This window comes from Lissotriton vulgaris, chromosome 6 (genome assembly GCF_964263255.1).
Source record: "Lissotriton vulgaris chromosome 6, aLisVul1.2, whole genome shotgun sequence".
Lineage (NCBI taxonomy): Eukaryota > Metazoa > Chordata > Amphibia > Caudata > Salamandridae > Lissotriton > Lissotriton vulgaris.
The window spans coordinates 759,234,238-759,306,326 of NC_141694.1; positions in this window are offsets into that span (position 1 = coordinate 759,234,238).

Here is a 72,089-nt window from a genome sequence, read left to right on the forward strand (position 1 = left end):
TGGAGTAGATGGGGAGTGGTCAGTGTTTGTGTCATCTGCGTATCATCATCTGTCTGTACACTACTTACATATGCATTAATCAGTAGTACTAATCATGACAACACCGTGTAACATTTCATAGTGCTGAGGGACAGGAGTGTTCTGCTTAATTCAGATACTCTGTCCATCACCACCCCCTTTTCTGAATCGTTTTGTCCACCATAAGCGTGGAAGAGTATACTCAGACATGAGTCCCTTGCTCACTGTACCATCAGGATTCAAGCAAGCCGGGCCGAAGACGGCTGTAATGCCAGAAACCGGTCCCCGGAAGCTTGTTTCCTTTCCAGTTAAAGAATTGGCTTGGTAGTTTGGTCTGCCCTGTTCCCATGATGCACTGGGCCAGGAACAGACTAATTTGCATGTAGCCAGGTTCTGAGCTGGGATGGTGCAGTGAGCTAAAAAACGGTGATGGATCAAGCCCTGATCTGTTGACTGGGTAGGAGTGTTCTGCTTAATTCAGATACTCTGTCCATCACCACCCCCTTTTCTGAATCCTTTTGTCCACCATAAGCGTGGAAGGGTATACTCAGACATGAGTCCCTTGCTCACTGTACCATCAGGATTCAAGCAAGCCGGGCCGAAGACGGCTGTAATGCCAGAAACCGATCCCCGGAAGCTTGTTTCCTTTCCAGTTAAAGAATTGGCTTGGTAGTTTGGTCTGCCCTGTTCCCATGATGCACTGGGCCAGGGACAGACTAATTTGCATGTAGCCAGGTTCTGAGCTGGGATGGTGCAGTGAGCTAAAAAACGGTGATGGATCAAGCCCTGATCTGTTGACTGGGTAGGAGTGTTCTGCTTAATTCAGATACTCTGTCCATCACCAACCCCTTTTCTGAATCGAGGGACATCATGGAGTCATACATGTTGATTGTCAATGCTTTGGGTTCTATTGTAGATTTTCTGGATGCTGGTGACACACACACACTTCATGCAGATTTACTGTAGATACGTGCTTGTTACGTGACTGTGCAGGATGCAATGGCTGACACATGCTCCTGGGTGGGGGAGGCTTCCATGCTGCTGGGGTGTGGGACAGGGGGAATGGTGGGACTAGTGATACAGTCCTCCCACCCCACAATAAAGCTCCAATACAAGATGGCTACCAACCTGTAAGTCTGTTTGTTAAACTGTGCAATGGCTGACACATGCTCCTGGGTGGGGGAGGCCTCCATGCTGCTGGGGTGTGGGACAGGGGGAATGGTGGGAGTTGTAGTACAGGCCTCCCTCCCACACCCTCTCAGTGAAGATGGCTACCAACCTGTAAGTCTGTTTGTTAAACTGTCCAATGGCTGACACATGTTCCTGGGTGGGGGAGACCTCCATGCTGCTGGGGTGTGGGACAGGGGGAATGGTGGGAGTTGTAGTGCAGGCCTCCCTCCCTCCCACACCCTCTCAGTGAAGATGGCTACCAACTTGTAAGTCTGTTTGTTAAACTGTGCAATGGCTGACACTTGCTCCTCAGTGGGGGAGGCCTCCATGCTGCTGGGGTGTGGGACAGGGGGAATGGTGGGAGTTGTAGTGCAGGCCTCCCTCCCACACCCTCTCAGTGAAGATGGCTACCAGCCTGTAAGTCTGTTTGTTGAACTGTACAATGGCTGGCACATGCTCCTGGGTGGGGGAGGCCTCCATGCTGCTGGGGTGTGGGACAGGGGGAATGGTGGGAGTAGTGATACAGGCCTCCCACCCCACAAAAAAGCTCCAATACAAGATGGCTACCAACCTTTAAGTCTGTTTGTTAAACTGTGCAATGGCTGACATATGCTCCTGGGTGGGGGAGATCTCCATGCTGCTGGGGTGTGGGACAGGGGGAATGGTGGGAGTAGTGATACAGGCCTCCCACCCCACAAAAAAGCTCCAATACATGATGGCTACCAACCTGTAAGTCTGTTTGTTAAACTGTGCAATGGCTGACAAATGCTCTTGGGTGGGGGAGGCCTCCATGCTGCTGGGGTGTGGGACAGGGGGAATGGTGGGAGTAGTGATACAGGCCTTCCACCCCACAAAAAAGCTCCAATACAAGATGGCTACCAACTTGTAAGTCTGTTTGTTAAACTGTGCAATGGCTGACACATGCTCCTGGGTGGGGGAGGCCTCCATGCTGCTGGGGTGTGGGACAGGGGGAATGGTGGGAATTGTAGTGCAGGCCTCCCTCCCTCCCTCCCACGCCCTTTCAGTGAAGATAGCTACCACCTTGTAAGTCTGTTTGTTAAACTGTGCAATGGCTGACACATGCTCCTGGGTGGGGGAGGCCTCCATGCTGCTGGGGTGTGGAACAGGGGGAATGGTGGGAGTAGTGATACAGGCCTCCCACCCCACAAAAAAGCTCCAATACAAGATGGCTACCAACCTGTAAGTCTGTCTGTTAAACTGTGCAATGGCTGACACATGCTCCTGGGTGGGGGAGGCCTCCATGCTGCTGGGGTGTGGAACAGGGGGAATGGTGGGAGTAGTGATACAGGCCTCCCACCCCACAAAAAAGCTCCAATACAAGATGGCTACCAACCTGTAAGTCTGTCTGTTAAACTGTGCAATGGCTGACAAATGCTCTTGGGTGGGGGAGGCCTCCATGCTGCTGGGGTGTGGGACAGGGGGAATGGTGGGAGTAGTGATACAGGCCTTCCACCCCACAAAAAAGCTCCAATACAAGATGGCTACCAACTTGTAAGTCTGTTTGTTAAACTGTGCAATGGCTGACACATGCTCCTGGGTGGGGGAGGCCTCCATGCTGCTGGGGTGTGGAACAGGGGGAATGGTGGGAGTAGTGATACAGGCCTCCCACCCCACAAAAAAGCTCCAATACATGATGGCTACCAACCTGTAAGTCTGTTTGTTAAACTGTGCAATGGCTGACAAATGCTCTTGGGTGGGGGAGGCCTCCATGCTGCTGGGGTGTGGAACAGGGGGAATGGTGGGAGTAGTGATACAGGCCTCCCACCCCACAAAAAAGCTCCAATACATGATGGCTACCAACCTGTAAGTCTGTTTGTTAAACTGTGCAATGGCTGACAAATGCTCTTGGGTGGGGGAGGCCTCCATGCTGCTGGGGTGTGGGACAGGGGGAATGGTGGGAGTAGTGATACAGGCCTTCCACCCCACAAAAAAGCTCCAATACAAGATGGCTACCAACTTGTAAGTCTGTTTGTTAAACTGTGCAATGGCTGACACATGCTCCTGGGTGGGGGAGGCCTCCATGCTGCTGGGGTGTGGAACAGGGGGAATGGTGGGAGTAGTGATACAGGCCTCCCACCCCACAAAAAAGCTCCAATACATGATGGCTACCAACCTGTAAGTCTGTTTGTTAAACTGTGCAATGGCTGACAAATGCTCTTGGGTGGGGGAGGCCTCCATGCTGCTGGGGTGTGGGACAGGGGGAATGGTGGGAGTAGTGATACAGGCCTTCCACCCCACAAAAAAGCTCCAATACAAGATGGCTACCAACTTGTAAGTCTGTTTGTTAAACTGTGCAATGGCTGACACATGCTCCTGGGTGGGGGAGGCCTCCATGCTGCTGGGGTGTGGGACAGGGGGAATGGTGGGAATTGTAGTGCAGGCCTCCCTCCCTCCCTCCCACGCCCTTTCAGTGAAGATAGCTACCACCTTGTAAGTCTGTTTGTTAAACTGTGCAATGGCTGACACATGCTCCTGGGTGGGGGAGGCCTCCATGCTGCTGGGGTGTGGAACAGGGGGAATGGTGGGAGTAGTGATACAGGCCTCCCACCCCACAAAAAAGCTCCAATACAAGATGGCTACCAACGTGTAAGTCTGTCTGTTAAACTGTGCAATGGCTGACACATGCTCCTGGGTGGGGGAGGCCTCCATGCTGCTGGGGTGTGGAACAGGGGGAATGGTGGGAGTAGTGATACAGGCCTCCCACCCCACAAAAAAGCTCCAATACAAGATGGCTACCAACCTGTAAGTCTGTCTGTTAAACTGTGCAATGGCTGACACATGCTCCTAGGTGGGGGAGGTCTCTATGCTGCTGGGGTGTGGGACCGGGGCTATGGTGGAAGTTGTTGTACAGACCTCCCTCCCCCATACAGGCCTCCTCAGCAGGATGGCTGGCTACATGTTGGGTGGGGATGGACAGTGTAATGGTGTTTGTGTATTGCAATGTAGTAATTGGCATTGTGGTGGTTGTCATTTGTCTGTACTTACCAGCCTCCTCTCCCCGGCTACTCCAGTGAGACTCCCAGGTAGCAGTATGGCAAGCACCTTCTCCTCCCATGGTGTAAAGGTCTTCGGTGGTATGGGAGGGCCACTGCCATTCTGGTTAGCCAGCGTCCAGTTCTTGCTCCTCCTCTCCTTGACAACCCTCTTCAGATCATGCCACCGCTTCATGATCTCCTTCTTGGATCTTGGGGTGGCCCCTACTGCATTCACCCTTTGGACTACCCTTTCCCACATTTGTGTCCTGGTGGCTAATGGTGCCTGTTGGACCAGGCTACCACATAGTTGTGGCTCTACTCTCACAATCTCGTTGACCATGACTGTCAACTCACTCTCGGTGAATTTGGGCATTTTTTGTGCTGTCATGGTGTGTGGGGGTTGAGGTGTTTGTGGGTGCAGGGGTGTGTGGGTCCAGGGGTGTGGTGGGGATGTGTGAGGTGGGTTGTGTGATGGGGTTTTTTTTTGTGATGGTGTGATGGTAGTGTTGATGGTGGTGGGTGGGTGTGTGTGCTTTGCTCTATAGTCTCTCCTGTCAGGTGTGGTGTTTGGCCTTCTATTCTGGAGTGATGCAAAGGATTGTGGTCAGTGAAGGGAGTGGCTTTGTACTCAGCTGTGTAAGTGTGTCTGATTGGATTTAGGTTGTCAGGTGTGTTGTGGGGGTGGTTCTGTGGTTTTGTCTTTGATTTTACTTATTTATATGTATTTGTATGTGTGTTGTATATTTTAGGGGCAGTGCTACTTTGTTCATGGGATTTTGGCATCACTGAGGTGTTTACACATCGACCGCCATATTTTTCATGTTTATCCGCTGCGGTGGCTTTCCTGCTGCTTGAGCGCCATTTCTCCCATTCACTCCTGGGTGCGACCGCGCCGGTCGGTGTCGGCGTTTCCGGCCGCGACACCCTCGGGGATATCGTAATTTACCGTGCGGTGTGTCCGCTTTCCATGCGGTGGGATGTGCCTTTTCCGCTGCCTATCCGCCCGCCGTGGTCACTTTTTTGCCGTCTCCGCCCGCGTCGGGCGGATTTGCTTGGCCCGCTATAAATGCGGTTGGTCTTTTGTGGCGGTTCATCCTAATTTGGCGGACTGTATTTCCGCTGGCCTGTTGGGCGGTTGTTTTCCGCCTACATGGCAGTCGGGGTGGTTTTCCGCTCGCTATCCTAATGGGCCCCGTAGTATTCAAACACAAAGTCAGGAGGAACAAAACATAATGCTGTTAGTTTCTTTAACTCAAATTATAGTTTGCTGTCTGATATGTAATCCTCAACTAAGGATGTTTTTTGAATTTTTCTCCAATAGCTCTGTGAGAAGTGAACAAAACATCTTTGAATTTGGGTATCAGGATACATTTTAGTAATGGTGTTAATAATGGGTAATTGTGCGTAAATGTGGATTTGTGGGCATACATCTTGCTACATGCATAGGAGTGTCTTGTGATACCTCCTCTAACTTCGCTCTCCATTGCAGAGGCAGAGTGATTATACTCTGTGGTTCTTTCAAGAGTGTCACCAAGAGTAACCACTTTGCCTGTGCAATGGGACAAGTAATACTACACACACCTCCAACGACTCCTGATCTCAGTTAATCTCTCTCTGCAATAAAGGTAGCCACCATATTTTAGGAGTCAAATTCCTCTTTGAGAATAGGTAGCTTGTCTTCTTGATGCCATTATGTATATGTCTGTAAAAGAGGAGAGAAATATAGTTTTTATATCACATGCTTTTTAAAGAATTTTTAAACTGTAATGACAATTTTGTTGTTTTTACATGTTTGGCTATTGACATTTCTAAAAACATCTTTTCAAGTTTAATCCTGTTATCATGTGCTTTCGTCATTTGATATTGTTTATTGATTATACACTGTAAAAATGGTTAATAGTTATTGGTTTGATTTTATGACCTGTGATTTTCTACTATTTTTTGGAGTACATTCCTGTGAAAAGAAAAATAGGCATTTCAAATAGTTACAGTTGTTTGACTCACCTTAGTTAGGTTCCTTTGTTTCCTTATTTGTCCTATTGCTGGTATAGATTTTTTTAAAGCGTTTTAGCTGTTTTGGGGTTCTTCCTTCTGGGTGATGTTGGATTGGTCTAAAAGGAAAAGTGGATTTTTATGGACTGTTGTTTGTATTGCTTTTTGCTTCAAAAAAAGAAATGTTCGTCAGTTTTGGTTACAACATTAGGATTTTTAATTATTTTACCTGTGAAAGGCCGTCTGGTTGTTGAACCACTGCTTGTGATGATGGTTTGCTGTCTAGTTAATGCTTTTGATTCTATTTGTTTGAATATTTAATTTATAGAACCTGTGTAAAGAAAATATAAGGACTCTCTGTTTAACTTGTTACTGATTAAATTTATTATAACAAGAAGCTACCGCTACCTTTTCTTAACCAACCACCTGCAAGAGTTAGAATAGTAATTTTGAACCCCAGCAGTGACCAGGACCTTGGCTCAGGTAAGCATACAGAGCATTTAGAATAGTAATTTTCCCCCACCATTGTCTAGCACCTTCCCTAAGGCATACTTGTGGCAGAGTTAGAATAGTACTTTCCCTCCCCCACCACTGACCAGCACCTTCACTGAGGCAAGCACCCGGCAGAGTTAGAATAGTTGTTTTGCCCCCCACCGCTGTCCAGCACCTTCTCTGAGGCAAATACCCAGCGGATTTAGAACAGTTATTCCCCCCCCCCCCCCCCCACTACTGACCAGAGGCAAGCACCCGGCTGTTATTTTTTTTTTAAACTACATTTTTTATTTTATTTTTAAAAATACTTTAGTGTAAACTTACACATTTGGCAGTTTTATGTCTCTCCTCAAAGTCTGTGACTGTATAGAAACATTTTATCAAAATTTTGCTTTGGGGTATTTTTTAGCTTAAAATTAAATCGGACTTATGTTAAACTTTCACTTACTTTTGACAGAAGATGAGTACTGTTTTGCTGTATCTGTATGTTCAAGATCTTTAAATTTTATATAATCAAAAAGTTATTTTTAGGTTTGACAAGTAATTAGTTTCTCTCCCAATGTGTTTTGTTTAAAACTTACACTTACTTCAGTCAATAGATGGCAGTGTTTGAAGTTGAAGCTCTTACAATTCTCCTCCTACTCCAGATGCGTATGGTACCACTGAGCACAAATTGGTGGTCGGCTGAATTTATCCATTTGTTTGGGGTTAACAACATTTTTAAAGAAATTATGTTTTGAAATCGATTTGTCTACATGATTCCGAACCTGACAGAATGTATATTTATTATGTTGTGTGCAAAATGTCGGTTCTAAAGTTCCATTTTAGAATGGCAGCCATTTTCAGTAGATGATGGCTGAGCTATTGTAGTGGAAATAATGGAAGGAAACCGTTTTTTTATGCTTTGTATGTATATGCTTGTTTTGCCAATGAATGTGCACTGTTTTTTTAATAAAAGTTATGTACTTCCCGGAAAATGTTGTTTAAAAAATAAATAAATTGTGAAGTAAGCAATGTATTTCTTTTTAACTCTTTTACGCCATCTGTCTACGTTTAACATAGTTTAATTATTATGCGCTGTTATGAAATTCATTGTATTTGTTTGAGTGGTAATGGTATGCATTGTAATAGCACTTTTTATGTATCTCTATAAACATGTGTTGTAATGGCTTGCGATGTATAAGCATGCATTGCAATGGCAGTCATGTTGTAAAATCCATGTTGTAAAAGTACGCGTTGTAATGGTATGTGTTGTAACGTCATATATTCCTTCAAATCCAAGCATGCACCATGAAACAAATCAACATTCCATGGTGCTTATGTTGGTGATTGTTAGAGATGTGGGAGGGCATAGAGAACAGTTCTTTTCTCTTCAATGAATGGCCCCTTTTAGCCTGAAAGTAACGCATGTGGGAGTAGGTGGGACTGCAGTTGCTAAGCGCAGGCCCAAGGAGAATCATGTCCTCTCACAGTTGCTGGCTAATGTGTTAAGCACGTTCACTGATCCCAGAAGTTCTTTTTGCCCAATATAGCACATTTTCTAGCAAGACTAGTCGTCAGCATTGGCATGGAAAATGTCTTCATGAAGGGCATATGCAAAAAGAACAATTGATGGACAGAATACCAAACAATGTCAAACATTCACCTCAGTACAGAGTTCTGGGCCTAAATCCATGGTCGTTTTGCTCACCCACCTTTCCAGCTCATACCCAGCCATATGCAAATCAGTCTTGACCCTGTTCCCCATGGAAACAGTCCAGCCCGAACTACCAGGCCAGGTCCTCCCTGGACTGGAAACAAGCATCCTGGGACTGGTTTCGGGGCATCAGCCCTCACTGCCCGAGTCGTAATCAGACTATATGGGTGAATACGAGGGTCTGTGAGTAACTGTATAGATGAGTGAGTGGGTTTGTCAGTGCATGTATGAGTAAGTGAGTGGCTGTATGGGTGAGTGAGTGAGTGTGTAAGTGGCTGTGTGGGTGAGTGAGTGGGTATGCAAGAGACTTAATAAGTGAGTGAGTGAGTGGGTATATGTGTGACTAAATGGGTGAGTAAGTGAGTGTATGATTGGGGAAGGGTGAGTGAGTGGGTGTGTGAGTGAGTGGCAGAAGGGTGAGTGAGTGGGTGTGTGAGTGGCTGAATGGGAGAGTGAATGTGTGAGATGCTGTATGGGTGAGTATGTGCTTGTCTCAGTTACAGTTTGGGTGAGTGAGTATATGTGTTAATATCTGTATGAGTAAGTGAGTCGATATGTGAGAAACTAGATGGTGAGTGAGTAGCTGTGTGAGTGGCTCTATGGGTGAGTGAGTGGGTGTGTGAGTAGCTTTGAGGGTGAGTGAGTGGTTGTGTGAGTGGTAATCTGGATGTATGAGTGAGTGTGTAAGTGTTCCTATGTCTGTATAACTGGGTGTGTGAGTACTTGTTTTGGTGAATGAGTTGGTGTATGATTGGGTACATGGGTGAGTGACTGGCTCTATTAGTGGCTTTGTAGGAGAATAAGTGAGGGTATGAGTAGCTGTATGGGTGAGTGTGTGGTTGTCTGAGTGGCTCTGTAACTATTGTTTTGTTTTTGTCAGTGAATTTCTACATTTTTTAATACTATTTCCAAACTATAACATCAATGTAACCTTTGTTTATTTAAGTGTATTTCTAATGTTTTTGAATTTTATATCCTAACTTAACCACTAACATTTGACAGTGAGTGCATTAGTGTCTCAGTAAGTCTGTGAGTGGGTATGAGAGTGTCTGAGTTGGTCTGTCAGTGGGTGTGTGTCTGAGTAGGTATGGGAGTGGCTGCATAAGTCACACTGGGTTTGTGAGGGGTGATTGTGTGTTTGAGTGGGTTTGTGAGTAGGTGCAAGAGTGTCTGAGTGGTTGGGTGTGCAGTCTAAATATCGAGTTTTTTTGATTGAATGGAGATAATATCGAGTCAGGAATATCGAGTCTGCAATAATATCGAGGTAAGTAATATCGAGGTAAGTAATATCGATTTTAATAGTGAAAAAAATATCGAAGGTAGTAATATTGAGTTGTGAATATTGAACGTGTAAAATATCGTTTTTGTTAGTAATTAATTAATATTGACAGTAAAAATATTGAGTGTTAGAATATCGACTGTAAAAATATAGAATGTCAGAATATCGAAAGTAAAAATATCGAGTATGAAAATATCGAATGTCAAAATATAGAAAGTAAAAATATCGATATTATAAATATAGAGTGTAAGAATATTTATAATTTTTTTTATTTAAATATTAAATGTAATTTATTTAAAAATATATATTATATAATTTTTAATAAATATTTTAGAAATAATTATTTTTTTATAAAAAAGTATTTTAAATTTTAGGAGTGGGATGTGGGTTTTTAGGGGAATAGGGTGGGGAGTGTTTTAAACATTTGTATATTAAATTTTAATTTATAAAAAAAAATTGAAAATGTTAAATTTAATTTAAAAAAATTTAAATAACGTATAATAAAATTTGGGAGCGGGATGTGGGTTTTTAGGTGAATAGGGTGGAGAGTTTTAAAAAAAATATATTTTCAAATTTAATTTGTAAAATTTTTTTTGAACATTTTAAATTTACTTTAAAATTTAAAACACTAATGTATAATAAAATTTAGGAGCAGGATGTGGGTTTTTAGGGGAATAGGGTGGGGAGTGTTTTAAAAATTTGTATTTTAAAAAGTATTTTTAAAAAAATAATTTTAAAATGTAAAATTTTATTTAAAATGTTTAAAATAATGTATAATAAAATTTATAAGCGGGTTGTGCATTTTTAGGGGAATAGGGTGGGGAGTGTTTTAAAAAAGTGATTTTAGAATTTTTTAAAAAAATTTCTTCAATTAAATAATAAAATTTTTTGAAATAAATGCATAATACAATTTAGGTGTGGGATATGGGTTTTTAGGGGAATACGGTGGGAATTGTTTATAAAAATAAAATTAGATTTTTAAATTTTAGAAATTAAAAAAATTATTTTTAAAATCTAAAAAAAAATGTAAAAAATGTGGGAGTGGGATGTGTTTTTTTAGATGAATAGGATGGGGAGTGTAGTAAAAAATAAATTTTTTAAGAAAAAAATTATTTTAAATAATTAGGAGTAGGATGTGGGTTTTTAAGGAATTCGGGTGTTATTTTTATTTAAAATTAGTATTTTTATAAATAAATTATAAATTAAAAAATAAAAAATAAAAAAAACAAAAACAATTTGGAGTGGCATGTGTGTTTTTAGGGGAATAGGGTTGTGATCATTGTAAATTTTTTAATTATTAATAAAGTTTAAATAATTGTTTTAAAAATTTAAATTTTTTTAAAAAAAATTCTAAATGTATACTTAGATTTAGAAATGTGATGTGTGTTTTTATGTGAATATGGACAGTAGTTACCTTAAAGTTTTGAATTTGTAAAAATTAATTTATAAAATTTTAAAAAAATTAATTAGTAGATCAAAATTTGAAAAATGTATATTTAAATTTAAGAGTGGGATGTGTGTATTTATGGGTATAGGATGTGGAGTGTTTTAAAAATTAGAAATTGTATGATATTTTATTAAAATGTTAGAATTAAATTGAATGTAAATAAATATTTAAAATAATTATTAAAATATAATGGTTTTGTGTACACTATATTACTTGACTTTGTGCTTGGTGGAGTGGGAATACTAAAATATATGTTTTTTATGACCCGGACCTTCATAGAATTTGTACTTGGGGGAGTGGGAATAACATATTGTATGGGTTTTGTGTCCAGCACCTTCCCTGAGTTTGTAATTGGTGGTGTAGGAATAGTAAATTATATGGTTATTGTGTCCAGCACCTTCCTTGAATTTGTACTTGTTGGAGTGGGAATAGTAAATTATATGGGTTTTGTGTCCAGCACCTTCCTTGAGTTTGTACTTGGTGGTGTGGGAATAGTAAATTATATTGTTTTTGTGTCCAGCACCTTTCCTGATTTTGTACTTGGTGGAGTAGGAATAGTAAATTATATGGGTTTTGTGTCCAGCACCTTCCCTGAGTTTGTACTTGGTGGTGTGGGAATAGTAAATTATATGGTTTTTGTGTCCAGCACCTTCCTTGACTTTGTACTTTGTGGAGTGGGAATAGTAAATTATATGGGTTTTGTGTCCAGCACCTTCCTTGAGTTTGTACTTGGTGGTGTGGGAATAGTAAATTATATGATTTTTGTGTCCAGCTCCTTCCCAGAATTTGTACTTGGTGGAGTAGGAATAGTAAATTATATGGTTTTTCTGTCCAGCACCTTCCCTGCGTTTGTACTTGGCGGTGTGGGAATAGTAAATTATATGGGTTTTGTGTGCAGCACCTTTCCTGAGTTTGTACTTGGTGGTGTGGGAATAGTAAATTATATGGTTTTTGTGTCCAGCACCTTCCCTGAATTTGCACTTGGTGGAGTAGGAATAGTAAATTATATGGGTTTTGTGTCCAGCACCTTCCCTGAGTTTGTACTTGGTGGTGTGTGAATAGTTAATTATATGGGTTTTGTGACCAGCACCTTCCCTGCGTTGGTACTTGGTTGTGTGGGAATAGTAAATTATATGGTTTTTGTGTCCAGCTCCTTCCCTGAATTTGTACTTGGTGGAGTAGGAATAGTAAATTATGTGATTTTTCTGTCCAGCACCTTCCCTGCGTTTGTACTTGGCGGTGTGGGAATAGTAAATTATATGGGTTTTGTGTGCAGCACTTTTCCTGAGTTTGTACTTGGTGGTGTGGGAATAGTAAATTATATGGTTTTTGTGTCCAGCACCTTCCCTGAATTTGTACTTGGTGGAGTAGGGATAGTAAATTATATGGGTTTTGTGTCCATCACCTTCCCTGAGTTTGTACTTGGTGGTGTGTGAATAGTTAATTATATGGGTTTTGTGTCCAGCACCTTCCCTGAGTTAGTACTTGGTGGTGTGGGAATAGTAAATTATATGGTTTTTGTGTCCAGCACCTTCCTTGACTTTGTACTTGGTGGTGTGGGAATAGTAAATAATATGGGTTTTGTGTACAGCACCTTCCTTGAGTTTGTTCTTGGTTGTGTGGGAATAGTAAGTTATATGGTTTTTGTGTCCAGCACCTTCCCAGAATTTGTACTTGGTGGAGTAGGAATAGTAAATTATATGGGTTTTGTGTCCAGCACCTTTCCTGAGTTTGTACTTGGTGGTGTGGGAATAGTAAATGATATGGGTTTTGTGTCCATCACCTTCCCTGAGTTTGTACTTGGTGGTGTGGGAATAGTACATTCTATGGCTTTTGTGTCCAGCACCTTCCCTGATTTTGTACTTGGTGGAATAGAAATAGTAAATTATATGGGTTTTGTGTCCAGCAACTTCCCTGAGTTTGTATTTGGTGGTGTAGAATAGTAAATTATATGGGTTTTGTGTCCAGCACCTTTCTTGACTTTGTAATTGGTGGAGTGGGAATATTAAATTATATGGGTTTTGTGTCCAGCACCTTCCTTGAGTTTGTACTTGGTGGTGTGGGAATAGAAAATTATATGTTTTTGTGTCTAGCACCTTCCCTGAATTTGTACTTTGTGGCGTAGGAATGGTAAATTATATGGGTTTTGTGTCCAGCATCTTCCCTGAGTTTGTACTTGGTGGTGTGGGAATAGTTAATTATATGGGTTTTGTGTCCAGCACCTTTCCTGAGTTTGTACTTGGTGGTGTGGAAATAGTAAATTATATGGTTTTAGTGTCCAGCACCTTCCCAGACTTTGTACTTGGTGGAGTAGGAATAGTAAATTTTATGGGTTTTGAGTCCAGCACCTTCCTTGAGTTTGTACTTGGTGAAGTGGGAATAGTAAATTATATGGGTTTGGTATCCAGCACCCTCCCTGGGTTACTACTTGGTGGAGTGGGAATAGTACATTACATTGTTTGAGTGTCCAGCATCTTCCCTGAGGTTATAGTTGTTGGAGTTGGAATAGTAAGTTATATGGGTTTTGTATCCAGCACCTTCCCTGACTTTGTACTTGGTGGAGTGGGAATAGTAAATTATATGGGTTTTGTGTCCAGCACCTTCCTTGAGTTTGTACTTGGTGAAGTGTGAATAGTAAACTATATGGGTTTGGTATCCAGCACCTTCCCTGAGTTACTACTTGGTGGAGTGGGAATAGTAAATTACATTGTTTGAGTGTCCAGCATCTTCCCCGAGGTCATAGTTGGTGGAGTTGGAATAGTAAGTTATATGGGTTTTGTATCCAGCATCTTCCCTGACTTTGTACTTGGTGGAGTGGGAATAGTAAATTATATGGGTTTTGTGTCCAGCACCTTCCCTGAGTTTGTACTTGGTGGAGTGGTAATAGTAAATTATATGGGTTTGGTATCCAGCACTTCCCTGAGTTACTACTTGGTGGAGTGGGAATAATAAATTACATTGTTTGAGTGTCCAGCACCTTCCCTGAGGTTATAGTTGGTGGAGTTGGAATAGTAAGTTATATGGGTTTTGTGTCTAGCACCATCCTTGACTTTGAACTTTGTGGAGTGGGAATAGTAAATTATATGGGTTTTGTGTCCAGCACTTTCTTTGAGTTTGTACTGGGTGGAGTTGGAATAGTAAATTATAATATATGAATGTTTCGTTATTTTGTGAAAGTACATAAAATGATATTAACTATGTTGAACTCATGTTGTATGGTAAAATTATAAGTACAAAATGTATTTATTTTTGTAATTGTTAGTAATTAAAAAATCATTAATTAGAGTCACAGCATGTTTAAAATATTTTATTATTTTCAAAAAGTAAGTTGTAAAATAAGAAATCAGAAAATAATTTTATGGACATTTTTTAATGTTATCTGTACATTTTTATTTTCAAAATCAATAAAACATATTTACATTTTCATCACAGTTGTACATTCGTCTGAAAATTTTTTTGCAAACATAATTTATTACAATTATTTTGAAGTAAAGTAATATTTATTCAGTGTACATTTTTTTGTTTATTTCACAGATTTTAATGTAAAAAAATATTTATTTGACACGTTATATATAACAACTTTTTTTAGAATTTTCTAACATTGTGGTAGTATTTGTAAACATTTTTTGTAGTACACATATTTATAAACATTAATACAAAAAGGTAGGTTTTGTTAACATTATTATAATATTTACATTTGTATATTTTAGGAATACATTTTTATTATTAATATATAAAATATTAATAATAATTGTTACATATACATTGTAATGTTTTAGGTAAAACATTGCTTTATACAAAGTAAATAATAGTAATATTAATAACAGAATTGTATATTCATACAGTCATGTAAGTAATTTGTAATAAAAAAAATGTATTTGTTTTTAATATAAAGTTATTGAAAATAACATACATTGGAATAATATTTATAACAATGTTAAATTTTTATTTAATTGAAAAAAATACAATAGTTACATATTGTATATTGTAACATGTGTAAAATAATTTTTAAATGGTATTTAATGTTAATGGAAATGGGACTATTTGTTTGTTTTTGCCTATTTTGTAACCGCGCCATGTTATCTCGGGTCATTTCGACTTGGAAGAGCTCGCTGTTGGAGCCTGCTTCGCGTGTGGAAGGGTAAGTTTAATTTTAAGTACTTTATATAAGTTATATGTTTAGTTTTAGTGTTGGTGGAGTGTGTGTAAGTTTTCTATTGTTTTGTAGTGGCTGTATGGGTGAGTAGGTGGATGTGTGTGTACATATATGAATCACTGCATGGGTGTGCTAGTACTGGTATGGGTCTGTGAATGGATTTGTGAATGCTTGTGTGGGAGTGGGTGTATAAAAGGTCCTATGGGGTGTGAGTGGATGAGTTGATGATCCTGTGGATGATGTCATCAGTGATGCCATTAAAGATGTCATCAGTATTGTCACTGACTATGTCATGAGTGACGTGAAATGTGAATTCATAAGCAGTGTACTGCAGAAACAACTGAATTTCACTGGCTGTGTACGAGTGAAACCTGAGCCTAAGTATAACGCCCCTGTAACCTTTGTCTTTTTCAGTGGATTTCGATGGGTTTTAAATGCTGATTCTTAACTATAATTTCCCTGTAATCTTTGATTTTCTCAATGAAATTCAGTGGATCTTTAAGTAGTAGTGGCATTTGCAGAGTGGTGGGAAAAGGGGGCAGTGCCACCGACCAGCTCACAGGAATCCTGCTGTGTAGGACTTCCTGAAGGTACCAGGATGGCTTCTTGGCCCTCAAGGTCCCTCAGCATCCAAGAGGACCTCATCTTTCTACCAGTGGTGAGCCAGGAGGTGTGTTTGCAGAGTGGTGGAGAAAAGGGACATGGCCTCATAAGATCTCCTAGCAATTCTAGTGTGTGGGAATTCCTGGAGGTAACAGGAGGGCGTGTTGGCCTTCAAGGACCCTCTGAGGCCAAGGAGACTTCATACCTCAATCAGCAGTGCAGCAGGGGGCACTTTTGCAGCGTGGTGGGAAAGGGCATGTGGCCTCTGAAGTCCTCTCAGAAAGTAGGCTATGTGGGCCTTACTGGAGGTAATAGGAGGGCTTGTTGGGCCCCAAGGACCCCTTGTTGTCAAGGAGACATCATCCCTAAACCAGCAGTGTGCCAGGAGGTGCATCTGCCGAATGGTGAAGAAAAAAGGCGTGGCCTCTGAAGTCCTCTCGGCATTCAGGCTGTGTGGGACTTACTGAAGGTAACAAGAGGGCTTGTTGGCCCAAAGACTTCAGCATTCAAGGGAACTTCCTCCTCGAACAAGCAGTTCATCGGAAGGCACGTTGGCAGAGTGGTAGACCAAGGAGGCATGGCCTCCGAAGACCTCTCAGCAATGCCACTGTGTGGGTATTATTGGAGGTAACAGCAGGGCTTGTTGTCCCCAAGGACTCTCTGGACCCAAGGGGACTTCAGCCCCCAACCAACAGTGTGCCTGGATGTGTGCTTGCAGAATGGTGAAGAAAGGGGTACTTGATTCCCTCTTCCTAAAGTTTGAGTACCCTATCACCAAGGACGTGATGGCCCTCATGTGTTCTAGGATTCTTTTGAGGTCCATCACAACAAATATCACCATTACCCCAGAGACAGACATTCCCAAACTCACCACTTCTCAGGTACTTCTGAACTGAGATATTTTGTAGTGGAACAGGTACACTCAGACCCCAGAGGTGTACTAGGGTCCGAACACTTAGTAAGAGGGAATCCAAGTACATTATTGTCCTTGAAACCAGAAACCCAGGGGGGTCACAATCATGACAAAGAGCTAGGCTTACATCTCCAGGAAGATTGATGCCTGGATCCATTGGCCCATGCCCTTTACCTGTTCTCGGCCATGTGTATGTTTTGTGTTTTCCTGCTACTCTCTCCCATTCTCCTTTATTCTTTCTTTACACATGAAGATTTAGTAATGGCAAGGATGATTTTACATTCCATATTTTAACATTGTTTTGTTTTATTCTTTGTATGTTTTTCAGCAGGAAGGGAAGGGGCCCACCGGAGTATGCTGGTGACAACCACACGCTTTCCTTACCCTTTTCTTCATGGGGTGACCACCTTGTAATCCACCCAGACAAGGTAAGAAGTTCATCACTAATTTTGGTTCAGTTTTTCAGTTTTTGTTTTTGTGTGCCTATTTTCCTTTCCTATGAGTGTATCACTACAGAACCCTTTGAAACCATGTGACATTACTGGCCGTGCCATTTTCCCCTCTCTTGACCCCGTCTGTAAACCTCCCCCTCTTTGAGCACCTTGACCAACTTGGGTACTTAACTGCTGACAACACTGCATGTACTGTTCCTGTGCTCCATTCCTAGTTTAACCACTTGGGACATTAGCTGTGTCGGTATCTGCTGACAAATGGGTTCCCCCGTATTTTCACTGACTATCCTCCCCGCGCACTCTGGCACGCAGGCTCACCGCCGTTACTGTCAGTGACTTTGGAATCTCTGTACCCCTGGGAGTTAACCTTGCAATGCGAGGCAATTCTTCATCAATTTTGGTCGGCTCCAGGGGGAGGGCACACTGCTTGTCAAGAATATGCTTTTGGTTACTGATTCCATTTTAATTACTTTTTTCCCCATGTACATACTGATGCATGGCTTCAACTCAAAGCAATTACCAGTGAACACATGTTGTATTTGCCTCTGTTCAGCCCAGGTAGCCCAGTGAATCACATTAGACTCTTACGCTGTCCTTTAAGTCTGCCATTTATGTTTCTCCAAGGCTATGTATTGTCACTCATTTTGAATGTTCCCTTGTGATCAAGATGCTCTGACAGTTGAAACATGTTACAAGAGATATGAGATTTATGAAGTAATAAATCAACTGCACTGCATGGTATTCTTCCTGAGTGTGCGCATCGTTGGATTTGTGTGTTTTAGATAATACTGGCTTTCTCCACTGGTAGGTGCACCCCTTTCGATTCCACGGGCCAATGATTTTAGAAGGAGCTTTTGTGGATTGATAATAATATTAATAATAATAATAATAATAATAATAGACATTTAATTTAGCGCAAAAATCACTTCAGAAGGAGTATCTCAGTGCTGCACTACTGAGCAGGGGGAACTTCCTAAAACACCCAGGTCTTCAAAGGCTTCTTAACAGCGATAGTGTCTGAACATAAGCAGAGATTAGTGGGGAGTTCATTCCAATGATAGGGGGTTGTAGGAAAAAGATCTGCCACCCTGATTTGAGGTCCGAATGCAATGGTTAGTCAAAAGATCCTTTTCTAAGTCATCTTGCGGGACTGTTGCAGGGATTCTGCACAAACACAGAACTATACGCAGGATTTTGGGCCCTTGTGCATAGGGACTAGGTCTTCCTACCACCTTAGTACCCACAAACCCAGGACCGACTAGCTATAGTGTCTCACTTACAGGTACATGTATCAATATTGCTTTTTGCGATTCCTTAATTGTGAAAAATAAGGAATCGCAATTAAGGAATTGCAAAATGTAATGCATCAAGAAATCGCTAAATAAATTGCGATTTCTTAATATTCCTTAATTGCGACTCGCAAATTTAGAGTCGCAATTAAGGAATACCTCCCCATTCATTCCTATGGGCCTAGAGGCCGCCGTGGAAAGGCATATGACCGCAGCTATCGTAATATGGCTGGCGGTGTCTGACAGACACCGCTAGCCATGTTAGAGCTTTTCCACCGTGGTCAGAAGGCGACCGCGGCGGAAAAGCGGCGGACGGAAAATAGATCCCCCAGCCATCCTAATCTGGTGGGGGTCTTTTTCCAGTCCGCAGTGGATAATCTGCGTCCTCCGGGCCGGGGGTGGCTTCCGCCGGCCCGGAGGATGCGGATTATCCGCAATCCTAATGAGCCCCTTAGTGTTGTCAACAATGTCTCAGATGGCCATGTGACAACACAATAAGGTTTTAAACGTATGAGCAAGTAGATGGGCGGGATTTGTGAAGTGCCTTATGTGTCAGACAACAGAGTTTTAATATAAACCATTTTCTGATAGTCAACCAATGGAGATTCCGAAGAATTGGAGAAGAGGGTGAACGAGAGGGAAGATTACAAATTAGTCTAGTGGCGGTCTTCTGCACCACCTGCAGCTTCGTCAACAAAGAGTCATTTACTGATGTTAATAGAGCATTCCAGTAGCCCAGGCAACTGATTATGAGAGCTTGGACAACAGTTTTTCTGGTTCTGTGGTGGAGCCATGGAAGTGCCTTTTTTAGTAGCTTCATAGAGGCGAAGCATGAGTCGCAGGTCGTGTTTACTTGGTCCTTCAAGGAGAGAGACAGATCCAGCTTCAATCCAAGATTTTTCACAGACTGCTTAGGAGAAGGGGCTATGCCCAATTCAGGCAGCCACCAGTCAGCAGTCCAGAGCTCTGATGCATTCCCAGGGTCCTCTTAGTTCTTCTCCTCTGGCTTAATTGCTGTGGCCTTTTTGTAGTGAGTGTCTGTGGCTGCTGCTCTAAACTCAAATTCGCAAAAATACCCCAGCATACCAATGTTTAGAAAAGTTTTTTACAGTTGCTGCACTCTTTTTCCTGGCTAGCACAAGAATGCGATAATTTGCCTTACAGGGCAAATAATGTCTCTCTCTTTTGTTTACTTGCAGGTGATTGCCTTAAGTGGAAAACATCGACTCCGGATGTCAGAACAGAAGGTATATGCCACAACTGAGTATGGTCCACAGGATCAGTTAAGTGGTGTCAAGCCTTGAAAACAAACAGGACCTTGGGATAAAAAGACTATCTTCTTGGAAAGTCTATAAGCCAAGCATTTCACACATGTGGGGAAATGGCTTTTATACAAGACAGTACCCTTGATAGAAGCCATTCACAAAGCCACAAGAGTAGGCAGGGTTAACAGGGGCTGTAGGAATGAGGCCACAATTAAAAGGGCAATGGCTGTAGGAAGGAGACAACAACTAAGAGGGCAGTGTGGGGCCATGGAGCAGGAGAATGGGGAGGTGGGATGTCATCATAACAGGAGAAGAGGGTGGACTAGATCTGAGTTGACTGGGGATAAAACCAGACAGCACAAACAGTGCAGGCGGAGGGAAACATGACACAGAGAGATTTGCCACCTACGATGCATATCAGATGCATTTCGTAGAACTATATATCAAAAAAGAATGAAGACTTAAAATAGCTGCCATCATAGTGAGACCTGCTGTACTGTGCAAGAAAAAATATCATAACCTAATTGCCGGAGCAGCGAACAGTCTTTAAATGCTAAGTGAGGCTCAATGAGACCCAGAGTATGGGGCCTATAAACAAGAACCTCCTCTTTTACCAGCAGTCATTTCAGGTGGTGATTTAAACCTGCTGCATTCCAGCTCTTTATTTGAAATAGGAGCATAAAAAGTGAGAATAATCCTAATATGATTTTCCTCCCAGCTTACGTCGCCAGTGTTAGATCTCCATTTCATCCATATAACAAATCTGATATTAGAGCATACACCACAAATAGACATTGAGCCAAGTGACCGCTCCATTTCTTTTTCTACATTGCAAATTGAACCCAAGCTCTTTGTTCAGGTCACAAGATGACAAAAATAAATAGCAAAAGGCCCCCCACTCACATACCTCTGACTCTACCCTCTCCTACATAGCACACAGGAAAAAATCCCCCTCATTCCTTAGCTGTCAGGAGGAAAAAGCCGCCCTCCCAACCACCCCTACAGCTTGTCTAAATAGGAGCAGAGTGTAAGAACAACATGACAAAAATACTGCCCTTAGAGCAAGACCAGACGTCCCCATATTGTGTTGACAATCAGACAAACTCTAAACACTTTGGTGGCTAGCTATTCAGACCACTTCTTTTTGTTTTTGCTACTGCTGAAAGATATCTGTTGTATCTTTACCTGTAAAGCAAATCCTTATCTACCCACTAAAAAATATTTTAAGTTGTGCCGGTTCCTGCAAGTCAACCTGTACGCCAGTTGCCTAAAACGGATCAATCATTTGCCTCAGCCTCCATCTGCGATCTATAGTTAGTTTACAAAGAAGGAGATAGAGTCCACAGAAAATGGAGCGGAAGGGTTAGCCTTTACATAGATAGACTGTCAGAGAAGAACATTTCCTCTTAAGTCAATAAAGGTTAAGTCTACGGCTGGGCCCCTGGGCTAATTTATCAGAAGACTATATGCATATTGGACCCCGTAATTCCAATCTTAGTCTGTCAAATGAGGGAATGCCTGTTGCAATAACCGAACAATATCTTGGCGTACATCATCGCCCTCTTTGCCCTCTAGTATTCCCAGGACACTGAGATTATTTCACTGTTGTCAATTTTCTAAGTCCTCCAATTTTAACTGTGCAGACAAAATTAGAATTTCACGCAGTTTAACTGCCCTTGAAGTAGATACTGTGGCCTCCTCCACCTTGTCAACTCGCTGCTAGAGATCCTGCATCTGGGAGGTCAGAACTGATATTTTCCCAGCAATCTCTGTCATTATTTGCTGGAAACTGTAATTATCCTCCCTAACCTCAATATAGTACTTAGAAGTCTCAGACCAAGGAGTTTAAATCAGCTGGAAGATGGAAGCAAGAGATGGCTCCAGGGTGTCTGTTTAGGGTAGTTCAGACAAATTCTTATCTCCTCTGATGAGTGATACAATGCCGGCTTGGTTAGGCTTCCCAAAGACAGAGAACCTGGTACAGTAATTACATTCTGAACATCACAGGACCTAAGCAGAGTGCCAATAGGACCACTTCCCCCATCAATGCCACTGGTCTGCAGGAAAGTGAGTGTCTTTGTTTTTACCTTTGTCCCATTACTTACTACTCCTTCTGTCTTCTGTATGACCTGAGCTTTAGGGGCCCTGTTCTGCATCTCTCTTCCCACAGAAGCCTGCTTTTCTTCCCTGAGATTAAGGGGGATGGCAGCAGGCAGAACCGGCTTTGAATACTCTCCCGCTCCTTTGCCCATCTGTCGCCTGTTGTCTTAACACTTATCGAAACCTGGGGATTTTTGTGGGGCTGGACTAGTAGTGGATCTTCTGTATGCTGTCATTTTTCTGATGCACACTGTTTGCAGCAAAGGTTTTGGCAGTGAGAACTGTTAACACGTGGGGTGTGTGGACAGCAGGAATGATACCCTTTAGGACTGCTCTGGACTGCGTCAACCGAGGAATGAGAGTATCTCTTGTTGAAATGTATTGTGCTGGTGGCATCGCGTCTGCTTCAAACAGTGGAGGGTATAAACCTGTGTTTATATTTTTCAAAGGCCATGCTGTTCCACTGTCAACACTGCCTCCTGAAGCCTCTGTTGCTTCTGAGGCTCTCTCCGTTGGTGAAGCCCTGGTGGCAATCTCGCTTGTTGCTGCACAAGTGATGGACTCTGTTGAGGAGGGTGAGCTTTCTCGACTCTCCCCGCTGTTCCTGGCTCTCTTGGCTAAGTCATAGCATCCACTACGAGGAGACACCTTGCTCGAGTTCCATGCTGCGGGTGCACAAGGTAAAATGTCATCATTAGAAGGGGATCTGTTGAATGCAGTTGCCCTCTCCTCTGCAAACAGGAGCATGGCACATACTGACTCTCCACTAGGTTTGATGTCATGCCTTTCCAATGAAAGTGATGTGAGTGGTACTGGCACAGTTACTTGTGCTGAAACATCTGTGGTGACTAAGACTGAGACTTTTATATCTCCGCTTTATTTTGTGAAGAAAAAAAGCTTTCCATCAGCCTATTACCATGACTGTAATGTAAAAACACAAATAAACATGCAAATATGATTAGCCAATAGCACTGAGACTTTATGGTAAGCAAGGCATCCAAACAGCACACAGTTATTAAGTAAAACAATCTTTAAATCAACAATTACAATTTTGTTGTGTCTAGCAAAGAAAATACATCAAACAGCACATTCAATCTCTCAATGGGAAGATACATGGCATGTCGCATATGCAAATAAAAATAAGCCAACATGAACACAAGCAGGACAATATAGATACCCACAAAATGTCATAACCTTGACAGACAGACAAATGAAGCATGGCAAAACCTCAAAGTACACAAAAGGTTATGGTTGAAGACTGTTGGTTCAAAGCCCAATTTCTGTCTATGTTTCTTAATGTACGTTTTTAAAGATTTGATGGCATGTGGGCCGTTCAGTACCCAGACCACAAATGGTTTTGCACAGAGTCACTTTTTAGGATCAAAAGAGTCTTTATAGATCTTGAAGAGGTTTGGAAACTAAGCTGTCAGATTGAGGTTCAGTTGTCAGCTAATTATTATGCACCTTCTTGTGAGACATCACTTCTAGAAAGCACTATGGGGCATATTACCAACAACTAGCGATAATTTTTGTCTCTAACTTGTTTAGAGACAAAAATTATCGCCGCACATCGCCGATTTTTATCGCAGATAAACCTTGCTATTAGCAAGGTTTATCGCAAATGCGATAAAAAACGGCCACAATGCATGAATATCGCTGAAAAGTCAGCGATATTCATGCATTATCGAGCAAATGCTCTTAGCCATGTTATCCACCTTCCATTGGATAACATGGCTAAGAACTGCTGAGGGCAGGTGTTAGCTTTTGGAGATATTCGCGCTTAGCGCGAATATCTCCAAAAGTTGGTAATAGGAGATAGCGATGTTAGGGACTGTTTCCATTCGCTAACATCTTGGCACGCCCACTTTGCATGTCATTAGTGATAAATATCACTGACATGCAAAGCGGGGCCCAAGATGATCGCTATCTCCTATTAGCTGTCACTAACTGGTGTTAGCGACAGCTTGGTAATAGGGAGATAATTTTATCTCCGCTTTCTTGGCTTTTAAAGCCAAAAAAGCGGAGATAAACCCCCTTGATAATATGCCCCTATGTATCGTATTATGGGCTTGATTTAGAGTTTGGCAGACTGGTACTCCGTCACAAATGTGGTGGATATCCCATGAGCTGTCATTATGGCGTAATGCACTTGCAATTAGGCGGTTGTGATGTATGTTACATTTGTGAAGGAATACCTGTCTCCCCAACTCTAAATCAGGGCAAATGTTTTTACTTACAATAATTTCATGAGAAATAAACTTATGGTTAAAATAATTCATCAAAATATATTTTGGTTGAAAGTTTTTTTGCCCAAAAGTTTTTTTACAGACAACAAAAACTTCATCTGTCAATGCTCCCTTTATTCTTCGTGCATTGTTCTGAATTCTATAACTTCTACACAGCCATGCCTTAAGACTCACATTTCAAGACAAGTACTCTACTCAAACTAGTTCTACGTGAAGTTGAAATTAGTGGTGTGAGAAATTCGAGTACTTTCGTTCTTGTCTCGTAATTACGCAAAATTTCAGCGAAATTATGCATAATTACATTACTTGCAAATCTGTCAACTTTTTTCTGCGAGGACACATTTCATGCTAAATAAAAGTGCAAAAAAACCCAAGCACCACAAATAGCAGCCGCTCGCTTTCTGATGATCTTGTGAGTTTGAGGTACATTTTTACTACGTATAAACATTCACAGTAAATTTTTACTGCAAATGGCAAGTAATTATGCAAACTGGTGCAAATGTGTAATTTCCAGAATGTCATGTAAAAAGCATAACACCAAATCCCCAAACCTACATTGCTTAAATTATATAACATTTTGCACAGGGCTAGTTGAAATATTAAGTTAGCCAGGTTTAGCAACAGTGAGTCTTGTGATGTCCTGGTCGAAATAAGTTTAGTAGAAGCAAAGGTGCGGAGAGCTAGAAGTCCTAGTAATGAAAATAGAAAACACGGGCAGAAAAAAATGACATCTAAAAAGAAAAAAAATGCATTAGAAAGCACATTTTGGTGCTTAGAAGTCAGAGTTTATAACAAATACAGACTTACAGTAAGTGCAAATTTTGGCAAAGCCAACCTGTCTTGCGTATAAAAAGTGATTCCCAAGCTGTTTGCTTTGCCAATGCTTTATCCTTTCCATTGATGAAAATTTTAAAATGACATTAATAGTGGGTGTCAGTGCATCAGGATAAATTCTTCCTAATGCATCAGTTACCATCTAGGCATCTGCACACATGGGTAGGTATCCATGAATGTTTATTCTTGATGGGAAAAATCCTCCCTACATGGCCCCAGGTTCATCACCATAGACATGCATGAATGGGTAGGCATCTTGAAATCGGTTGTCTTAATAACAGCAGGGTGTGCACGTGCATTGTGGCTCACCAATGGCCATTTTGGAATTTTAAAGTACTTTTCCTAAGTAGCCAATGTACATTTTAAAATAATAAATTAAAAACAATAAGTATGTGTTTTACGGCAACTAGTCAAAATATCGAGTTTTTAATATCGACTAGACGTAATATCGAGTCAAAAATATAGAATAGTCATAATATTCACTAGACATAATATAGACTACAAAAGTATCGACTAGAAAAAATGTATATCGACTAGAATAGCAATAATATTGAATCAAAAATATAGAATGGACATAATATCGACTAGACAGAATATAGACAATAAAAATATCGAATTTAAGGTAAATTATTATTAATGTTTAATTTTTTTGTAATATAATTCTGTAGCGGGTTGTGGGTTTATAGGGGAATAGGGTGGGAAGTAATTTAATTATAATTAATTAAATATGTTATTTTATTTATTGGTATTTAGTTAGAATTAATTGTTAAATTATTATTAATTGGTATTTAATTAAAATAAAATTGCTAATTAATTTTAATTGATTAATTGATTAATATTTTATTTTTGGAATGTATTTTCTGTAGCGGGTTGTGGGTTTATAGGGGAATAGGGTGGGAAGTAATTTAATTATAATAAATTAAATATGTTATTTTAGCTATTGGTATTTATTTAGAATTATTTGTTAATTAATTGAAAATTGGCAATTAATTAAAATATAATTGGTAATTAAATTTATTTGATTAATTGATAAATATGTTAATTTTAGTAATTTACTTTCTGTAGCAGGTTGTGGGTTTATGGGGGAATAGGGTGGGAAGTAATTTAATTATAATTATTTAAATATGTTATTTTAATTATTGGTATTTATTTAGAATTAATCGTAAATTAATTATTAATTTGTAATTAATTAAAATATATTTTGTAATTTATTGTAATTGATTAATTGATAATTATGTTACTTTTATTAAATGAATTTCTGTAGTGGGTTGTGTGTTTTTAGGGGAATAGCTTGTGAAGTAAATTAATTGTAAGTAATTACATTTTTGAATAAAAAATGTATTGAGTTAATTTTTAAAAATACTTTTAAATTGTTAATTATTTTATTTTTAATAGGTAAATAATTACTATTAGTAGGTACTTTTTATTATTAAATAATTTTTATTTGTATTTTAAATTGATTATTTAATATATTTTACACATTTGTCAAATATTTTAATTAATTTGTAATTGGTGTTACTATTTATATTATTTATATTTAAATAAGAAGTATTTACTTGCCCGACTATTGCACTCACTGTAGTTGGAATAGTAATTTTACCCCTATCCAACGCTTTCCCTACTGTTGTACTCACTGGAGTTGGAATAGTAATTTTTACCCCTACGCTATCCGAACGCTTTCCCTACTGTTGCACTCACATGGAGTGGGATTAGTAATTTTTACCCCTACGCTATCCAACGCTTTCCCTACTTTTGCACTCACTGGAGTGGGAATAGTAATTTTTACCCCTACGCTATCCAACGCTTTCCCTACTGTTGCACTCACTGGAGTGGGAATAGTAAATTTTACCCCTACGCTATCCAACGCTTTCCCTACTGTTGCACTCACTGGAGTTGGAATATTTATTTATTTATTTATTTATTGGCATTTATAAAGCGCAGCATATACCCTAGGGTGTCTTGGCGTGGATTAATTTGCCAGCTTGATGTTAAATAAGCTGCCTTGCTCAGACCTCTATTCTATACCGAGAACTTATTTATTGAACAGCCAGGTTTTCAATTTTTTGTGAAATTGGAGTAGTGTGGGACATGCTCTAATGTCCTGGGGTAGAGTATTCCAAAGTTTGGAAGCTGCTACCACAAACCGTCGGTCTCCCCACATCACTGTTCTGGTGCGAGGTACCGTTAGTTGGTTGCTGTTGGTGGAGCGCAACTGGCGTATAGGTTGGTAAGGACGTAGATGGTCTTTAAGGAACTGTGGGCCCTGTTTGTTTAGTGCTTTGTAAACAATGCACTGTGATTTAAATCTAGCTCTGTTCTGAATCGTCAGCCAGTGTAGTTTTGGAATGGCGTCAGAGATAGGAGCAAACTTAGAAATTCCCAGAATAAGACGTGCTGCAGCATTCTGTATGGTCTGCATTTTTTTGTAACTCTAACTTGGGAGTTGATGAAAAGCCCATTGCAGTAGTCTAGGGATGTCAGGACTAGTGAGCTCACCAGAGTTTTAATGGCAGTAGTAGGAAGATAAGGACTTATTTTTCGAATCATGCGTAGTTTGTAATGGGCTATAGAGGCCCCTTTGCTAGCATGGTCCATGAAGTTTAAATGGTTATCAAAAAGTATTCCTAGGTTTCTTACTTTAGTCACCGGATTGGGGGGGGGGCACCAAAAGTTTGGGGCCACCACGAGGCGGGCCATTCTGGTGAGAGTTGTCCAAAAATCATTACCTCGGTTTTTTCCGAATTAAGTTTTAGGCAGTTCGCTGCCATCCACTCACCTAATTCCGTCAAACCTCTCTGTTTGACGGAATTAGGTGAGTGGATAATAGTAATGTTTACCCCTACGCTATCCAATGCTTTCCCTACTGTTGCACTCTCTGGAGTGGTAATAGTAATTTTTACCCCTACGCTATCCAATGTTTTCCCTACTGTTGCATTCTCTGGAGTTGGAATAGTAATTTTTACTCCTACGCTATCCAACGCTTACCCTACTGTTATAGTCACTGGAGTTGGAATAGTAATTTAAACCCCTACGCTATGCAACGCTTTCCCTACTGTTACACTCACTGGAGTGGCAATAGTAATTTTTAACTCTACGCTATCCAACGCTTTCCCTACTGTTGCACTTTCTGGAGGGGTAATAGTAATTTTTACCCCTAAGCTATCCAATGTTTTCCCTACTGCTGCACTCGCTGGAGTGGGAATTTTAATTTTTACCCCTACGCTATCCAACGCTTTCCCTACTTTTGCACTCTCTGGAGTGGAAATAGTAATTTTTACCTCTACGCTATCCAACGCTTCCCCTACTGTTGCACTCTCTGGAGTGAGAATAGTAATTTTTACCCCTACGCTATCCAACGCTTTCCCTACTGTTGCACTCTCTGGAGTTGGAATAGTAATTTTTACCCCTACGCTATCCAACGCTTTCCCTACTGTTGCACTCACTGGAGTTGGAATAGTAATTTTAACCCCTACGCTATCCAACGTTTTCCCTACTGTTGCACTCTCTGGAGTGGGAATAGTATTTTTTACCCCTACGCTATAGAACGCTTTCCCTACTGTTGCACTCTCCGGAGTGGGAATAGTAATTTTTACCCCTGCGCTATCCAATGCTTTCCCTACTGTTGCACTCACTGGAGTCGTTACAGTAAATGTAACCCTTTCGCTATCCTACGGTAAAAATATTGTATATGTTTTGTAAATAATATATATATATATATATTAAAATATATATATGTTTTTAAGTTACATTAATTATTTCTCAATTTTACGTTTATTTAAGTATTTTAAATATGTTTAAATTAATTTAATTTATTATTATGTTACTTTTAATTTACTTTTAAGACATGTACAAAATTCGATATTTTGACAGTCTATATTTTTTACACTCGATATTTTGGAGTCGATATTTTTGTACTTACCTGTTTGAAGATAGGAAGTCGATATTTTTGCAGTCTATATTTTGACCTCTATATTTTGACCTCGATATTTTGTCTGTCGATGTTCTGTCAGTGATCCGTGTTTTACTGCTAATAGCGAAATGTGAGCAGCAAAATAAAATGTAATAGTAAGAAAAATTAAGAAAAGAAATATAAAGTGATGGTGGGAAAGGTGGTGGTGGGGACACTGCTTTGGTGGAGCATAGCCATTCCTATGCATCCACCTAAGGATTTTAGTGCATTCTCAGATTTTTCAAAGACTTTTTAACCTGGGATTGCGTCAAAATGGTACGCTTTCCTAACAGAGGCATCACGTGGAGGAATATCTTTATTTCTCCTGGTTACTTCCTCTTTGTATGCATGCAGCATTCTGCAGCACACATACAAAATAGGAATATGCCTCTACGGATTGTTTTTGTGAAACAAAAATCCCTTGGTTCACGAAAACACTTCTGCCTGTAATGCAGGCACTCCTTCACCAGGGTACCAGGGTGCCTGCATTGTCACTAGGCACCACGCCAGTGCAGGGAGAGAGCAGGAATGTGTCATATCTTACTGCTCACTCCCTTAAATGCAGCACAGCAAGTTGTCTTGCTGCATTGAATTACTTTTTGGCACATTTGGGCCTAGGTTTTTGGCTGAAGGAAAGACACAAAATGCGTGTGACAGCTGAAGGAATGTGTCCCCTTCCTTGCACTTGACAAAATACCACTCTTTAGTACAGACGTCTCTATTGACAAAACACAAAAAGATATGAATCATGGAGTTCCTCTCCTATGCATAATACACTTTTTGATAAAATAGTGTTTCCAAATATAGATGTCTGACAAAGGGCCATCACAATGATCTCCTTGTGGTCACGAGTGGAGAGAACAGAAGTTGCCCGTTAAGGGCTGTGTGCAAAGTTGTCTCTGTGAGAATTGGAAGCACACCCAGGGCAACAGATTGGATAACACACAACAACATGCGGCAGAGCACAGTGCGATGCATCGTAGGAGAAGGCCAGCACCTCAACTGGGCAAGTGGAATACACTTATGTGGTGGTGAGAATAAATATGAATACTGATTTTACACGGAAAGCATATGTGGCTAAAGGCATGGAGCGGGTAAACCAGAGAGTGGCTATTAGAACTTGGGGTCTCTAAAAGGCAGAGGTAAGTACCTTTGTAAAAGTAGGGACCCTTGCTTCCAATCAGGGTAAGGGAGATACACTTATAGAGAACCCCTGCTTATCCCCTTGGTAGCTTGGAACAAGCAGACAGGCTTTTCCCGAAAGCAATGTGTAAAGTATTTGTGCTCAAAACACACAGTAATATAGTGAAAACACCACAAATGGACACCACAACAGTTTAGAAAAATAAAGTATCTTTATCTAAACCTAACAAGACCAAAACAACAAGAATCCAACATACATTTATTAGAATATGACTTCAAAACAGTTATCTCACAGATAACACTTGCAGAAAACAAATAGCTCCACCTGGGGCTATTACGACATCTTGACAACAATAAATCCAAAGTACGGCGCCGACTGTCAGATGCACTGCATTGGGCATGGAGTCTCACGGAGCCCCAAACAAACAGTACCTTGGTAAACAAAGTCTATTTCGATGCACGGCATCGTGGAGGTTGTGGCATTGGTACTGAGTTCGGGGACAGCTCCCTGGTTGTCATGGGGGAGGCAAGGCGTTATGTCTGCAATGAGGCAACATTTCGAGTTCAGGACAGGGGAAGTCAGTTGCAACAGCAGTGAGGCGTTGGTTCAGGTTAAGCGAAGAGAAATCAGAGAGATCATGGAGCCATCCTCTGAGGTTATCCGCTCCTCAATAACTGGATGCAGGCGTCGGCAGGAGTTGAAGGGCATCTGAGCTGCAGTGCAGGTGTGGTAGTGCGTCATGCACTTCATGAGCGGTGCCCCCGGACTCTGTGCAGATCCAGGGGTCACAGTGGCATCGCAGAAGGAGTCGGAAATTGTTTTTCTTGCTTCTTTTATATTTCTTCCAGCTCCCAACAGCAGGCACAATCTCCAGAGGCCCACAACTGGCATATGCACCTCCTGGCAGGTCAGAACTCCCAATAATGGATTTCAGGTTCAGGGGAGCTGGTGGTGAAGTTTTTTTGTAAGTTCTGGGATTTAAGGTCTGCTACTTATACCCCATTTTGTCTTTGTTCTTCTTTGTGCAAGAGTCTCTGAGCCCAGTTCAAACCAATTCTGTCCTCACTGGTGCAGTATGACCACAGGGGGTGGGGACATCATTGTGCAAGGGAGACAGGCCTTTTCAGGTGCACTTCCACTACTCTAAAGGCAACCAAATGTCTATTCAGCTCAACTCTCAGTCATCCAGGAAGGGCCAGGCCCACCTCAACCCTCCCAGTGGCTGTCTACAGGGAATGCCCATCCCCAGCCCTTGTCACTCCAAATCCAGACAGACAATCTACAAACAGTCAGAGGCACACAGAATGGTTAAACAAGAAAATGCCTACATTCTAAAATTTGCATTTTCAAACACACTATTTAAAAAACATCTTTACTAAAAGATGTGTTATTCAATTCTGATTTCAGAGAGCCTAAACTTTATTCCTCGATCTTGTCCCAATGGGAAGTTATACTTGTAAGATGTTACAAAGTATCTCCTATACTGTCCTATGGGCAGATAGCTGTTCAGTAGTGAAAAACGAAATTGGAAGTATTTGACTATCAGGACATGCCACAAACACCTGTAGGTGTCCTACCTTTGACTCACACTGCCCCCTGCCCCTCGGGGTACCGTGGGTCTACCTGAGGGGTGTCTTACATGTATGAAACTGGGAGGTTAGGGCATGGCAAGTACTTCACTTTCCAGGGCGACATGGCAGTTCAAAACTTCCCACAGACACTGCAGTGGCAGGTCTGAAGTACATTACAGGGAAACTAATGTGGGTGGCACAATCAGTGCTGCAGGCTCACTGGTAGCATTTGATGTATAGACCCTGACACAGTTCACTTTACTAGGAGCTTACCAGTAAATCTAATATGCCAATCAGGGATTCCCAATTACAATAACAATTTATGCAGAGAGCACTTGCACGTTGACACTGATCATCAGTGGCAAAGTGTCCAAAGCATCTAAGCCAGCAAAAAGGAAGTCCAGCACAGTATAAAAATACTGGAGGTAGAGGCAAAAAGTCAGGGGAAACCACGGCAAAGATGGCAAGTCTAACTGCGGCACAATGTATAGGTCAAGCCCTGAGCCAGCGTGCAAGAGCTGCTCTGGGGTTGATCTAGGGTAGTTGAGTACAGGAGGGAAGTCACGCCCGCTTCCTGACCATCTTTTTCATTGGCTTGTGTCTCTGTTGTTCCTAAATGCTGCCTTCCGATTGGTTTATAGGCATGTTAGTCCCTCCTTATGACGGCCATGTCGTCATTTGTATCCTTCAAAGGCTACTGGCCCCTTTACTTCGAGTGTTGCATGGTAACTATTTTCTTTCTGTGCCTCCCCCCCAGTCCATGCTTTCTCGCCCCGCACTCTTGTTGTTCGTGCCTTCTCGCTCCCTGCCCCCGCCCGCACACCCGTTTTCAATGCAATAGGTCTCGCGTAAATGCAAATAGTATTGCATTGCAAATGCTTGTTTCCCCATTGGCCACTTCCTTATTCTGAGCCTCTGTAGTCATCACTCAGCTGCCTACAACAACCTGAGACAAAGTGAAAGTACACTCAGACAAGTTCGAAGAAGCAGTAAGTGCACTGCCACATTTCTCTTAACATGTCTGTGTGCGCAGGAAGTGTCTTCTGTGCCGGTCTGTGCTTATTGCAAAAGGTGCCAGGTATGTATGTACCTTTTACTATTAATGCATGTGTGTGTATGTGTTAGAGAGAGAGCGGACTGGGCATGTGTTTGTGAATAAACTCTCCTGAATCAAACAGGAGGGATTCAAATATTTGCTAAAAGTCTCTGTAAACTAAATTTGCCTAAATAAAAACCGCAAGTTTTGTGTGGGCGTCTCTCAGGAAATGGCATCTATTCGCATTTTTATTGAAATGGCACTATGGGTGTTGTGTAACTTTGGCATATCATGCCAATCACAGACACACTGCGCAGAGCTGAAGTGGGTCCCTGGGGGACTAGTAACACGCCCCCCCAGGTAGGACGACTAGCATGGTGTATCTATCAGCCACCCAGGATGCTCTTGAAGCACCACTTAGGGCGCGGCACACATGTTTTCTGTAGGTAGATAGATGATTTGCTGTGCTGGAGCAATACCGCTTCTGGGAATCCTTTGCCAGGTCGTGATACATCTGGATGGTTCATTTGCTTCTCTGTAGAACTCCCTCTAAATTTCACTGTAGAGCAGTGGTTCCCAAACTTTTGACTCCTGAGGACCCCCATTGAGTCACCACTGGAAGCCGGGGACCCCCAAGCAATTTGTATGAGTTACAATTCAAATATTAAAACAGTAATTCTAAAAAAATGCACATGTGTGCACACAAAATAAATACTCAAAGTACTAAGGATTTTGGGGCCAGGTGTACGACCATTTCATTTAGCGCCTCGCAATTGGCGACACATTGCGAGTGACAAATTGGGAGTCACTAAATGAAATGTACAACAATGTGTTTAACACTTGTTTGGGATTCCCAATGGGGTCGCAAATTGCAAGGTTCATTAATATTAATGGCCTCTCGCAATTTGCGAGCCCATTGGGAATGCCAGCCCTCCCAGCGATGGTGGCCTGCTGGGCTCTGCAGGCCACCATGTCTGGGATTTCTTTTAAATAAAGCAGTTAAAAAAATGCAGCCCATTTACCATGCATTTAAAAAAAAAAGAAAACGAAACATTTGTTTCATTTTCTAAGGGCAGGCAGAGGTCCCTGGGATGCATTACCATCTACTTGAAGTAGGTGGTAATTGTGATTATTTTGCGACCGCAAAACATTTGTACATGGTTTTTGAGACTCACTATTTGGAAGGGAATGCCCCTTCCAAATAGCAAGTTGCAAAACCTATTTAGCGAGTCGCAAACAAAATGCGACTCGCGAAATGGGCAATGTACATGGCCCAATAGGTTTTTGCATGTGCAAACGGGTTCACAAACCCGTTTGCGCATATAAAAACAGATCGTACATCTGGCGCTTAGTATTTTATATTGAAGAAATAGCCCCTCTGTCACATGTATTTCAATTGTTTTATAGCATCCCTCATACCATTGTAGGATGTCAGAGTACTTTACATCACACACATATAAAGACATTGAATCATATATGTAAATCATTGTGTATATAAAATGCTTAAAGAGTGCTTAATCTGGAAAAGCACAAACTCAGGGTTCAGAACATAACACAGTGGCTAGCACTGACTTTAACATTAAAAATGTATTTCCACCCAAATAAATCTTTTTAGCAGCATCAGGATAATGAATAACTGGGAAAAACATAAGTTACTAACTGGTACCATGCAGTTCACAAGCAGCTCTTTGATGACAGTTTATAGTTCCCTCTGCTATATTAAAATTGTCACTTATGAAGTGCACAGTAAAGAAAGAATCTCTGTGACAAAAGCAGTAACCATGAACCTATGCACATAAAATACTGCTTTTTAAAATGCATGTTACACATTCTTTGCAGTAGGCACATTAACCCTCTGTGCTACATTAGTTAAGTCAAAGCTGCCACTGAACAAAACTCTCCTCATGCTCCAGCAGGTACATTAATCACTGGGATTATCATGACACTTTTATTGTTGCTGGAAAGCTGCTAATTATGCAAGAAACTTTTCTGGGCTTTTGAAACTGTTGCCTACGGACCCCCTGGGAATGTGTCACGGACCCCGGGGGTCCTCGGACCCCAGTTTGGGAAACACTGCTGTAGAGGGTTGACCTTTCTCCCTGTGTGGAATATATGGCTGATATACCATTTTGTAGCTTTGCCTTTAGCATCACTGTCCAGCCCTTCGTGCAACAGTGATAGTCCATAACTTACAAGCAGTTTGGCAAGTGTGTGCTGTGATATTTTGCTTTTCTAATGAGAAGCTTGCAGTTAACATAGAGGCAAGGAAACAAAAGTGTGAAACAGGCAACTGCACCTTTTTAGATGCTTTTGACGTATTTATGGGAAATGCTTGCGCAGTCCCTTCTCTAACAGCTATTGCACAGATGAACATTTAGTGCTCATGCAATACAGAGGGGTGTCCCTATGCAGGGCTTTAAGTGGGATGAAAATACTGGGGGTCTCTCAAAGGGGCTTGGCCAATGTAATACGGGTGTGACTTAAAAACATGTAAGCTAAAAATCTGTGCTTAGCATAGTTAGTGTGCGCCCGACTTATTTTTTGCGGGTTCTGTCATCGCATCCAGATATATGTTACAAGTAACAGCATACCTACAAGTCAGGACTATTGGCTTTGTCAATGGTTGTTAGTTGCATGAGATAAATAGGCAGCAACTATAGCTTGTATATAATATTGATAAAGCTTCCACTTAAAGCCCTGGTGACACCATGACAATGTTGCTGCTCCTGAGTTTCGAAAAGAGAAGGGAAACCCAGAGAGAAAATGACTCTCTGGATTTCCCTTTCCCTACAACGCTCACCTGGCATGACGTATTCCGTAACTTCTCCACTAGTGAGAAGTGAGCATTGTGAGCCCGCGCACGTCGATGTGCCTGCTGTCACTGCAGTTTGGAAAAAGAACGGGCAGCCTGAGCCCGATAGGGACCCGTTTCGAGGCCTCCTTTAAACAAGCATTTGCAATGCAATAGGTCTCGCATTTACACAAGTTCAAGCTATTGACATTGTAAATGACAATGCCTTTAATTTATATTTTAAAAACGAAAACAAAAATAAAAGGCTTTGTCATTTGCAATGTCAATAGCTCAAACTCGCGTAAATGTGAGACCTATTGCATTGCAAATGCTTGTTTTTCTTAGATGGCACATTTAATGAAGGCAGGAATTTTTGCTTTGACATTAAGTGTGCTTGTTAAAACTTATGTTGGTAAGAACTGAGCCCACTCTGTGAAAAGAAAAATCCCTCCGTAACAGTGTATTATTTTATGAAGCTATCTATTTGCCGACGCCAAAATCTTCCAGTCTCTGATGTCTGTAAATAGTTAGCATGCATCCGTATGCTCCCTGTAATGCGCCCTCAGCCAGTCCGAAAAATTACAGTTCTCCCAGTGGCAGCTAAAATAATTATTTGTCATCTTCTGTGCTACAAATCCAATTTTTTCAACAAAAAATGTTCCTAAGGGAACAAATTATATTATACCTGTTACCACTAAAATATAAGTGACGGCCTCAGCGTTTTTAAATGCATGTACCAGACAGTATTAAGTAGAAAAGCTGTGGTTGAAATTGGCAACCTCTAGCTTCTTTCTTGAACCTGAAATTAAAGCTTAATAGCAATGCCGCGAGAGGTGAGACCACAAACAACGAATTTCCTATTTCTGAGCCGGCTCTCACAAGGAGGCACATTTAAACCACTTTACAAACTCACCTCGCCTTCCCTGCAGGCAATCCATGCGTGACCTTTGACCCACGCGCCCATCTTTTGGGTCCAGAAAAAGGCCTGGCTTAATCTTTCTTTCTTTAGCTCTAGGTGCTGCTGGGCATCTTTTGTTTTGACTTGAGCGTCAGAGTGGCTTTCAACATTCATTCGTGAAAACTAACACAAAGGCCACCAAAGTTTTATGGGTGCTAGCCACGTCTTTAGAAGGGACTTCTGGCTTAGGTTCTTTTTCATGTTGAAACGTACCCTAGCACTTGTTTTTATTCAGCAAACTTTTAAAGAGAGCAGTAAATAGGGGTAGGGCAATGGAAAATGTTGACAAGAGTGAAGGAACTACCAAAGAAAATCGCGAGGACAAAGATTAAAATTGCAAGGGCGGGATTCAGAGCAGCAGTGTATTTTCAATAATGCAGCAGGGGGCTCTAACACAATTAAGAGAAAAGATGTATCTCAAAAGAAATACATGTTCAACAAGTTCTACCGAGGGTTGTAAGAATAAATTAAAGCATTAAGTCGTTTGTAATTCTGTAACATACCTTATACATAGTCATAAAGTTTCGCTGTGACTATTGCAATATAATTCATGACTAAAATGCTGCTATTTTGCGGCCCAAGCATGACAGCATGCCCAGTTGTGAACAGCATTTAAAACGGGGTTGAGCCCTCTAAGATGTACACGAAGATGTTTGCTGTGGCGTATCAGGGGCCGTATTGCATAAGGTGCCCCAGGGGCACAACTGGGGTGAGCCCGCTTTGCGTGCCCCCGGGGCACTTTGGTATTATTGAGGGGAGCGCACAAGCGTCTGCCTCCCCTTCTATAACCTCTTCGCTGATGATGACGAGCTCAGCTCGTCGTCAGCTACGGCGGTCGTGTGCTGATGACAAGCTGAGCTCGTCATGTAACGCAGCTTTTTGAAATTTGCCGCACACAGCGGGAAAAGCCGCCGCAGCGATGCGGTTAATACCAAGCAGATGCTTGTGCGTCCCGTTCTATAATACCGATAGAGCTGGAACACTTAATGCGCTACCTTCAGAGGGTGTTCCCTCATTTGCATAGGGGCGTGTCCCATGCAAATGAGGGAATTCCTTTGGCTCTGCGCCTGTGTCATATTACAGACATGGATGCAGAGTCAAAGAAGCCCTCAGGTGGCACACTAACAGTGCGCCATTTAAAGGGTACGCACTGTCAGTGCGCCCCCTGACAGCAGCCCTCTGTAGTGGGTAAAGGGGGTCCCATGCACACCCCAGACATCCCCTTGCAGGCGAGTGCAGTCACTGACTGCACCCACCTGCAAGGGGATCTCTAAACCCCTTTGAAAGTGCAGGCAGGTGCCGCCTGCACTGTAAAAATATGGAGCGACTGCTCCGTGTTTTCACATGAATGTGGCTGCCCTGGGGGCAGCGCATTCACCATAATGGGGCGAATTGGCATTGATTGCAATCGGCTCACCTTTTCAAAGGTGCGCTGGGCGCAAACAATGCCAATAAGTAATACAGCCCCTGATTGTGACATGACAAAGAGAGTTTGGTATAGGGCAGGGGTACTCACAAATATTTACTGAGGGGCCACAGGTAATGTTTTAGAGTTAGACCGGGGGTCGCACTGGTTGGAGGAGGGAGTATGGGAAGCAATCACAGATGCAAAGGAAGAACAAAAAAAGCAAATGTAATCTACTTAAAGCATGCATTTCTGTACATTTTATTTCCTCTTCTTCTTTGTGTGTTTTACAAACCCCAAAAAAATAAGTTCAGAAAATTTCACCTCGAAAAGTAATCCTGAAATAAACAAATGATTTACGTTTTAAAATGCTAATATGACATGCTAAACTGCCTTAGAAATGTGTTAATTTCCTCTTCTGCAAGTTACTGCAGTGCCCCTCTTGTGTAATGAATTTATACATTTCGATAATAAAGCAGGGAAGCACTCTGACAAGAAAGTGGCTGCTTTCACTGGTTCCGGCTTAAAATAGCGATGTAATGCTCACAAGGAGGGCTGTCCAATGAGTATCAGTGGTATAAGAAGTGGTGTGAGATGGTGTGAGAATTCAGCTTTGGACACTCTTTCACTCACTATAGAGGCTTCCCAGGTAAAGGCTGCTCTAGGGTTCCTTGGCTCACCTTTGGTAGCTCTTAGGGGTGCGCCGTAAACTCTGCTCAGCCGGTACAGTGAAGATATTTCTCCACTTTATGCCTCTCTCAAGTTGGTGTATTATTTTGGAACAGAACCAGGTTTACTGCTTTTAGTAAATCTAGCTTTGTGTCAAAATACATGGGTGAATGCATGGGACGACCCATGCCCTAGCTGTGTGACGACTAACCAATGCAGTTTAACAAAATGCAGCACAAGTGGCTGCATTGTGTTACTTTTTTCATCTCTTTCTGGCTTTGTAAAGACTAGCATTTTACATCATGGTTGAGTCAAAAAAGTGGTGCAACCATGACACGAAATGTTAGTAAATCTGGGCATCATTTTGGAAGTGAGGCTCATGGTCTAGGTTTACTGGAGCATTTCTGTGAGAATGTTAAAAAAAACTGTATGAAATAAAAAAAATAGGCTGATGTAGAGTCGACATGCTAAAACTTTATTATGAGATAAAGACCAATTGCCTCTCCCCAGCAGAGAATTTAAGAGTAAATCTCAACACTTTGAAAGTGCCCAACATTGCTAAGGATGTGCTATCAATCAATCAGTCAGTATTTGTAAAGCTCTGCTAATCAGCCATGAGGGTATTCAGTACTAAGTTGCTAGACTCAGTAGAAAAGCCATGTCTTAAGTCTCTTCCATTAAATCCACCAGCATGGGTGATGTCTGGATGTGGAGGGGAAGGCTGTTCCAGGACTTGACGGCAAGGTAGGAGAAGGAATGGCCTCCACTGTGGCTTCAGTTTATGTGCTGTGTCAGTGTGAGGGCGAGGAAGGTGTAGCAAAGGTCTCTGGATGGTTTGTGGAAGTTCAGGTGGTGGTTGATGTAAGCTGGTCCTAGGTTGTGGAGGGCCTTGTAGGTGTGTGTCAGTATCATTTCTGGATGGGGATCCAGGGGAGGTTCCTAAGGTGTGGAGTGATGTGGGTCAGTTTGGGCCGGTTGAGGATGAGTCTAGCCATTGAATTCAGTATTGTCTTGAGTCTCCTCATGAGTTCTTTGGTGGTTCCTGCATACCGTGCGTTGCCTTAGTCCTGCCGGCTGATGACTAGGGCTTGAATACCGGTTTTCCCTGTGCTGATGGGAAGTCATTTGAAGATTCTTTGGAGCATGCGGAGAGTGTGGAAGCAAGCGGAGGAGACTACGTTGATCTGTCATTTTACGGTGAGTTTGCTGTCCAGAATGATACTGAGGTTGAGGGCCTGGTCTGCCGGTGTGGGAGTTTTTCGGAGTTTGGCGGGCCACCAGCTGTTGTTCCAGGAAGAGCCGTTCTTGCCAAAGATCAGCACTTTGGTCTTGTCAGAGTTGAGCTCCAGACAATTGGCCTATAAGATTTTTTGAGTGTTAGACCTGGCATCCTTTGCATGTTTTTCCCCTAGCTTTTTGCCTTCAGATCCATTATTTTCGCAGATTTTGTTTTGATGGCCCTAGGACTCTGCGTGCATTACCATTGCTAACCGGTTCTAAAGTGCTTGTGCTCTCTCCTTAACCACATCGATGCTAGCGTTATTTTTCTTTTATGCTGGATCTTCTCATTTCCCATTGTTCATGACGAGCTCAGCTCGTCATGAGTGTATGGAGGTGTACACCATGACGAGCTGAGCTCGTCATGAGCGTCCAAGGAGTTAAAACATGTTATATTGACTAATACCCAATTGGCGTATTTTATTTACTCATAAGTCCATATTAAAGTGGCACTACATGTTTCCAGGGTCTGTAAAATAAATGCCACTAGTGGGTAAAAATTATTTGCGTATGGCTGGGTCCAAACTAGGGTGGTGCAGCGAGCAAAAGAACAATAGATTCAACCCAGATCTCTTAACTGGGGACGAATGTTTAATTCATTCAGCATTCTGCATTCATCCAGCATCCAGTTCATCATTTATTACTGCAGCACTTTCACCCAGATGTGGATCCCTTGCTCGCTGTGCCACTGGATTCAAGCTAGCCTGGCTGATGAGAGATGTTACCCTGAAACGAGTCCCAGGATGCTTGTTTCCGGTCCAGGAAGGACCCGTCTTGGTAATTCGGGCTGGACTGGTCCCCTGAGGAGCAGGGTCTAGACTCATTTGCATATGGCTGGTCCAAACTGGGGTGGCGTAGTGAGCAAAAGAACGATGGATTTAACCCAGATTTCTCGACTGGGGTGAATGTTTGATTCATTCAGCATTCTGTCCATCATTTGTTGTTGCAGCACTTTGCACCCTAAGTGTGTTTGCCCAGACATAGGTCCCTTGCTCTCTATGCCAATGGATTCAAGCAAGCCTGAGTGATGACGGGTGTTACCCTGAAACCAGTCCCAGGATGCTTTTTTACGGTCCAGGGAGGACCTGCTTGGCAATTCGGGCTGGACTGTTCCGTTCCGTTGAGGAGCAGAGTCAAGACTGATTTACATATGGCTGGGTTCAAACAAGGGTGGTGTAGTGAGCAAAAGAATGATGGATTTAACCCAGATCTCTTGACTGTGGGTGAATGTTTGATTAATTCTTCATTCCGTCCATCATTTGTTGCCGCAGCACTAGTAGGTCTGCAGCATTGAATGCTGCCACCCACTTAAGTAGCCCTTTAAACATGACTCAGGCCTTCCAGTCCAGCCTGCGTGAGCAGTTTTTGAACTTCCATTTTGATCTGGCAAGGTAGACCTTTTGCCAGGTCCAAACCTTCCTTTATAGTACATACAAGTAAGTATGAGCGTAAAATTCGTTCCCCTCGCGGAATTTGCGGATTTTTCGGCATATTCGCAATCCGCGAATTCTCACGAATTTCCAGACAATTCGCAAATTCGCACGCAGCGGATTTTTTTGCTTGGTGATAGAATATTCCGGCGTGCGGCGTTCACTTACCGCCATTCTGCATTTGCAGCGTTATTTTTCTCCATGTTTTGCGTGTGCTGCGCCATTTTGGATCTTGCTGCGGGATCCCACGGGAGTTTGTTGACCGCAATTAAATCTTCGCGGCTTGCCACCTTGCACAGCGAGAGTTTGTCAATGCGAGTACGTCATATAGGCCCGTGATCACGCATCGCAGGAGTAAACAATTGCGAACACGTAGATGCGTCGGGCAGCAACAATCTCGCACTCGCGAAATTGCAAAATTTGCAATTCTGCACAAGAAATCCACCAGCAGGCAGCATAAACCTTCTGAAAATGATGATTTTTATCAGAATAACTCCTCAGGTTGACATTTGCCTGCACTTTTTTTTACAAGGAGTCCATTTTGGGGAGGGGGGGGGGTGGGAGGAAGGAAGTGCCCCACAGTCTCCAACTACCTCTTCCTGTCCAGCAGGCTCCTCCCAGTGCTTTGTTCATGTCCTGGTCACTTTAATTTGGATCTTGACCTGGAAGGATTACTTTTTGTGGATGCTGATGGATATTTGGATTTGAGGCCTTTTTGACTTTCTTTGGATCACTTTTGGATTAGAAATTTCACAAGTAAGTTTGTTTGGGGCATTACAGTTGCTGCAACTACAATTTTGGAACTTTTTCAGAACATTAAATGAAATATATTGTGGGTAGCCACAGTATCCAGTAGGACCAGGGTTAGTTATGGGTGCATGATACAACTGTTTTGTTGAATTTCAACATGATTTATGGCATGGATGGCATTGGATTGTGGTGATTTTTGTGTGTTTTTCGATTTTTGGGCTGTTGTTGGGGCCTTTTGCCCAGGGGTACTCAGTGGTGCATGGACTGAGTCTTTCTGTGGGGTCTCTTTAATGTAAACATCATGGAGGGCATGGATGGCATTGGATGGTGGTGATGTTTTTGTGTTTTTCGATTTTTGGGCTGTTGTTGGGGCCTTTTGCCCAGGGGTACTCAGTGGTGCATGGACTGAGTCTTTCTGTGGGGTCTCTTTAATTTAAACATCATGGGGGCATGGATGGCATTGGATTGTGGTGATTAATGTGTGTTTTTCGAATTTTTGGGGTGTTGATGGGGCCTGTCCATGTGGGTGGGGGACATTTTGAGGACTGGTACAGGCAGGGCCTGGCCATGTGGTGGGGGCCTAGGGGCCATTTTGAAGCCAGGCAGTGTGCTTTGTTGTGCCATACGCCTGCACCCAGTCTGCCATGCTTTCATCCATTATGCCCAGGGGTACTCAGTGGTGCATGGGCCCAGTCTTTCTGTTGGGTGTCTTGAATTTGAACATGATTGAGGGCATGGATGGCATTGGATTGTGGTGATTTTTGTGTGTTTTTCGATTTTTTAGGGTGGTGTTGGGGCCTTTTGCCCAGGGGTACTCAGTGGTGCATGGACTGAGTCTTTCTGTGGGGTCTCTTTAATGTAAACATCATGGAGGGCATGGATGGCATTGGATTGTGGTGATTTTTGTGTGTTTTTCGATTTTCTGGGGTGTTGATGGGGCCTGTCCATGTGGGTTGGGGCCATTTTGAGGACTGGTACAGGCAGGGCCTGGCCATGCGGTGGGAGTCTAGGGGCCATTTTGAAGCCAGGCAGTGTGCTTTGTTGTGCCATAGCCCTGTACCCAGTCTGCCATGCTTTCATCCATTATGCCCAGGGGTACTCAGTGGTGCATGGGCCTAGTCTTTCTGTGGGGTGTCTTGAATTTGAACATGATTGAGGGCATGGATGGCATTGGATTGTGGTGATTTTTGTGTGTTTTTCGATTTTTTGAGGTTTTGATTGGGCATGGCTATGTGGGCGGGGGCCATTTTGAGGACTGGTACAGGCAGGGCCTGGCCATGTGGCTGGGGGACAAGGGGCCATTTTGAAGCCAGGCAGTGTGCTCAGGCCTGCACCCAGTTTGCCTTGCTTTCAACCATTATTATGCCCAGGGTTACTCAGTGGTGCATGGGCCTAGTCTTTCTGTGGGGTGTCTTGAATTTGAACCTGATTGTGGGCATGGATGTCATTGGATTGTGGTGATTTTTGTGTTTGTTTTTTTTTCCGATTTCTGGGGGTGGTGTTGGGGCCTGTCCATGTGAGTGGGGGCCATTTTGAGGACTGGTACAGGCAGAGCCTGACCATGTGGTGGGGGTCTAGGGGCCATTTTGAAGCCAGGCAGCGTGCTCTGTGCCATAGGCCTGCATCCAATGTGCCTTGCTTTCATCCATTATGCCCAGGGTTACTCAGTGGTGCATGGGCCTAGTCATTCTGTGGGGTGTCTTGAATTTGAACCTGATTGTGGGCATGGATGTCATTGGATTGTGGTATTTTTGTGTGTTTTTTTATATTTTGAGGTATTGATGGGGCATGGCCATGTGGGTGGGGGCCATTTTGAGGACTGGTACAGGCAGGGCATGGCCATGTGGTGGGGGTCTAGGGGCCATTTTGAAGCCTGGCAGTGTGCTTTGTATTGCCATAGGCCTGCACCCAGTCTGCCATGCTTTCATCCATTATGCCCAGGGGTACGCTGTCAGTGGTGCATTTCATTGGTCTTTCCATTTTGGGGGGTGGGTATAATAAAAATGCTTACTTGCAAACTCTTAATTGAAGCGCTACATATGCAACATTTATTTAACTGATGTTCCTCTGGCTTCGTTTGCTTTTAGGTGCAGAAAGACGAATCATCAGCCTCATCGTTCCTCATCAGTGCCAGGAACAAGCCCAGTGTGGCCACAGACAACTCTGCAACTTGTGCAACTGCGGCCTGCTGTTCTGACATCTGAAATAGATGGCCCCAAAAAAAGTTGCCCGTACCTCCTCCTTCTTGCTCCTTACTGGCAAGAAAGTTGCCAGTAAGGAGCAGAAGAAGCAAGTGGAGCCACTTACCAAGGAGACTGGTGTGCCAACCGCCGCTTTTTTGGGGGAAATAAAGTACGCCTGCAGCAGCAGCGGGGTCTGCTGGGGACCAAGCTGGGAGCAGCACCTCCGCTCCATTGGGCTCAGTGCCACCACCACCACGCCAACTTAAGTCCAAGCCCTTGAGTGCTGCAGAGGCAGCCAGTATAGTTGTTCAGTCACCATCGACCAGTGATGTTGGCTCATCACAAGAAAGTAGCAGCATCCCTCAATCAACACAGGTTGTTGTAACTCATCTGACGAGTGTTCAACAACCACAGCCGCAACAACAACCTCATGTGCAAGTACAAGCCCAAGTACATGTGGAAGGAGAGGCGGCGCAAGGAGATGCGGAAGCAGAGGTGCATGGAGCGGCACAAGTGCCCACAATAGTTGTTCCTCCCGAAGTAGGGGCACATCAGAAAATCGACGTTCAAGCCGAGGTATCATTTGAGGAAGCCACTCCTCCTGATCATTCATTGTCTTCCAGATCCCTAGCAAGGAAAAGATCAAGGATGGTGTCTACATCTTCTTCTTTAAGCCCCCTTCCTTCTGATGATATGGATGAAAATTGGGAACGACCACGGCCGTCTGACAGTGAAGCACACCATGATCTGACAAAGGTAGCTAAGCGTAAAAGGAAGGTCCCCGAAAGTCTCATAGGTATGGAGTGTGATGATGACTCCTGCTGATGAAGACTCTCACGACGACGACGCAGTCATAATACACGTCTCTCCAGCCTCAGAGGGCATGCAGCAAACAGACATTTATACCCTATCCCGAAATGCTGCTGAGCGTGATGTTGGTGACGTGGCAATGGAACCACCACCAATGCTGTTAACTAGTACACCACCACCTACCGCTTCCATATTTTCTCGCCAGAAAGGACCTCCATCCACCTCGACCTCCATTTCCTCAATTAGTGGTGCTGTAAGTGCACAATGTAGTAAATTTCGGCAACACACATCCTTCACTTCATCTGGCATTAGCATTCCCAGGATCGCCTCCTCTGCCCCCCACAGACATTTGAAGTCCGCAGTTTGGGACTTCTTTAGTATTAGCCCAACAAGGGAAAACATAGCCGTTTGTACCATTTGTAAGCTTCGAGTTAGTTGTGGTAAGCTTGGTACCAACTATGGTACCGGAGGCCAGAGAGGTCATCTTGAGAGACAGCACACTGTCAAATGGCATGCGCACCTAAAGGAGATCAAGGCAGCCCGAATTGCAAGTCAACAAATTGTATCCGTTGATGTTTCATCTGATGATGACGAGGAGGAAGAAGCGTCAACCATTTCTTCACTTACACCCAGTACCCCTATCAGCAGCACACCCCCTGCAAGATATATGAGCCACACTAAGAGTGTGGGAGAGAGTGAGACACCAATGCGAAAAAGTTCATCATCACCGAGCATAACTGGGTCGAAGAAGTCATCATCATCCCGTAAAATGGTCCAGCCCACCATTAGAAGCATGTTGTTTTCAGATGCGCCATTTGAACGCAACCACCCAACGGCGCGTCTGTATGACACTAAGCTGGCTAAAATGCTAGCGCTGGACCTACACCCTTTTTCTTTTGTGGAAGGGGTGGGTTTTCTTGAATTAGTGGCAACGCTCTGCCCTAAATGGAAGGTTCCTAGCCGGTTCTATTTTGCCAGAGTTGCGGTTGGAGCACTACATGAAGATGTGCTGGAGGTGATTGGGGCAGCTTGGCAGAAGAGTGCTGTTCACACTATACATCTGACAACAGACATGTGGACCAGTTGCCAAGCCGTTGATTACATGTGCATCACTGCACACTAGGTCTCTTTTTCAGGGATTAAAGCAAAGCTAACCGCAGGTGTTGACCCGGACAACGTTTTTAAAGCTGCTCGGAAACATGCAACACTAGCCATGTTTGTCATGGAGAAAAGTCATACAGGAGAAAACATTTTGCATGAGTTTAACACAAAGGTCTTTCAATGGCTGTCCCCAGAAAACGCATGATTGGTTATGTTTCCACGGATAATGGCGCCAATGTAGTTAAGGCCATGGATAAGGGTAACTATTTCAGAGTGCCGTGTTTGGCGCACTGTATAAACCTGGTTGTTAAAAAGTTCTTGAGTGAAGAAAGTCCAGGTGCGAGTTACTGACCACCTGCCGAAGAATGTGCACACATTTCAACCATTCATTTAAGACCCGGAAGCAGCTGAGGTGCTGCAACATGAACGTAAACTGCCAGTGAAAGCACTCATCCAGGAGGTGGTAACACGTTGGAACTCAACCTTCTACATGCTTGAGCGTCTGTATGAGCAGTATGCGGTAGTCGATCAGTATTTCTTTACACTGGGTACACCTATGATGGACCTGAGGATACAGGTGGAGCAATGGAAGCTAGTTAAAAGCCTGACAGACATGCTTCGTCCTTTTGAGGTCTTCACGCGTGCAGTCAGCAGGGAGGACTGTAATTTGGGAAAAGCTATCCCATTGTTGCGCATGCTAGAGCACCAACTTAAGGTGGTATCTTCATTTGAGTTGGCGGAGAAGTTATTACAGCGCCTACTTTGCGATGAACCTCTTCAAAAGATCCACACAGAACAGCATTACATTTGTGCTACTATTCTGGATCCACAGTACAAAAAGGCAGTGGCAGGCAGAGTATTCTTTCCTTTTGATGACGCAGATGTTACAAAGTACAAACATTGGCTAGCTGTGTCAGCCAGTCGGTTTGAAAGAGAACAGCAGGAAATTGAAGGAAAAGGCAGAACATCAGCATCAGCAGGCCATCCGGAGTCAAAAAAATCCACTTCTGCATCTGTGGCAAAAGTGAGTGATTTTCCCACTCAGCCGTTAAAGACACCAGCAACTGTATCATCTGCACCAGACACAACAGTAACATTGTGTGAAGAGTATTGGCTAACTCAGCTTGGGTTTGCTTCTCAAAAGGTCCCAGAAAAAAGTAAGCAAAGTGGAGGAACCCTGGAGAACCTTGAGTCGATGGTGCAGGACTATCTGAATGACTCAACAGAGGTCTATGTTCATGATGACCCATTGGTGTATTGGCATGGGAAAAGAGATGTGTGGCCAGAGATCACCAACCTGGCTATAAATTACTTGTCTTGTCCACTCACAAACGTGTCTTCTGAACGTGTTTTCAGTGTTGCTGGTGGCATTGTAACTTCCAAAAGGACCGGCCTCTCGCCCAAAAATGTGGAGAGGTTAACAATGATCAAGATGAATCAGCACCTCATACCACCAGATTACAAAATACGAGAATGCACGCAGGAAGAAGACGAGGAGGACACCAACTTAGATGAGGGAACTTCTTCTCTGTTAACTGACCTACTCCTGTCTGAATTCGCAGAGTTTGAGGACGAGCTCTTCTTCCTGACACCGAGCCCTGAAAATGAGTCAATGAATCACTAACTTTCTTTTTCATCCTTATTCACTTTTATTCCTGGGTGTCTGTCTTTCTTTGTTTTGCAAAATCTATATAAAAAAACTTTTATCACCTAATCACAAAAACAAGCCCATCAGCAGAACTGTCATCACTTATTTGCTCATTGATTTGAAGGAGCCGCAGCCCGCAGTCTGCATTCCTCAGGTTCACAAGTTCACAAGAACATGCTCCTCTATCCTACTCCTCCAGACTCCTATTTCCCTCAAAGCAGATGGCTGGATTATGCCCAATAAAGAAAGACTCTGCACTTGTGGAGGTGCTCTACTTCTTTGCGGGTGAGTTGACGGGTCTGGGGCATTGCTGTGAATGTCTAATACCGGATAAAAGTGGTTTGGAGAAAATCGGAGCAGAAAAAGATTTTGCGCTTTTGATCACTTGCCTGTCTTTGGGGGGTGCTGTTTGGTGAGCTTTTAGGTTGTTGGGGGTGGGTTTTGGGGTCTGGGAGCACTGCTGGCACGGTCTAATGTTGATTGCATTTGTTTTTCAGGAAATCCATGGTGGAAAAGGGGAGTTAGGGCCTAGCTGCACAGCGTATTTGGACTGAATTGAAGGTAGGCCCATTTTTGCTTTTTGCCTGTTTGGGGGTGTTCTGCTTTTTTGCGGGTGGCTGCAGGTGGCTGGGGGCATAGTTCGGAAGGTGTGATATTGGAATCAAGTGTTTTGGACCAAATACATGGTGAAAAAGTTTTTGCGTTTTTGCTCACTTGCCTGTCTTTGGGGTGCTGTTTGGGGGGCTTACAGGTTTTTGTGGGTGGGTTTTGGGGTCTGGAAACACTGCTGGCATAGTCTAATGTTGATTGCATTTGTTTTTCAGGAAATCCATGGGGGAAAAGGGAAGTTGGGGCCTAGCTGCAGAGCGCATTTGGACTGAATTTCAGGTAGGCCCAAAGTTTTTTAAGTGTGGCTTTTCCCGGGTTTTGCCTTTTGGCTTGTTGGGGGGGTTAAACTTGTTTTCGCCCTGGTTGACAGTTCTGGGGCCATTGCTGGGAAGGTCTAATACCCAAAAGAAATTGTTTTGGAGACAATCCCTGGGGAAAAAGTTTTTGCATTGTCTGAGATTTCGCTCACTCTACCGTTTTTGGGGGGCTGTTTGTGGGGGTTCCTGGTGTTTGTGGGGGGGTTTGCGAGTCTTGGAGCAATGCTGGTTATGGATACTTTTGCTTGCTTGCAAGTGGTTTGAATACAATCCATGGTGGGTAAAGGGGGATTTGGGCCTACTTTAATTTACTTTACTGTCACCATTTTCTACTAGGCCTCGTTTTTGGAGATCTGATTGGGGGTCTTCTACATTTTTGCGACTGGGTTTAGTAAGGGTCTGGGAGCACTGCTGGGAAGGTCTAATTTTGTGCTAAAACACAGTTTACAGTACACCTAGCTTGAGGGTAAAGATTTGCTAAATTATTTTGCCCATACTTATTTATCCTTCAAAAGGAGACTCAGACAGAGTACGCACTTCCAAAAATATTGTACTGTCTATTAGGAAACTCAAAGTGTGACTTTTTGCACTACACAGCGTACATACCTTATATTTATTTGTCAGTGGTGTTCTAATATCACTTTCTGTTTTTCCATCAATACAATGGGAAAAAAGGATGAAGTCAGGCTTCACATTAGCGAGCCGCAATTCAGCATCCGCCAGGCAGGCAGTGGGCAGGGTGTCTTTTGGTCACCGACATTGATGGACGGAGCGTCAGATGGAAAGGAGGAGTCCTGCTAATGAGAGGAATGGTTGGATGCATGCAACTTACCAAATTCAACAGGACAACTACAACAACATGCAGATACAGTATCTGTTCTTTTCTAATTATCTTTTAAGTAATGTTATTGCTGTGAACTTCTATGAGTGTGACTCTGCATTTCTTTGATCTCTGCTTCTAAATTCATCCCTACAGCCATTGTATAGGTTTTACTTCTGCTATTTTTTAAACCTAATTTAATGTAAGAAGTGTTTCTCTGAGTGCAGAGATAGGCAAGGGAAAACGCATGATTATTACTGCAGTCGCATTCTTTCATTCACGGTTGTCGAAAGTACTACTTACTTTTCAGTAACCATGCATGCAGTAGTGCATGCACTTCATTAATGTCACTTAAGAAGATTTATAGATAGCTTTGTACCCAAAGATTTGTTTATCTTCAATTATTGTTTGTCCATGCTTTGCTTTTTTTTTCTTCTCTCAACAAAACTTTCCCAAAAACCCCCATTCCCATCCATTTTCCAAACCCTAACCCTCTTCCCCCGGGCTGTGTGGTTTTGATTGATGTGTGACTAAATGACAGCAATAATTCCACACACTTGCTGGGGAGGATAAGGTCATAGCAACAGGCTGGTGAAGGAATCCGAGGATATATTCATACTCAGCTTGACACAGAGTCACTATTGGCAAATGAAAGCAGATTTTCATGTGCCCCAACATCCTCCTCCTAGAGGTGGCAAATTATTATGCTGCTGTGTCCTTCACCTTCAGTACTATTTCTTGTAGTAGTAGCCAATGTCAAGGAAATTCAACACAAGTACTAGTTATACTTTCAATACTTTACCATTTGTTAGGCTACATTGTGGCACTGTTCTAGTGTGCTGTCACCTGCTATATTCTCTATCGTACCGTTCTAATGCTACGGTAAGGACAAACAAGGTTTCATTTTCTTTTTTTTCAGATGCGGCAACTGCCACTGTGTAACACCACTAGTACCACTGCAATGATGACTTTTCATCCGCCCAGGATTGACAACCTGAATCGCCATTTGCCGTGCAGCCAGCCCTGTGCCTATCCCTATTTCCAAACACAAATTACAGGTAAGATAAGCGTTTGAGGGGAGGTAGTATAATGGAGTATTAGGAGAGACGAGAGAGTGATGGTAGTACTAGTAAAGTCCTAGGACTATTGAATTCGCTTACTCTGTGAGAGGCACTTAGTTTTGAAAACAATTACTTACACAACTTGAATCAAGATGCCACTTAAGTTTCAGGAAAACAAATTTACTGTTAAACCCCCACCCACCAGCCTCAAAAGCAGTAAAAAAAAACATGTATGCTAAGATAAAGTTTAAAGTATATTTATATCCCTAACATAAATATTCTCCCGCAAGACCCAACCCACCCCCACTCCCTACCCCCAACGAATGTCCGTGAAAAGTCCAAAAAACCCAACTTCCAATTCCTACCCCCAGAAGTCTTTAAAAAGGGGGCAAGGGACAGTCTCCTCCTACTGCTGGCTGCTGTTGACTTTTCGGGCCAGGTCGGCATGCTCCTTGCGGAGGGTCTCGAGCAGGGTTTTGGTGTTGAGAAGCTCCTGCTCGAGGTAGGACACCCTGAGTGAAAGGCGGTGCAACCTTTTTTTGGTACTGCTGTGGGGGGCAGCTGATTTTTTTGCTGCTCGGCGGTGGCGGGTGGCTGCGGTACCCCGTCTCCGTACCGCTGGAGACCTGCTGCGCTGACTGGCTGAACCAGGAATCGCGGAGGAGGATGCAGGTGTCGCCAAGGATGTTGTCGACGTACTCTGCGTGTCCTCCTCCTCCTGGGCCACCAGCCGCCGATATTCGGCGACAGTCGCCTCCAGCCTCCATTGCCGGGCCCTTTTAGCCAGCTCCTTCTGTGTTGGTTTGGAAGAAGCATCTATATGAAGAAAGAAAGACATAGTCTGTAACCAATGCTCTTTAAGATTAACACAAAATGATTCAGCAGAAAGTTGTGTCACAGTAGAACTAGCAACTTGCAAGCGCAGTACATAACTATTGTGGCCATTCAGAAAAGGGGGTGGTGATGAACAGAGTGTCTGAATTAAGCAGACCACTCTTACCCAGTCCAAAGATCAGGGCTTGATCCATCACCGTTATTTATCTCACTGCACCATCCCAGCTCAGAACCTGGCTATATGCAAATCAGTCTGTCCCTGGCCCAGTGCATCATGGGAACAGGGCAGACTAAACTACCAAGCCAATTCTTCACCAGAAAGGAGACAAGCTACCGGGGACCGGTTTCTGGCATTTCAGCCGTCTTCGGCCCGGCTTGCTTGAATCCTGATGGTGCAGTGAGAAAGGGACTCATGTCTGAGTATACCCTGCCACACCTATAGTGGCCAAAAACTATTCAGAAAAGGGGGTGGTGATGAACAGAGTGTCTGAATTAAGCAGACCACTCTTACCCAGTCTAAAGATCAGGGCTTGATCCATCACCGTTATTTATCTCACTGCACCATCCCAGCTCAGAACCTGGCTATATGCAAATCAGTCTGTCCCTGGCCCAGTGCATCATGGGAACAGGGCAGACTAAACTACCAAGCCAATTCTTCACCAGAAAGGAGACAAGCTACCGGGGACCGGTTTCTGGCATTTTAGCCGTCTTCGGCCCGGCTTGCTTGAATCCTGATGGTGCAGTGAGAAAGGGACTCATGTCTGAGTATACCCTGCCACACCTATAGTGGCCAAAAACTATTCAGAAAAAGGGGTGGTGATGAACAGAGTGTCTGAATTAAGCAGACCACTCTTACCCAGTCCAAAGATCAGGGCTTGATCCATCACCGTTATTTATCTCACTGCACCATCCCAGCTCAGAACCTGGCTATATGCAAATCAGTCTGTCCCTGGCCCAGTGCATCATGGGAACAGGGCAGACTAAACTACCAAGCCAATTCTTCACCAGAAAGGAGACAAGCTACCGGGGACCGGTTTCTGGCATTTTAGCCGTCTTCGGCCCGGCTTGCTTTAATCCTGATGGTGCAGTGAGAAAGGGACTCATGTCTGAGTATACCCTGCCACACCTATAGTGGCCAAAAACTATTCAGAAAAAGGGGTGGTGATGAACAGAGTGTCTGAATTAAGCAGACCACTCTTACCCAGTCCAAAGATCAGGGCTTGATCCATCACCGTTATTTATCTCACTGCACCATCCCAGCTCAGAACCTGGCTATATGCAAATCAGTCTGTCCCTGGCCCAGTGCATCATGGGAACAGGGCAGACTAAACTACCAAGCCAATTCTTCACCAGAAAGGAGACAAGCTACCGGGGACCGGTTTCTGGCATTTTAGCATTCTTCGGCCCGGCTTGCTTGAATCCTGATGGTGCAGTGAGAAAAGTGTTGGATCTAGCCCTGATCTCTTGACTGGGTGAGAGTATTCTGCTTAATTCAGAAACTCTGTCCATCACCACTCCTTGTTGTTAAATATTTTGTCCACTATAAGCGTGGAAGGGTATACTCAGATGTGAGTCCCTTGCTCATTGCACCATCAGGATTCAAGCAAGCCGGGCCGACGACGGCTGAAATGCCAGAAACCGGTCCCCGGAAGCTTGTTTCCTTCCCAGTGTAAGAATTGGCTTGGTAGTTTGGTTTGCCCTGTTCCCATCATGCACTGGGACAGGAACAGACTAATTTGCATATAGCCAGGTTCTGAGCTGGGATGGTGCAGTGAGCTAAAAAACGGTGTTGGATCTAGCCCTGATCTCTTGACTGGGTGAGAGTATTCTGCTTAATTCAGAAACTCTGTCCATCACCACCCCTTGTTGTTAAATATTTTGTCCACCATAAGCGTGGAAGGGTATACTCAGATGTGAGTCCCTTGCTCATTGCACCATCAGGATTCAAGCAAGCCGGGCCGACGACGGCTGAAATGCCAGAAACCGGTCCCCGGAAGCTTGTTTCCTTCCCAGTGTAAGAATTGGCTTGGTAGTTTGGTTTGGCCTGTTCCCATCATGCACTGGGACAGGAACAGACTAATTTGCATATAGCCAGGTTCTGAGCTGGGATGGTGCAGTGAGCTAAAAAACGGTGTTGGATCTAGCCCTGATCTCTTGACTGGGTGAGAGTATTCTGCTTAATTCAGAAACTCTGTCCATCACCACCCCTTGTTAAATATTTTGTCCACCATAAGCGTGGAAGGGTATACTCAGATGTGAGTCCCTTGCTCATTGCACCATCAGGATTCAAGCAAGCCGGGCCGACGACGGCTGAAATGCCAGAAACCGGTCCCCGGAAGCTTGTTTCCTTCCCAGTGTAAGAATTGGCTTGGTGGTTTGGTTTGCCCTGTTCCCATCATGCACTGGGACAGGAACAGACTAATTTGCATATAGCCAGGTTCTGAGCTGGGATGGTGCAGTGAGCTAAAAAACGGTGTTGGATCTAGCCCTGATCTCTTGACTGGGTGAGAGTATTCTCCTTAACTCAGAAACTCTGTCCATCACCACCCCTTGTTGTTAAATATTTTGTCCACCATAAGCGTGGAAGGGTATACTCAGATGTGAGTCCCTTGCTCATTGCACCATCAGGATTCAAGCAAGCCGGGCCGACTACGGCTGAAATGCCAGAAACCGGTCCCCGGAAGCTTGTTTCCTTCCCAGTGTAAGAATTGGCTTGGTAGTTTGGTTTGCCCTGTTCCCATCATGCACTGGGACAGGAACAGACTAATTTGCATATAGCCAGGTTCTGAGCTGGGATGGTGCAGTGAGCTAAAAAACGGTGTTGGATCTAGCCCTGATCTCTTGACTGGGTGAGAGTATTCTGCTTAATTCAGAAACTCTGTCCATCACCACCCCTTGTTGTTAAATATTTTGTCCACCACAAGCGTGGAAGGTATACTCAGATGTGAGTCCCTTGCTCATTGCACCATCAGGATTCAAGCAAGCAGGGCCGACGACGGCTGAAATGCCATAAACCGGTCCCCGGAAGCTTGTTTCCTTCCCAGTGTAAGAATTGGCTTGGTAGTTTGGTTTGCCCTGTTCCCATCATGCACTGGGACAGGAACAGACTAATTTGCATATAGCCAGGTTCTGAGCTGGGATGGTGCAGTGAGCTAAAAAACGGTGTTGGATCTAGCCCTGATCTCTTGACTGGGTGAGAGTATTCTGCTTAATTCAGAAACTCTGTCCATCACCACCCCTTGTTGTTAAATATTTTGTCCACCATAAGCATGGAAGGGTATACTCAGATGTGAGTCCCTTGCTCATTGCACCATCAGGATTCAAGCAAGCCGGGCCGACGACGGCTGAAATGCCAGAAACCGGTCCCCGGAAGCTTGTTTCCTTCCCAGTGTAAGAATTGGCTTGGTAGTTTGGTTTGCCCTGTTCCCATCATGCACTGGGACAGGAACAGACTAATTTGCATATAGCCAGGTTCTGAGCTGGGATGGTGCAGTGAGCTAAAAAACGGTGTTGGATCTAGCCCTGATCTCTTGACTGGGTGAGAGTATTCTGCTTAATTCAGAAACTCTGTCCATCACCACCCCTTGTTGTTAAATATTTTGTCCACCATAAGCGTGGAAGGGTATACTCAGATGTGAGTCCCTTGCTCATTGCACCATCAGGATTCAAGCAAGCCGGGCCGACGACGGCTGAAATGCCAGAAACCGGTCCCCGGAAGCTTGTTTCCTTCCCAGTGTAAGAATTGGCTTGGTAGTTTGGTTTGCCCTGTTCCCATCATGCACTGGGACAGGAACAGACTAATTTGCATATAGCCAGGTTCTGAGCTGGGATGGTGCAGTGAGCTAAAAAACGGTGTTGGATCTAGCCCTGATCTCTTGACTGGGTGAGAGTATTCTGCTTAATTCAGAAACTCTGTCCATCACCACCCCTTGTTGTTAAATATTTTGTCCACCATAAGCGTGGAAGGGTATACTCAGATGTGAGTCCCTTGCTCATTGCACCATCAGGATTCAAGCAAGCCGGGCCGATGACGGCTGAAATGCCAGAAACCGGTCCCCGGAAGCTTGTTTCCTTCCCAGTGTAAGAATTGGCTTGGTAGTTTGGTTTGCCCTGTTCCCATCATGCACTGGGACAGGAACAGACTAATTTGCATATAGCCAGGTTCTGAGCTGGGATGGTGCAGTGAGCTAAAAAACGGTGTTGGATCTAGCCCTGATCTCTTGACTGGGTGAGAGTATTCTGCTTAATTCAGAAACTCTGTCCATCACCACCCCTTGTTGTTAAATATTTTGTCCACCATAAGCGTGGAAGGGTATACTCAGATGTGAGTCCCTTGCTCATTGCACCATCAGGATTCAAGCAAGCAGGGCCGACGACGGCTGAAATGCCAGAAACCGGTCCCCGGAAGCTTGTTTCCTTCCCAGTGTAAGAATTGGCTTGGTAGTTTGGTTTGCCCTGTTCCCATCATGCACTGGGACAGGAACAGACTAATTTGCATATAGCCAGGTTCTGAGCTGGGATGGTGCAGTGAGCTAAAAAACGGTGTTGGATCTAGCCCTGATCTCTTGACTGGGTGAGAGTATTCTGCTTAATTCAGAAACTCTGTCCATCACCACCCCTTGTTGTTAAATATTTTGTCCACCATAAGCGTGGAAGGGTATACTCAGATGTGAGTCCCTTGCTCATTGCACCATCAGGATTCAAGCAAGCCGGGCCGACGACGGCTGAAATGCCAGAAACCGGTCCCCGGAAGCTTGTTTCCTTCCCAGTGTAAGAATTGGCTTGGTAGTTTGGTTTGCCCTGTTCCCATCATGCACTGGGACAGGAACAGACTAATTTGCATATAGCCAGGTTCTGAGCTGGGATGGTGCAGTGAGCTAAAAAACGGTGTTGGATCTAGCCCTGATCTCTTGACTGGGTGAGAGTATTCTGCTTAATTCAGAAACTCTGTCCATCACCACCCCTTGTTGTTAAATATTTTGTCCACCATAAGCGTGGAAGGGTATACTCAGATGTGAGTCCCTTGCTCATTGCACCATCAGGATTCAAGCAAGCCGGGCCGACGACGGCTGAAATGCCAGAAACCGGTCCCCGGAAGCTTGTTTCCTTCCCAGTGTAAGAATTGGCTTGGTAGTTTGGTTTGCCCTGTACCCATCATGCACTGGGACAGGAACAGACTAATTTGCATATAGCCAGGTTCTGAGCTGGGATGGTGCAGTGAGCTAAAAAACGGTGTTGGATCTAGCCCTGATCTCTTGACTGGGTGAGAGTATTCTGCTTAATTCAGAAACTCTGTCCATCACCACCCCTTGTTGTTAAATATTTTGTCCACCATAAGCGTGGAAGGGTATACTCAGATGTGAGTCCCTTGCTCATTGCACCATCAGGATTCAAGCAAGCCGGGCCGATGATGGCTGAAATGCCAGAAACCGGTCCCCGGAAGCTTGTTTCCTTCCCAGTGTAAGAATTGGCTTGGTAGTTTGGTTTGCCCTGTTCCCATCATGCACTGGGACAGGAACAGACTAATTTGCATATAGCCAGGTTCTGAGCTGGGATGGTGCAGTGAGCTAAAAAACGGTGTTGGATCTAGCCCTGATCTCTTGACTGGGTGAGAGTATTCTGCTTAACTCAGAAACTCTGTCCATCACCACCCCTTGTTGTTAAATATTTTGTCCACCACAAGCGTGGAAGGTATACTCAGATGTGAGTCCCTTGCTCATTGCACCATCAGGATTCAAGCAAGCAGGGCCGACGACGGCTGAAATGCCAGAAACTGGTCCCCGGAAGCTTGTTTCCTTCCCAGTGTAAGAATTGGCTTGGTAGTTTGGTTTGCCCTGTTCCCATCATGCACTGGGACAGGAACAGACTAATTTGCATATAGCCAGGTTCTGAGCTGGGATGGTGCAGTGAGGTAAAAAACGGTGTTGGATCTAGCCCTGATCTCTTGACTGGGTGAGAGTATTCTGCTTAATTCAGAAACTCTGTCCATCACCACCCCTTGTTGTTAAATATTTTGTCCACCATAAGCGTGGAAGGGTATACTCAGATGTGAGTCCCTTGCTCATTGCACCATCAGGATTCAAGCAAGCCGGGCCGACGACGGCTGAAATGCCAGAAACCGGTCCCCGGAAGCTTGTTTCCTTCCCAGTGTAAGAATTGGCTTGGTAGTTTGGTTTGCCCTGTACCCATCATGCACTGGGACAGGAACAGACTAATTTGCATATAGCCAGGTTCTGAGCTGGGATGGTGCAGTGAGCTAAAAAACGGTGTTGGATCTAGCCCTGATCTCTTGACTGGGTGAGAGTATTCTGCTTAATTCAGAAACTCTGTCCATCACCACCCCTTGTTGTTAAATATTTTGTCCACCATAAGCGTGGAAGGGTATACTCAGATGTGAGTCCCTTGCTCATTGCACCATCAGGATTCAAGCAAGCCGGGCCGATGATGGCTGAAATGCCAGAAACCGGTCCCCGGAAGCTTGTTTCCTTCCCAGTGTAAGAATTGGCTTGGTAGTTTGGTTTGCCCTGTTCCCATCATGCACTGGGACAGGAACAGACTAATTTGCATATAGCCAGGTTCTGAGCTGGGATGGTGCAGTGAGCTAAAAAACGGTGTTGGATCTAGCCCTGATCTCTTGACTGGGTGAGAGTATTCTGCTTAACTCAGAAACTCTGTCCATCACCACCCCTTGTTGTTAAATATTTTGTCCACCACAAGCGTGGAAGGTATACTCAGATGTGAGTCCCTTGCTCATTGCACCATCAGGATTCAAGCAAGCAGGGCCGACGACGGCTGAAATGCCAGAAACTGGTCCCCGGAAGCTTGTTTCCTTCCCAGTGTAAGAATTGGCTTGGTAGTTTGGTTTGCCCTGTTCCCATCATGCACTGGGACAGGAACAGACTAATTTGCATATAGCCAGGTTCTGAGCTGGGATGGTGCAGTGAGGTAAAAAACGGTGTTGGATCTAGCCCTGATCTCTTGACTGGGTGAGAGTATTCTGCTTAATTCAGAAACTCTGTCCATCACCACCCCTTGTTGTTAAATATTTTGTCCACCATAAGCGTGGAAGGGTATACTCAGATGTGAGTCCCTTGCTCATTGCACCATCAGGATTCAAGCAAGCCGGGCCGACGACGGCTGAAATGCCAGAAACCGGTCCCCGGAAGCTTGTTTCCTTCCCAGTGTAAGAATTGGCTTGGTAGTTTGGTTTGCCCTGTTCCCATCATGCACTGGGACAGGAACAGACTAATTTGCATATAGCCAGGTTCTGAGCTGGGATGGTGCAGTGAGCTAAAAAACGGTGTTGGATCTAGCCCTGATCTCTTGACTGGGTGAGAGTATTCTGCTTAATTCAGAAACTCTGTCCATCACCACCCCTTGTTGTTAAATATTTTGTCCACCATAAGCGTGGAAGGGTATACTCAGATGTGAGTCCCTTGCTCATTGCACCATCAGGATTCAAGCAAGCCGGGCCGACGACGGCTGAAATGCCAGAAACCGGTCCCCGGAAGCTTGTTTCCTTCCCAGTGTAAGAATTGGCTTGGTAGTTTGGTTTGCCCTGTTCCCATCATGCACTGGGACAGGAACAGACTAATTTGCATATAGCCAGGTTCTGAGCTGGGATGGTGCAGTGAGCTAAAAAACGGTGTTGGATCTAGCCCTGATCTCTTGACTGGGTGAGAGTATTCTGCTTAATTCAGAAACTCTGTCCATCACCACCCCTTGTTGTTAAATATTTTGTCCACCATAAGCGTGGAAGGGTATACTCAGATGTGAGTCCCTTGCTCATTGCACCATCAGGATTCAAGCAAGCCGGGCCGACGACGGCTGAAATGCCAGAAACCGGTCCCCGGAAGCTTGTTTCCTTCCCAGTGTAAGAATTGGCTTGGTAGTTTGGTTTGCCCTGTTCCCATCATGCACTGGGACAGGAACAGACTAATTTGCATATAGCCAGGTTCTGAGCTGGGATGGTGCAGTGAGCTAAAAAACGGTGTTGGATCTAGCCCTGATCTCTTGACTGGGTGAGAGTATTCTGCTTAATTCAGAAACTCTGTCCATCACCACCCCTTGTTGTTAAATATTTTGTCCACCATAAGCGTGGAAGGGTATACTCAGATGTGAGTCCCTTGCTCATTGCACCATCAGGATTCAAGCAAGCAGGGCCGACGACGGCTGAAATGCCAGAAACCGGTCCCCGGAAGCTTGTTTCCTTCCCAGTGTAAGAATTGGCTTGGTAGTTTGGTTTGCCCTGTTCCCATCATGCACTGGGACAGGAACAGACTAATTTGCATATAGCCAGGTTCTGAGCTGGGATGGTGCAGTGAGCTAAAAAACGGTGTTGGATCTAGCCCTGATCTCTTGACTGGGTGAGAGTATTCTGCTTAATTCAGAAACTCTGTCCATCACCACCCCTTGTTGTTAAATATTTTGTCCACCATAAGCGTGGAAGGGTATACTCAGATGTGAGTCCCTTGCTCATTGCACCATCAGGATTCAAGCAAGCCGGGCCGACGACGGCTGAAATGCCAGAAACCGGTCCCCGGAAGCTTGTTTCCTTCCCAGTGTAAGAATTGGCTTGGTAGTTTGGTTTGCCCTGTTCCCATCATGCACTGGGACAGGAACAGACTAATTTGCATATAGCCAGGTTCTGAGCTGGGATGGTGCAGTGAGCTAAAAAACGGTGTTGGATCTAGCCCTGATCTCTTGACTGGGTGAGAGTATTCTGCTTAATTCAGAAACTCTGTCCATCACCACCCCTTGTTGTTAAATATTTTGTCCACCATAAGCGTGGAAGGGTATACTCAGATGTGAGTCCCTTGCTCATTGCACCATCAGGATTCAAGCAAGCCGGGCCGACGACGGCTGAAATGCCAGAAACCGGTCCCCGGAAGCTTGTTTCCTTCCCAGTGTAAGAATTGGCTTGGTAGTTTGGTTTGCCCTGTTCCCATCATGCACTGGGACAGGAACAGACTAATTTGCATATAGCCAGGTTCTGAGCTGGGATGGTGCAGTGAGCTAAAAAACGGTGTTGGATCTAGCCCTGATCTCTTGACTGGGTGAGAGTATTCTGCTTAATTCAGAAACTCTGTCCATCACCACCCCTTGTTGTTAAATATTTTGTCCACCATAAGCGTGGAAGGGTATACTCAGATGTGAGTCCCTTGCTCATTGCACCATCAGGATTCAAGCAAGCCGGGCCGACGACGGCTGAAATGCCAGAAACCGGTCCCCGGAAGCTTGTTTCCTTCCCAGTGTAAGAATTGGCTTGGTAGTTTGGTTTGCCCTGTTCCCATCATGCACTGGGACAGGAACAGACTAATTTGCATATAGCCAGGTTCTGAGCTGGGATGGTGCAGTGAGCTAAAAAACGGTGTTGGATCTAGCCCTGATCTCTTGACTGGGTGAGAGTATTCTGCTTAATTCAGAAACTCTGTCCATCACCACCCCTTGTTGTTAAATATTTTGTCCACCATAAGCGTGGAAGGGTATACTCAGATGTGAGTCCCTTGCTCATTGCACCATCAGGATTCAAGCAAGCCGGGCCGACGACGGCTGAAATGCCAGAAACCGGTCCCCGGAAGCTTGTTTCCTTCCCAGTGTAAGAATTGGCTTGGTAGTTTGGTTTGCCCTGTTCCCATCATGCACTGGGACAGAAACAGACTAATTTGCATATAGCCAGGTTCTGAGCTGGGATGGTGCAGTGAGCTAAAAAACGGTGTTGGATCTAGCCCTGATCTCTTGACTGGGTGAGAGTATTCTGCTTAATTCAGAAACTCTGTCCATCACCACCCCTTGTTGTTAAATATTTTGTCCACCATAAGCGTGGAAGGGTATACTCAGATGTGAGTCCCTTGCTCATTGCACCATCAGGATTCAAGCAAGCCGGGCCGACGACGGCTGAAATGCCAGAAACCGGTCCCCGGAAGCTTGTTTCCTTCCCAGTGTAAGAATTGGCTTGGTAGTTTGGTTTGCCCTGTTCCCATCATGCACTGGGACAGGAACAGACTAATTTGCATATAGCCAGGTTCTGAGCTGGGATGGTGCAGTGAGCTAAAAAACGGTGTTGGATCTAGCCCTGATCTCTTGACTGGGTGAGAGTATTCTGCTTAATTCAGAAACTCTGTCCATCACCACCCCTTGTTGTTAAATAACTATTGTGGCCAGTATCTATCTAACCTCCCACTTCTTCATCCTTGCTCTAACATTAGTGGGAGTTTAAGGAATCTATTCTACCAGCACTATGGACTCACTCCATTAGAGTTGACTATGACAGTACACCAGTCTTATTCTTCTTCTTCTCTCTTGTTTAGCAAAATTGGTACGTTAACTTCTGCAAGCCGGCATAATGCCAACGCAGTCAACTTGCACCGGAGAAAAACAGACGCCCGCCATGATGAGTGAGACAGACTTGCGTTACTGTACCAGTCCAGTACATGCAGGTGGTGATGCTCTTACTTTTCTATTACGGGTGGCACTGAGAATACTCTGTTACAAGGGCTACTGCTTAATTAATTTAACTTTCACCCTACAGTGCCAATGAATACTAGAAAAGGAAAATGAAGAAGATAAATAATCTGATTATCTATCACTACACATGGTATGTATTTGCTTACATATGGGATGACTTTAGGTGCTTTGCTTTTTATTGAGTGAACAGTGATACATCCACACATGAATGACCGAGTTCTACTAAACATATTAACAGAGGTAGCGAGTGGCCATCGTAATAGCCGGATATATGCTGTGCTTGCAATACAAACTACTGCTACTATTCATGGTCGTATTCGGAAAAAATTAATTTAAAACTTCTTTTCCTTGCCTTTCCTACACTGGGACGGACGTGCGGGTGCGGTGTTACATGCTCTTCAAAGTAATATTTAGTTCATCCAGTGACCGTCTACTCTCTCTAGATACACATATGCTATCTAAGAGTCAGACAGTACCATGATCCAGGCATCCATCCATTCAAAGTATATGTCAATCATTCTTCTTCATGTCTCTCATCTGGACAAACCTTACGTTTTCTCACGGGTAAAACAACCTTTTTATTTTATTTGGGAAACCGCAAGCCATACATCCGTGCTTGACTTGCATTTGAATTTCAACCAAAGGATATATTGCGCGCACATGCAGTTTCTGTTTCACTCACCCAGGCTGTTCCCCTTCCACCCATCCTTGCTTCATCCTTCACCCAGCCATGCATCATATTCCTTCCCAGCCACCTCGGGCACCAATCAAACACGTATCATTCTTCTTTGTCAGTCATCATTACTTTTAACTTGCTCGTCCTTCCACACTTACTTACACCCTTCTTTCGCTTTTCGTTCATCCCATCCATCAAGTTCATCTCAGATCTGATTTGTATTCTCGAAAAAAAATTCACCGCTGAGTTGAAGTAAATTTAGAGGAGACTACTACCTGGTTGATAAAAACTTTGTTCTAAATTTTAAAGTCTGCTTAACAGTATAGTAACTTAATGGTTGAACATATATACTACACCCGTGCAGAGAGCACACTCTGCAGGCTGCAATCTCAATAAGTAAGGAATATAAGAGCTTACCACTGCAAATTTCGGCCTTTGCGAATGCTAATTTGCTTGATACATATGGCCCTAAGCACTTTTCCATTTCCAATCAACCGTTTATGTTTTATGACAAGCTTGATTTTAATAAATGTTTTTACTTTTAATAAAGCTTTAAAACTTAAATAGACTCTGTGCTTTTTGGTCAAGAGTGACTGAGCAAAAGGTTTTGCAATTTGCAAGCATGAGTCCGTGCCTCTGACACTTCTGAACTCTGACTCTGTAATCTTGTCCTGCGTTGGATAATCATCATTGGGGATCAATCATCGATGAATTCGGGAGCTAAATGACTCTGCCACACTATCTAGTCAGTAAGGAGATTGGGGGTTCTTCAAAGTCTGATATCACTGAGGTATGTGGAAAGTCTACCTGCGCCTATTATAATTGATAAACAATGCACTATTTAATGTCCATAGTTCTGTTTGTGCAGATTTGTCCCTGCAACAGTAGTAGTATGGATTGTCCTCCTATCCAAACGAAAAGTAAAGTAATATCTTATTCTTTCTTGGTGGTCATTCACATTTTATTGTTGGTAATTGTCAAAGCATAAACATTTAGAAGACTTGAAAAGACATTATGGACAATCCCAGAGGACTGCACTCAGTGCATAGAGCTATTACTGACTAGAATGGGAGTTTCGTTTAACACCTTTTACCAAATGTGGAATCTTAGTTAGCTACACAGACAGACTAATAAGAATAATCCAGTAATACCACAGGGAGTCATAGTAGAGGCAGGATAAGAATTTAGATAAAGTCTACAAGAAGATCAAAGATGATTTAGAAAAAATCGAATGAGGAACGCTAGGAAAAAATAGGTACTCTATATTAAAATTAAAACTTACCGGGTCCAGCAAAGGAACCCTTGCCTGATCGATCCTGGCCTTGTACAGCAGCAGCAGCCGATACCCCCTCCTCCTCTGTCCTCTTGCCCCTGGGGGGAGCTGATGTACAACATGAAAGAAAGAAAGACCCGAAAACATGGATGATTGTTGTCAACCAAATGAAACATTTCAAAAGAACAATAACAAAATATTTTGGCGAAATAGCAAATAGACAACTATTCCACGGGATATATTGACCTATCTCATGTGGTCTACTACAATATTAGTATTGCTTGATTTGCGGACCGTGGACTTGGAAAGTTATGTAAATCACTAAACAAACTACTAAAAAGGTTCGCCTAGGACTGGCAGACAGCAGTCCGCAACACGCGAAGTGACAGACAAATTCCATCGTGATTGCAGATCAGTGACAACACTAAAAAGTTTCCTACTACATTAACCAGTCATTAAAATACTCAAACTATCAATCCACCACCACTATTTCTTCTTATTGCCAGGTGTACAAAGGAAGGACTGGACTTGAGTCTGTAGGGGCAGATTTACAAGCCCCTTGCGGCTCTTTTGCTCCGTTGTTGCGTGACTTTTGTGATGCAGCGGCAGAGCAAAAGAGGCGCCATGGTGCGACGTATATTAACAACGTGATGCATATGGGAGATGCATCACGTTGTAAAGCCCTGCACCATCGGGGGGTGGTCCGGCATAAGGGAGGGCGTTCCTGCGCAGGAACGCATCCTAAAAGTGGCTGAGGGAAATCTACAAGATTTCAAACAGTCACTTTTAGGACAATGATGCTTCACTCAAACCCTGCGCCTGCTTGAAGCAGACGTACGGCTTGACACATCATTGGGGAGATAGGGCACCCCAAAACATTGCTGGATCTGCGCCATTGTTGCCACGCAACTCCAGCAATGCGCCGCCTTTACGGCACAGATGTGTAACGCTTCGGTGACGTTTTGGGCCCATGGTGCGCCGCATTGTAAATACGGCGCACCATGGGTGGTGGTGGCGTGGCGCACAATTACTGGCGCATCCCTGCTACTTTGCAGGGATGCGCCGGTAATTGCAAAGCTGCCCCTTAGTGTCTAGCATTTCGCAGTTCTGTAAACTACACTCATACATAATTTCTCAGGCCAATGAAATGAACACAAAATTGAAAACAAATAAGCATAGTAGCATCGCTACTGAGAAGGAGAGCAGTGCACCTGAAATGCACAGAAGATTTTGAAATATAATTTACCTACAATGTAATCGGCAGCATTATTGCTATTGGTAAAAAACTAAAATTTCCAATATAATAACACACAGAGCAGGAGAAAACAGAGTAGTGATGAAATAGCTACAACTACTCACCAAGCCCGGGGATTTCAATGCCGAGCAGGTCGAGCAAGTCGCGTTCCCGGTCCAGGAGATCCGTCCAACAGTGGGTGGCCTGGTTGTAGTTGCGCTGGACCCGAGAGTGAGAATACATGGCCCGGCACACCTTCTCCCACCGCTTCCGGCGCTCCCGGAGCCCGTAGCCACTTGCGATCTTGCCGCCTGCCATGATGGTCCTGTGGAGGCGGCGCTGTACATAGAAGACTAGTGCGGTCACCTCCTCCGTGCTGAAGATCTCCCGTGGCATCACTAGCTCCCCCCTCAAACGCCCGCACGGGAGCCGGGAACGGGGTGCGGGACCCTTCCCATTCTCGGGCTGCTTCCTGGCTCCCTTTACCATGGTCTGGGCAGAAAGGAAGGTAAATAATAAATAAGAAATAGAATAGGGAAGAAGAAAAGAAAAGAGTTTAAAAAAGTAGTTTAAAATTAACTAAAAGTAGCAGAAAACACAAAAATATAGAGTTAGAATGATAGAGGGATAGATAATAAGAAAAATAGATTAAAAAAACTTAAAACAAGCAAAGGATGGCAGAGATTGAGAGAGGATACAGTAAGCATGCCCAGAGCCATAGCAATGAATGAAAAACAAGATGGCCGCGCCCGTTCACGACCGCGTGGGTAAGTTCGAGCGAGATTTCCCCCGCGATCACAGGCAAACTTGTACTAGCGAGCCGCACACTTTGCGAGATTACACATAGAGCCCGGAAATGGAAATACGTCACGCAAACGACCGCTAGGGTAACTTCGCCTCGTTGCGCTATCAGCGGCTTGCGAAAACGCAAAAAAACACACAAACTAACACGCCGCAAAAAAGCAAATTGCATATTCGCACAAATTTGCGGCTTCCGAATTCGATCTCGTGCAAATTTGCGCCCCGCGAATACCGCGAAATTGCAGAAAAACGTTTTTTGCAAAACTGAAAGCACTCAGCAGGTGCAAAAGTTCAAGCTCATCATTAGTAACCATTCCCTGTAGTGCTTCCTGAGGGGCCCCTCCAGAGTTCAGTTGCCTACTTGCAACTATTCTATGACCGTGCTCTGACCCTCACAGCAGGCTCAGAGAATAGCTACAAGTATGCCACAAAGGTCCTATTAGAAAAAATTACACTGCAACAGAAAGCAATTACAGATAAGGAAGCAGGTGCCGGACTGGAAGTTCAAATTCAGTGTCACATTAATCAACCCCTAATTCATTCATGTCAGTTGAGGCAGGGCAGGTGTGCTAACGAATTTTGCAAAACTGAAAGCACTCAGCAGGTGCAAAAGTTCAAGCTCATTATTAGTAACCATTCCCTGTAGTTCTTCCTGAGGGGCCCCTCCAGAGTTCAGTTGCCTACTTGCAACTATTCTATGACCCTGCTCTGACCCTCACATCAGGCTCAGAGAATAGCTACAAGTATGCCACAAAGGTCCTATTAGAAAAAATTACACTGCAACAGAAAGCAATTACAGATAAGGAAGCAGGTGCCGGACTGGAAGTTCAAATTCAGTGACACATTAATCAGCCCCAAATTAATTCATGTCAGTTGAGGCAGTGCAGGTGTGCTTTTCCCCCCATAATCTACAGTGATGAACCAGAGGGTGGCAGTGATGTACCAGAGGGTGGCATGGGTGAAACAGAGGGTGGCAGTGGTGAAACAGAGGGTGCTGTGATGAACCAGACGTAGAAACAACATGGTCGCGACCGTTGCGACCCGACAAGTAAGATCGCGTTTGCGAACTGGTAAAAAACACTTGCGAACTAGCAGAAACCCTTGCGAACACACAAAAAAAATCGCAAATTTGCGAAAGTTCGCGGATTTTGCGGATTGCGAATTCGTGAATACTCAAATTCGCGAATCGCGAATTCGCAAAATTCGCCCATGCTTACATACAAGTCACCACTAGGGTAGGCCCTGGACAGCCCGGAGGGCAGGGTACAATGTATTTAAAAAGTAGGACATGTACTTTTAAGCTTTACCTGTCCTGGTAGGGAAAAGCATTCCACTCTCATTGAATAACAATAAAGTTATCTTATTACTTTTTATATGTGTAATTTCCAAATGGGAACAGGTAACCGGTTTGTGTTTGATGTCTCTGGATTTGGAATTTAAAATCATAACTTATGGTGAAATCAGATTTTAAATTACAATTTTGAAAATGCCACTTTTAGAAAGTTAAAAGAAAAGATAATGGACAGAATGCTGAACAAACCAAAATCACCCCCCCCCCCCCAGTCACAGATCTGGGTTTCATCCATAATTTTTCTGCTCACCATGACAAACCAGTTCGACATATGCAAATCAGTCTTGACCCTGCTCCCCATGGGAACAGTCCAGCCTGGACTTTTACGCCAGGTCCTCCCTGGACCAGAAACAAGCATCCTCGGGCTGGTTTCGGGTTATCACCCCTCATCAACTAGGCTAGCTCGAATGCAGTTACACAGTGAGCACAGGACACATGTCTGGGCATGCCCTTCCCACTTAGAGCAACAAAAGCAGGAAGAACAGATGATGGATGGAATGCTGGCGGAACAAATCAAACATCCACCTCTTGTCAAAGATCTGGGTTTAAGCCATAATTTTTTTGTTCACCATGCCACTCTTGTTCAGACCCAGCAATATGTAAATCAGTCTTGACCCTGCCCCCCGTAGGAACAGTCCATCCCCAACTGCTGGGTCAGGTCCTCCCTGGATTGGATTGGACTGATTTGCTTATTGCTGGGTCGAAATTGGGGTGGGGTGGTGATCAAAAACTGAATGATTAAACCCAGATCTGTGACTGGGGTGAAATTTGATTTGTTCATCATTCAATCCATCATTTGTTCTTTTTACTTTTAGCAAGTTGGGATTTTCTTGCCTTAGCCATTTTGTGCCTTCAGCCTGTCTCTGGGTCACATGACTGGGTGTAGCTGATAGCTGGGCTTTGTGTATTGCTCCTAAACAACCACACACAATCAGGAGGCTTTGTGTGACTGGATGGTTCATTACTGGCAGAATGGGAGGGAGAAGCTGGGCTCAACGCTTCTTACACTTGAATAGGCTGTGTCCTCTCTCCACACAAAGGGCTGAATTTCTCCTGTAGTTAGTCTTTTGCCAGAGTCGTGAAGACAGGGCACTTATGCACTTTAAAGGCATGTTTCTAGAAGCTTCTCCCCACTTGAAAGGCACAACTGGGTATAAATAGTGGACCTCTGACCCAACCCTTCAGCACACTTTTGGTCCTGTGGATACTCTGCCAGGAAGAAGATTTGCTGTGCTGCTAAAAGGACTGCCATGCTGGACTGCTGCTCTAAAAGGCTGCTGCCATGCTGTGCTGACCTGCTGTCTGTTGCCCTCTTACCTGGGTGAGAAGGACTGGACCTATATATCTTGAACCCAGAATCCAGAGTAACTTCAAGGGCTAGTTGGCTGACCTCCTGATCTGAAGCATCAGGGACATATCAGACTTTTAACAACCTTGCATCTACACCTGGACACTGCCATCTGTGAGTCTACCCAGCAAAGTGGTCCCACCCTAGTTCTGGACCCTTGAAGGGGACTTAAGGTCCTCTGCCGGCCTCTTTGGATCCACCGGAATCGACACGTCCCTGCTGCACAGCGCAACTCCGAACACCCAGCTGATCCTTTCCCTCACCAAAGACCCTAACACCGCCAAAACCAATCTTCACGAAGGCATGAAAGAAGTAGCCGAATGGATGAAAAAAAAACGCCTAAAACTTAACTCAGACAAAACGGAAGTCCTCATCCTAGGATCATCCTCCTCTGCCTGGGATGACTCATGGTGGCCATCAGTTCTGGGCACAGCACCCATACCTACAGACCACGCACGTAACCTAGGCTTCATCCTAGACTCCTCCCTCTCGATGACCAGACAAGTCAACGCCGTCTCATCCTCTTGCTTCAACGTACTTCGTATGCTCAAAAAAATCTTCTGTTGGATCCCCACCGAAACAGGAAAGACTGTCACCCACGCAATGGTCACTAGCCGACTGGACTATGGAAACACCCTCTACGCCGGAACCACAGCCAAATTACAGAAAAAACTCCAACGCATCCAAAATGCATCAGCCAGACTCATATTGGACATCCCTCGCCAAGCTCACATTACCGGTCACCTGAAAGACCTCCACTGGCTTCCCGTCAACAAGAGAATAACGTTCCGTCTCCTCACCCACGCACACAAGGCCCTCTACAAACTAGGACCCGAATGCCTCAACACACAACTGTCCTTCTACACTCCCACCCACCAACTAAGATCCTCCAATCAAGCCCTCGCCGCAGTTCCGCTCATCCATAGATCCACCATGGGAGGAAGATCCTTCTCCTACTTGGCGGCCAAGACCTGGAATTCTCTCCCCACTCACCTCCGCCTTACACAGAACCACATCTCCTTCAGAAAGGAACTTAAAACCTGGCTATTCGATAAATAATGCACCCCCTCCTCCAAGCGCCTTGAGACCCTCTGGGTGAGTAGTGCGCTATACAAATTCCTGAACTTGAACTTGAACTTGAACACAACCGATGCATCTCTGCCGCAGCATGTAATGGACCCCTCACAAAGACCTGCTCAAAGCCTAGCTTATACCTCCTCAGGAACTGCCACTGCATGATGTATACTCGGCACAGGCCCTCACATCCCTCACCAATGCCCACCTCAATGATGATGCCAGACTCTGCATTGCAGCCTCGCAGCTCTTCATAACTAACACATCGCTTCTGCTGCCTGATGCATCTTCGACGAGGATCCTCGCAATGCACAGTAAACCAGAAAATAAGGTACTTTGTTAAGCGATCCTAACTAGGTCCCTGTAGCCAGCTGATGCTCCATCGCGGTCAGCCTGTACTTGTGACTATGTCTCGGTCCAGCATGACAACATATCCACAGTTGGCGCTTTGTGCTTTTTGGTACTTTTTTACTAAAACCTTTAAAATTGCATATCTCCAGTTGTACTGTTTGCACTTTTGTTCTTGTGGTCTTGTTTTATTTATGAAAGTAAGTTGTAAATTTCTAACTTATTCATTAATTATTTATTTATTTATTTTAGTGTTTTATAGAGTGCAAACTTGACCCGTTAGGGTATCAGAGCGCTTTACATGAACCAAACAGTATACAATAGGTTTGAAGTCACAAAAGTACACAATAGTATAGGAAGGGCGGGTGCTGGGTACATAAGGGTTAGTACATTTTACATTATACATATTACTCGTGGCAATAGTCTAAAGAGTGTACAATAGGGTAGGAGGACATTGCCTAGCGGACTTCGACCCTAGGAGGGGTCACAGCGTTACCTTGCATGCTGTACTGACCGGGGAGAAACACCGCCGCACCGCTGGGTTCCTGACGCTGTGGTCGCCCCTGCCGCCGAGCAGCACCATCGCACGGCCGCTGAGCGGGGCGGACCACAGCTCCCAGCCTGCCTTCCTCCATCACCGCCCACTTCCTGCCCACAGCGCCAGGAGGTGCACAAAAGGAAGCAGCTTCCTCCGCGTCGCGGACGCGCGCGGGCAGTGCCGGGCGGAGCCCGGGCAGAGGGCGGGCCGTCTGTGGCCGTCAGGGGCCGAAGGAGGCCGGGCTGGGCCAACTGGCTAACATCCTACATCCAAGATGGGTAAGAGAAAGAAACATACTACCATGGATGAGGGGGGGAAAAACGCTAAAATGCCCAGGCACTCTAACTCTATCATGTCATACCTCTCCTCGGCTGTGGGGGCCCTAACAAAGGAGATTGCTAATGCGGAGCAAGAGCTGGCCATTGCATTGATTTCCCCGAGTATCCCATCAACATCGCTCACAGTCGAGGCCATAACCCACCCTCCATGCACTCCAGCTGGTGTCCCCTTGGAACCTCTTGTGACCATTGTCAACCCTCCTCTTCATGCCCAACCAGCAAATGACTCAGTACCCGGTCCACTTGTCATATCCCCAGGAGCTCAAACCCTGATAGTCACTAAAACTATTACCCGCAAGAGAGAGAAAAAAGCCAATAGCATGCCAGTTACTGCAGACAGATCAGCCACTCTGGAGGAAAAACTGGAGGAAATCTTTGTGGCGAGGATAGAACCGTTGCTGGTGGGCATCGCCAAAGACATTGTAGATACCTTAAACACATGTCTGGAAGGATTACTGAAGAAATGTTCCCTCATTGACAGAATCATCCACTCGTTCCCCCCTAACCACATTCAAACGAGCGATGGTAAACTTGAGGAGACGGGAGTGAACAGGAAAGCAGAGGGGGCCATACTTGTGACTAATCCAATAGGCGGAAGCTTACCCAGTGATACTAGGTCTTATGATACTTGTACACCTCCTCAGCAAGCAACGACAAGTAACCTTAGTGTGGCACCTGTTCCACTAGCACCGCCTGATAATATCCAACTACCTAGGAAAAGGGCCTCGCCAAGTACATACAAACTCCACCTCCCACCAGAAGCATCCCCTCTGGTTGCAGTGTTCATTGGGGTTGACCCACTGGGAGAGGGGGAAAGGGAATCATCCGAAGAACTCATGGCTAAAGTCAAGCGGTGGAGTGGCGAGAAATGTTGTGGTGGAAACATAGCGGATTTGATCATCCATGCAAGAAGGGTGGAATGGATTGGTAAACAATCTAAAACAACATATGGCGACTGCGTGGTTGTAAACTTCTGCAGGGCTGATGTGGCTGATAGACTTTTCTGGGATGGCTCAGCAATTTCAATCGGGGATCGCCTAAGACTTGTTCCCTTGGGTTTTTTCTATCAGCCACCACTCTTTCATAAACCCAACATAAATTATCAGGCCAGATGGCAGGGTAAAAGGTTAGCAGCGGCACATAGAAATGCAAATGAGCCCACCATAAGGCAACCAGTAACAACTTTACCTAACCCACCCACCTTGATACATCATGATGCTCAGGCCGCAACTTTGGTGAACGGGATAAGTGTGAGCATAAGTAATCAGTTCTCTCCCTTGTCTGGCCTGGATGATATGGATTGACTAACGATGGAAGAGTCTACCACGC